The sequence below is a fragment of the Pteropus medius genome, unplaced genomic scaffold (assembly GCF_902729225.1).
Source record: "Pteropus medius unplaced genomic scaffold, Ma_sr-lr_union100, whole genome shotgun sequence".
NCBI lineage: Eukaryota > Metazoa > Chordata > Mammalia > Chiroptera > Pteropodidae > Pteropus > Pteropus medius.
The window spans coordinates 2,585,362-2,657,450 of record NW_024344377.1 but is presented as its reverse complement, the minus strand read 5'-3'; the positions used below and the strand labels follow the sequence as shown (position 1 = coordinate 2,657,450).

Sequence of the window (72,089 nt, the reverse complement as noted above, 5' to 3'; positions counted from 1 at the left end):
TAGTTTGACTTAGAAATTTGGTAGTTCATGTAGGACAGAGCATCTCAGCCTCGGCACTGTAATTCTCTGTCGTGTAAGATGCTTAGCGGCACCCCTGGCCTCTAGCTCCTAGACACCAGGAGTTCTCTGCTCCCTCCACCCCTATTTGCGACAGTCAGAAGTATCTCCAGACATTGTCACATGTCTTTTGGGAGGTAAAATCACCCCTGCTTGAGAACCACTGACGTAGTGCCTCTTACCATAGGATTTGGTGTACAAATCTGGGTAGATTCAGCCTCTGACAGTCATGGTACCTGAACTGAAATAGCACCTGAAATCAGGCGACGAGAAATACTTATCTTTAAGGTTTGGAACAACATGCTGGTGGTCATGAGCTCAAAATTTAGAGTCAGATAGATTTGAATTTGAATGTAACTTAAAGTGGACACTTGTTTATTATATTACAAATCTTGGGATCTACAGTATATGTATGGGGTTTTCAAGATACCATATAGCTAGCCTCAGTGGCATGACCCACCTCTCCCAAAGTCTAACCTAAGGCCCAACCAGGGAGACAGTCACTGCATGGCCCATGAGCCCGGGACTAAAATGTGTTAACCCATTGTCAATGCAATGGCCCACGCTCCAGCTGACGGTCCTTGTGTGTCCAAGTCTCCTCCAGACTGTTATTTGTCCAGAGTGCATGGTCATCGTGGTCCTCAGGGTCTCCTCGCAGCTCAGCTTACACGGGCTAACTCTGAGCTTTGCCTCTATCCCTGGCTCCGCTTATAAATCTTTACTTAACCCTCTCTGAACATCGACATCTTCACTTGTAAAACAGGGACAAATAATACCTGCTTCTTAGGTGCCTACGAATATTAAATCAGCGAAAAAGAGTGTTGAGCAGAGTATCTGGACCACCTCTCAGACGCTCATGAATGTAAATGAAGCAATGCCCAGCACGGTGCCCATCATATCCCAGTATGCTCACGTGTCCCCTGCCACACCTTCCCTCTTCTGCCATCATTTGGTCCTTGAATAACCTCAGTGAGGAGTCTGCTGGAGAGTCAGCATGCCCGGACTGAACTTTCTAGTGCAGTGCTCATGCTGGGTGTTCACTTTAAGAACAGGGAAGCTTGATGCTAATTTTGAAGTCATTTTGGGGGGTTACAATATTTCCTTCCGTATCACCTCCTCAGTTTGTCAGGAAAGTTGATTCTACTAGTAAATTTTGTGAAAGTGAAATTTAAGTGGAAAAAAAAAAATCAAGCAAAAGCCACGTTCCAAATTGACATCGATGGTAAAAATCAGCACGCTATCACGTCAGAGCCTAGTGGCGGGGTGGCAGCTTGGGGACCTTGAGCCCATCAGTAATTCACAGTAATTGTGGGAAAGGCTTCGATTTTGTGGATTCAATCACAATCTTATCTAGACCTCAAGGGGTGTCAAAGTGCCACCCACCATCAGTCACATGTCACAGCTACCCTGTCACCCTACATTTCTTGCTGTCACTTTCACAGCGGACTCTCTAATTCCTACTTTGTTTACATAGAACGGAGAAGGCCCCCCCCGGATGTGAATTATCCTCATTGGATATCTTCGACGACCTTCATAAAGACTGGGCCTCTCCCAGAGCAGGGACTGAAGCCAGGCAGAGGAAGCCTGAAGCCTGAGTGAGCAATGATTCTGTTTCAGATCTGTGGGAGCCGGCGCACGGACGTGTGGTTGCAAAGGGCTGGTGGGAGTGGGGAATGGGAAGAGACTACTAATGAGTTTTTTTGAGGGGGCGATGAAACATTTCTGGAATTAGATAAGAGTAATGATTATACAACCCTGCAAATATTTTCTTTTAAACCCACGGAATTTTTTTAAGAAAGAAAAGAAAATGTGGAGCAAGTCCGGTGCAGACTTTGGGGACACCTGGGTGCATGTCCTCTGCACTGTCTTGAGGCCCCAGCGCGCTCTCTCTCTCCAGCCCTGTTTTCCTCTGGAGGCCCTGCTCCCAGACCATCTCCTCCACCTGGAGGCTCCCGCGGCCCCAGGTTTATGTCCTCCCAGCTTTCAGACCGGCCCAGAGACAAGTTCTTTTTTTCTTGACATTGCCCCGGGAGCTTGCAGCTTGACGATGTCCTTGGCTGTCTCCGAACCAGACATCGTGGCCAGTGGGACAGTATATGCTGATTGGCCTCGGTGGGCCTGAGTCACATATCCACCCACCTCGGTCTCTCTGGGGGTCTGAGGTAGAAGGAGCTAGAAACTTCAAGCAGTGAGATTGGGGATGGGTGAGTGGCTCCTGGGGGTAAATATAAAGCAGAAATGAATATTAACCAAGCGAAAATGGCAGAGGTTGACTAAGTCTCTGCGCTGTGTGGCCTTGAGTAAGTCTCCGTGCCTTCGTTCCTCATCGGTAAAATTGAGAATAACAGCAAGACGGTAAAGAGTCTCCTCTTACCCACCGTTTCACTTTCTGTGGTTTCAGTTGCCCACCGTCAACTGTGGTCCAAAAGGATGAAATGGAAAATTCAGGAAACAATCCGTGAAGTTTAAATTGCACGCTGTTCTCAGATGAAATCTCCTGCCATCCAGCCCCATCCTGCCCAGGATGTGACTCATCCCTCCGTCCAGCATCTCTACACTGTATAAGCTTCCCGCCTGTTAGTCACTTAATAGCCGTCTCAGCTATCAGATCGACCGCCCCAGTATCACAGTGCTGTGTTCAGGTCACCCTTATCTTACTTAGTAATGGCCCCAGACCGCAATGGTGATGCTGGCGGTAGTGATGCTGACAGTTCAGATGTGCCAAAGAGAAGCCATAAGGTGCTTTCTTCAAGTAAAAAGGTAGGTATGTATGCATAGGAAAAAACATAGTATATCTAGGCTTCGGTACTGTCTGCGATTTCAGGCATCCACGGCGGGTCTTGGAACGTATCCTCGGTGGATAAGGGGTCACAACTCTCGCCTTGCCAGGTGGTTGTCAGGATTAAATGAGCTGAATGGTGTAAACCCCTTAGAACATTGCAAACACAGTGTAATGTTGACTACCATTATTATTATCTGCAACCTCATCTGTTCTTAGATTTCTATAATTAGCTTCTTTGGTTATTTACTTCCTCACCAGAGTGAGTCGTTCTTCAATTGTCAGCAATTTTCGAATGCTCTTTAGCAATGATCAGCTCTTGTTTTTCTGCCTAAAATGACGAGAGAGCAATCTGCAAATTTCTACATATGACTGAAGTAATAACAATAACAGCCCTAGCAATCACTATAAGATTTCTAGAATAGAGCTATAATCCTGGCCAGCCTTTCTCTTAAGTCCAAATTCCAGACATTCTTGGTTTAAGGAGTTCCTACCACCAGAATCCAGAACCGCACGGAAGGGAATGTTTTCGGTCGGGAATCTGAGGGCCTTGACGATGAGAATGTGCAGTCTGGCCCTTCTCCCGGAGACGCACGCTGTCTCTATGAGAAACGTGGTCATTTGTGATTCTCTTTGATCCTAGAAACTTTTTGCCCCACTGAGCGCTCACGCCAGAGAAAAAGGGCAGAACTCCAGGTTCACACGCGTCACGTTGCATTAACGTGTGTTTCTAGAGAAAACGTCTCTATTAAACACTGGGAAAGCCTCTGATACCCGGACAACCAGCTGAAAACATATAAATTGAATTTTGCACTTGCAGCACAAATCCACCTTTATAATATAGTCCCCAAAAGTACTTCAAGTGATTTTGTGTGAATAGTTTATGAGCTATGATTATAAGATAGGATTGCTTTGGAGGAAGGGAGGTTGGGGGTGGTGGTTATTTTATTAGCTTTGTCAGCTTTGGCATAGGTGAAGCTATGAAAGGAATTAGCAACCCTGTGAACTATTAAGGGAACAAATAAATATTTTAATATGAGTTGGAAGACATTGCAATAAGGCCCAGCATGAATAATTCACTGCTTCCATTACGATGTGCTTAAGATTGAAAGTCAAATATCCGAAAATCAAAAAAGTAGTCCTACTCGTGATTAAGAGAGACAATAAATCCAGCAACTTTCCAGACTATGGTGTGTGTAGGCGCTGCTGACTTTAAGGCCCAGGCAGTGTGGTGGGCTTGGCAAGAGCCTTCTCAGGCGGATTCCCAGGCCTGGGGCAGGAGGTGGCTCTGTTACCTGGGCAGTGAAGGAAGAAGCCAAGTCTCTATCCTCTGCCCAGACCTGCTGTCTCTCCTGGTGAAGCAGAGAGAGTTGGGGGCAAGTAACTCCAAATTTGTACGCATCCCCCAGAGGTTCATTAGGAATCTATTGCAGGCTTGGCAGAAAGGAGTATATCTGTACCACATCATTCAGGGCTGAGCAGATTCTCCTATGGCTACCTGCATCAGCTCTCCCACACGGGGAGAGGGTCTCTAACCTGCCACCTGCCAGCAAGCTCCCTCCCTTACTTACTAGGAGCTCTTAGGCAAATTATGGTATTTTATTGAGCCTCGGTTTCCTCATCTATAAAATCGGGATGCCAACTCTTAATATGCTGTGAGGATTAAATTAAATGACAAACGTGAACTACCGAGTAGAGCATCTGGCTCATGAGAATTGTCCCTCACCCCTCTCTTCCTGCCTGACATAGAAGAAGGAAGATTCCTCTTTAAACAGCAACAACAAACTATAGTAGGCTACAAATTTCTGTGTGTCGAGGGATTTATAAGAATTTTTCGTACCTCTAATTTCTATGTGACCTTTGGTAAGCCTCCTGGTTGGTCTGATTCCTGGTTACCTGGGCAGGTTGGTCCTCAGAGTGACTTCCTGTGGTTTGCTGACTGGTTGTCCCACATGGCCAAGGCTTGGCAGAGTGAAATTTTCAGGGATCGTTTGCCTAAACCCCTTCTTTTTCCAGAAACGTCTCCCATATTCACATAGCTATGGGGGGGTCTCTTATGTTGTTATACAGACTGGCTTCCCCTGGCCAGAGGTGATTCTGCCAGCTTCCTCACCTGAACAGGTAGATCAGAGTCTTCTCCGTGAGTTGTTCGGAAATTAGGAGAGAGCTGTGGAAAGCTATGAAATACATCTCAAAAGCTGCTATTGGCGGCCATTATTTAAAAAAGAAAAAAAGAAAGAAAGAAAGGAAGGAAGGAAGGAAGGAAGGAAGGAAGGAAGGAAGGAAGGAAGGAAGGAAGGAAGGAAGGAAGGAAGGAAGGAAGAAAAGAAAGAAAAAAAGAAAAAAAAGAAAAGATAAAACAATTGCGGGGATGGAAAATTGGAACCCTTGTACATTGTTGGTGGGATGGCATGGTTTTTAATAGTTTATTAAATCTATTATTATGGTACCCTAGAAATTCGGCTTCTGTTGCAACATGCTGTTGTTACCTTGGGAAAACTAGGAGTTCTCAGTGGTATATAATCTGAAATTTTCAGGCCCCAAAGACATCCTTTCTGGAAGAGTCTGAAAAGAAGAAAATCTGTGAGAGCAAATCCACACCAGCCCAGCAGGGCGGAGGGACAGACTATCTGGAGTCCCTCGGAATGTGTGGCTTTCAGTTATTGTCTGTAAATGTGGCGTTTATTACAGAGTAGATACGACTTTCTGAAAAGTGAGTGCGGAGTAAAAAATCAACAGTGACTTTAGACTCTGGAGTTTGGCCTTCTAGCACGGCTCGGCAGGCTTACCCTGGTGGCTCAGCCCTTAGATGATGTGGAATATTTTGTAAATTATCAGAAACTCCACATTTAAAAAAAAAAAAAACAAGAAGAACCTTGTTTCCCAGGCAACAGCTTTTTCTATTGCTATCTTCCAGCTGGCTCCCCACAAACCAATCATGAATATAAATGAAAGTGCTTCTGAAGGTAAGCGGCTGCTGCCTGTTGGGACAGCAGTGGAGAAATCAAGAACAGAATGAGGTCTTAGGAAAAAATCAATGGCACAACGCACCACTAAGTGACTAGACTATTGCAGAGTGGCTGTAATGCTGGTCAGAACAGGGTCTGCCACACACAGACACTCCAGGAGCACACACGGCCTTCCCAGGAGCCTGACACCTCCTCGGAGAGGGCAGTGTGTGCCTTCTGCCTTTAAAGCCATCCTGACAAGGAGTGTGCACTGTTTCCTGTCTCTTATCAAGGAATGCCTTCGGACACTGCTTGCAACAATGTTTTATGCTTTTGAGCTGTTTATTATGTTCAGTGTCAAAGCATGCACGCTTTAGTCTGCAGTCACAGAACACCAGTTCGAACAGGATTAAACTGGAAATGCGTTGCTTACATAAAAGGAAGTCCAAAGACAGAGTGGGCTTCGGGTTGGTCGATGTCATCAGGCTCGTGATATAATTGAAACCCAGGCTTTTTTCGTGACTTTGCTCTGCCGTCCAGGGTCGACTGCATTCCGAAGCTGGTTTTCCTCCTGGTTATAGGGTGGCTTCTAGCAGCAACCAGGACTACAGTCTCTCTTGTTCCCATGCAACAGGAGAAAGGGAAAGTTACTCCTGGAAGTCTTGCAGAAGGTTCCCAGAAATTTTCAGCAAAATACTTCTTATATTTCATGATCCAGAAGCATATCTCATGCCAGTTCTTGACCCAACCACTGGCAAAGAGGAAAGGTTCTCACCTGGACTCATTAGGCCCCTGCCTAGAGCCAAGGGTGGTGAGATCGGCTTCTCCTGAGGCATGAGGATTTTGGGGGAAGAGGTAGATAGCTGAATCAAGTCTGAGCTCTATTAGACGAGACACAGGGAAACACGTCGCTAGGCGGGCGTGCATTTAGCTAATGTTAACTAGCTAAAAGTTTGAATGGCCCACTTTCTAGGTTGCCCTTTCAACACCAATACTCTTTCTAGTCCAGTCCCTCAATTCCCACCTCTGTATCTGCTACGGATGGAACGTTTGTGCCCCGCTCCCAAAATTCATAGGTGAAATCCTAACCCCCGATATGATGGCATGAGGAGGTGGGGCCTTTGGGAGGTAATAGGTCATGAGGGTAGAGCCCACATGCGGGATTAGTGCCCTTATAGGAAGAGACGTGAGAGAGCTTGCCCGGCCTCTGCTCCCTCCCGGGTGAGCACACAGTGAGCCGATGACGATCCAGGAAGTGGGCCCTTATCAGACAGTAGGTCTGCCAGTGCCTTCATCTTGGAGTTCCTAGCCTCGGACTGTGAGAAATAAATATTTGTTGTTTAAGCCACTCAGTTTATGGAATTTTTGCCACATCAGCACAAACTCATTAAGACAGTATCTCTCACTCCATCATAAACGGGAGGAGCCCTCATCAGGAGAGGCAGGTGGCGAATTGTTCACACTGTCCTGGGAGCCATCGCCAGGCTCGCTCTCGTGGACCCTCGGTGTGGTGTCGCGAAGTCCCGTCTGGACAAGGCCACTGGCAACAGCTCGGCACCGAGTATACTGACTAAAGCAACGCTTCCCATGCTCTAGTGTGCAGAAAAACGCTGGGGTGCGAAAATGGCCCCACTCAAAATGCAGATCTCTGAGCCCAGTCTTGGAGATTCTGACCCATTACATCTGCGTGAGACTCAGGAATCCGTACCAAACAAATACATCACGAGATCAGAGGCAAGTCTTCTCTGGATCACACTGGCCATGGATGATAAATATTTGAATAAATTTATGTGTGTGCCCCTTGGAGGTTTTGGTTGAGATTTCTGGGTAGAAATTATAAACATCCTTTTGGGAAGGAAGGCCATTTTCAAGGACAGGGGATTATGTACATAATTCCCTAGCTTAGGGCCCCACCTGAGACCGTGGCCCAGTAAACTCTCCTGTGCACTCCTCGTATCTGAGCCCCAGGATCTGGAGTTGGCTTTCATGTTTTGTTTTAGGAAATCTCTAAAGCCTGGGAACAGGCTAACTTTCATCCTTCTGAGAAGAAATCATCCCCTTCTCTAGGAGTCAGGCTACTTCTTGAGCATCTATGTCCAGCTCTAGCAGGTATCCAGGATGTTGGGCTATCTGTGGGCACAGCACTGAGGTCACTGCTGTGCCTGCAGCACAGCTTAACTTCACCCTCTGCCCAGTCCTGCCTCTGATGCCCCTTTATACAGGTGTCGATCTCGATAAATACTTGGCAGATCAAACCCCATCTCAGCACCAGTTTTAGGAAAATGCTACCTGCTACAGACATCAAGGAAGGCTTTTTGGAGAAAACGTTTCTTTCGGCGAGTGCTGAAGAGTTGATAAGAGAATTAGGCAGACAAATGAGGAAAGGAGATGTGGCATATATTGGAGAAGTTCAATTCGAATTTCATCTGAGGCTCCTCCTGTCCCGTGCTGAAGGCTTTCTTGCTAGCATATGGGAGAAAATGTAGTTTATTCACTCTGTTACTGAACATTGAGAAGGTGTCACAGGATTGGGGGAGGTACATGGGTAGACCTCTAGGTCTGGACCTAGGATATGAATATAATTGTGCCTCATGAGAATTTGCAACAAAAGGTACCCTCTATGACGGAAGCTCTTAATGATGAGGGAAGGGAGGATGCCAGCCGATCTCCCTCCCCAGCAAGCCCAGAGCTTGTTCATGATGGAGAGGCTATACATGGGCTCAGCTACACGGACTTCCTCTCTTTAGAGAAGACCTTGGCACTGTTGCTGCTGACTATGCAATTTGATAGCAGCCTCAACTAAACCTAAAGCCCCAGTAGGGTGTAATAATCTGGCAGTAGGTTGACCACCCCAGACTCTTTCCATCATGGAAGGGCAAAGACTTTCCCACACTAGAACAGGCCTCTTCCCGGGTTTCAATTTGCTTTCCCTGTGCTCCCTGCTTCTGCCAGCACCATCCTCCATGACTTACTGGATGCGTCACGGTAGCCCGCCCATCATTACCTTCGTCCAAGAAACTTCCTTCTTGATAAGTGACCTTGAGAGACATGGGTCTGAGAAGCCCATCATCCCATCTGAAGCCCAGGGTTCTGCTAATTTGGAGAAATTGGGGTTGAGTGTAGTGTCAGGTTGAACCACATGAAACTTAGGATAGTCAACCATTTTTTGACCTACCAAAATGGCAATTTCATGTGATTCGAGTCAATAACTGGTGGGATTTTGGTGAGCCTTTCCCGCGAGAGGACACTGCTGCGTTTTGAGTTATGAGAGAGAATAGAACTCTTAGGCAGGAGCTATTATTTTTAAGTAAAGTAAAGGCAGCGGAAGATGCATGGGCACCTGAAAGAACAGATCATGCTAGATGGCCATCGCTTTTTATTGCCCAGCATCCAAACGTACTTTCTATGTTCACAATGCTCATGACCAAGCACAGTGAAGCAGATGCTTCTGTCTGGGACGTTGAACCTTGGAAGGTTTAGACATTCAGAGAATTTTTTTCATGGTGGTTGTGGTGGACTAGAGTCCCCTGGTGTGGAAGTGAGTCGTGTCACAGGAGGGAGGTGTCCAGAGGTGGTGAGGCCAGCAGCAGTGAGTGTCCAGCTGGGGAGCACTGCAGTCCTGAGCAGATTTCTGGGTGAAGTTTGGCTAAGCTCCACCCCCTTTTGTTCCTGTTTAAACCCAGCTTTCCATTCTTCTGTCAATGTAGGTTTCCAAATACTCTTAGAATAAATCCCTTTTATTTACCAGAGCAGGTTTTGTTGTTTGCAACTCAAAACATTAATAAGTACACTATCTTTGACCAAGGGTTTTACAATGGTTTCTAGATAATAGTATTTATCAGTTCTTTGACAGTAAAGGAATTCATCTGTAGCAGGGGCAGTAAGGTGAAGGAGGGAAGGTATATTTCTTTGATTTATTTCTCCTTAGTTATTTGTCTTTTCAGATTAAAAAAATGTATTGTGGTATCAATTTGTATTTTTCAGAAAAATCATCCATTTGATTTAGCCTTTCAAACTTATAATATACAAGTATTATGGTACTTTAAGTTTTAAAACTATTTCTATTGCCATAACTTCATGTTTCCAATTTGTTTATTTCCCACTTAAAAAAAAATGCGCCAGAGAGTAATCCATTTACAGTTGCTTTCAAAAGAAGAGTGTTTTGATTTATTAATCGCACTCTCATCTTCTACTCCATTTCTCTTTTGTCTTCATTATACCCTCTTATTTGGTGGGAGGAACTTATGTTTCTTTTCTAACGCCCTAATAAAATGCTTAATTTGGTCACTTTTTCTTTTTTCTTTTTTTTTGTATAAATAAAAGCATTTAAGTGAATTAATGTGGTTTAGTTCAAACATGTACTGGGGAGGACCTACTATGTGACAGGCAGAGGTCTGCAGAAGAGGGTACAAGGTGAATAAATATGAGTATGTATCCCCACGAGCCCTGGAATAAATATGAGTATGTATCCCCAAGATACATTTAAAATGATATGAATATAATAGTTGTCTTTAGCTGAAATGAATACTGATTTTTTCTCTTTTATACATTTTTATATTTACCAATATTTCAATGACACATTTTAATATTTACCCATATTTCATTTATGAATACATACTCTATATAATCAGAATACAGAAAAAGATACTTTTTTAAAAAAGAAAAAATACGACGGCATCAAATTGGTATTCAGCCTTGAATCTGGAGTTTCTAGAAAGACCTCCAGAGAAGAAGACACCAGATCTGAGTTTTAAGGGAGAGGAAGAGGCATTCAAAGACAGACAAAGAGTTTTCCAGGTAGAGGAAGCAGCATAAACAAAGGCCCAGCAGTGGGAGAAACGAGGCTTTACCCTGGCTGACCGAGCTCCAGGAACCTGCCTCAGTGTCTACCTGCTTCGCTGCTGTAGCCCCAGCAATCGGGGATAGGCAGATGGACTCCAGCTGAGCCCACAGCGCTTGCCTGAGAGGTGCTCTATGAGCATGTGTGACACTGAACGAGGATGGATGAGGTAGGGGTGGGAGAAGGGCAGCGCCATTATCTAGGAAGATGGATTTGATCCAGGAAGCCATTGGGAGCCCCTGTGGTTTTGAAAGCATAAAGGAAATTTTTACTGTACCTGACATGTTCTGTTTTAGAAGAATAGGTACTGTTCGGGGACAATTTCCCCACAGTTTAAAAATTGATGCTGTGTTATTATCACTTCCTTAAATCACTAAAGTTCATATCAAGGTACCTACTATCTCCTGTTGTAGATTAATGAGCCCTAATGCAAATTCTCCAGTGCCAATAAAATCCCTGACATGAACATACTACCAGGTAAAGACTGCTCTTATGGGCTAAATAAAGCAGAGAAACAATGGATTCCTCAATCACAGACACCATAAATGTCTTGGATAATGGCTGCTCTCCTGGCCCTCTCTGTTCTGGCTTTCAGCAGTAACACATCTTCTGCTTCCAGAGAGTGCTCAGCTAGGAAAGGCAAGACTCAACATAAGAGCATTTTAATATCAATGACATTTTACTAGCTGGCAAGTTACGGTAGGGATGAAAATACTTTTTACATATTTTTTTGTATTTGTGATTTTTATATACATCATGTATAAATGATATATGTGATATATGTAATCAGAAATTCAAATTTCCATTCATCGTACTGCTCAATCAATAGCAGTTATTCAGCTCAACAAGTTTTATAGAATGCCCTTTTCTACAAGTATCCAAGAATCCTAGCCGTTTCCCCTTTTAAAATATTGTTTAGTGAAATTTAAGCCTGATCCCTACAGAGAATTAACTTTTATAACTGCTACATTCTGCCATGAGGAAGATTAATGATTGTTTTCTCCTCTGTGTTCTAGTGCAATCTTTCATGCAAATGAGACAGATGTGAGAAACTCAGCACATAACGAAGTCAGGTATTACTGTCTGAATTAATTTGGCCGTAAAGCCCTGGGCATTAACTCCACCCTCAAAAAGGGCATCCTTCAAAGATAGGAGCCAAATTCCCAGTAATGAGCTTGTTTGTTGACCATCATCTGAGTCTGCTTTGAGGTGGATACGTGGGTCTGGGGGCAGCCTCTGGCCACCTGGACCAGCCTCACAAGTGTGGGAGTAAATGACTTGTATGTAAATGACCAGGAAAGGCAAGGGGAGGCTGGGAAGCCCAGGTGTCTGCAGGATCTCTGTAGATAGTGAGAACTGATTCTGGGAGGTGGCCTCTGCTGCACCCGAGGCCCCCATGAGAACGGGAGTAGGCCAGTGAGAGTAGTAGGATGAGCAGGAAGGAGGGAAGACACCTCCTAGGCCTAGTATCTGGCTCAGCTCCAGATATGGAATTACCTGGGGACTTCAGAAGGGGCTCCTTTTCCTCAGCTTCTGTGACCGACACCTGGCCTAGAGCCAGATGTGCTATGAAATACAGACCATCATGTCGTGAAATGGTAGTCTGGCAGACAAACAGTGCAAGACGTGTTTTCATTGTATCACTGTAGGAAAAGGGCATACAGTGGGCAGTGCGTTTTATCCCGTTAAAAAATGTTAAATTTCTATTTCAAAAAAATTTCATAAAATAAAGGGCAGGTTAAATTAGGAAAAGTATTTGCTAATGATTACATCTGATCATTGAATAGGAAAGAGAGTAAAAATAATTCTTATATTCTGATCCCAATTTTATGAAAAATAAACAGATATGTATTTTTATTATTTATTTATTTATTTATTTATTTATTTAATGATCATCTTCGCACATCTGTTTCAGCACTAACAATATTAGATGTTAAAAATCTGTTCATATATCTGTTTCCCCCACTAAGCTCTGTGCTCTCAGCAAAATGCTCGCAGCACATAGTAGGTAGTTAATATATGTCTATAAACTAAATAGAAAGGAATGCACTTTATTCTTCTTTGACTCTAAGCTTATTTCCATTTTGTTTTCCCTAATTTTCTTTTGTAAAGTTTCTTCAAAGTGATTCTAAGTGAAACCAAATGTGGGATCTCTCTCTGTCTCTTATCATGCTTAGTCCAGTACATAAAAAAGAAAGAGTACTTTTTTTTTGTTGCTGATAGTCAACTCAATAAATATATTTTATTTTTCAAATTTTTATTTTTCAAATAGAGTTGACAGTCAGTATTACTTTATATTACTTTCAGGTGTATAGCATAGTGGTTCGACATTTATATCATTTACAAAGTGATCCCCCTGGTAGCACTTTTAAAAGGAAGACATAATTAGTCACATAAAAGAAACCAATCTTACCAGTGATCATAAAATTAAATTTTTGTATTTATGCTTTTCTGAAATTTCCATATTTTCTTTAATAAACACTTATTTTGTAATTTAGAAAAATTTAAATAGTAAAACAAGACAGTTATACTCACTCCTGTAAATCGTTGTGGAGAAATAACGGAATTAAAACTATAAGCATGAAGATGTTTACTGTAGCTTTATCTTTGTAATTTTAAAAAAATTGGAATTAAATATCAGGCAAGAGTGGAATAGCTATGTAAGTGATTATATATCCACATTACCAAATATTGTGAAATTTTCCAAATGATAAAAATGATCATTATAATTATGATTGTGATAGAATGTTCGAAGAAAAAAGTTTAACAAGTTGCATGTATTATGCAACTATGTAAAATATATCTTCATTTCAAGAACTGGAAAAAATGTGTAAATAGAGCAATAATTACATTAGCAAATAAATTTTATGGATATATTTTTTAAAGTTTTATGTTGTTCTTCATATTTTAAAAGAGTAAAATGAGATGAAGCAAACGCTTTTAGTATAGGTCAGGGCGCCGAGCCCCCTGCTTTGTCTTAACGCTGGCATCTGGGCCTCCTGATTCATCTGTCCACACTCATAGGGCAGATTTGAATTAAAGTCAGTAATCTTGAAATATGTCTTAAATTACAAGTCGGTCATCTACCCTGGGTAGAAACACAGGTATGACACTCAGAGATTCAAAGTAACAGTGGCCAATTAGAATTTATTTTTAATTGCAACAACTGGAGGACTCTGTGAAAGACCTTCAACCTGTTAGCGTGTCTCACAATCAATTTCCACCAAAGTCCCAGCTCGTTAAGAATGAAAAATCAATAGAATCACTTTTTTCCCAAGAAATCATGATCATGTTCCAGATACAACCTTGTAAGGTTAATCTAATTTAGAAAATGCTATTCCATGAGCACAATGTTAAGACACTGTATATTCTTCCTTTAAAAATAGCCAATAACTGGATAAGGACACTGACAGAAACAAAGTGGCCTCAGGAATGAGATATGCTGGCAGGTCACATATGTGGATCAGCTGGAAAGACAGTAAGGACCAGAACAGGTGACTGAGAGGTGTAGAGGCTGACCTGGCTCAACATACTTGATACTCCGGACAACTACTGCACTGGATAATCTTACATGAAATATTTTTATCCCCTCAATTTTCCTAAAGTCGCAGAGTTAGGGAGTGGCAGGGCCAGAGCAGACCTCTTGCCTGCCTGCCTGCCTAACTGCAAAATCCTCGCCATTTCTAGCAACACCTAATTGCCTCTCCTTGTGCCAAGGGTGTAAGGGAGGCACATCCTCCACATGACCTACTCAGAAGAAATTCATTTCATCTTGACTACTTTCCTCAGAAACATCTTTTAGTCTAATAAACCTCAATTACCATATCATAAAGTACAGCAACCAATCCATTGTAATGTAATAATTACATATAATATGGAGACATAAAAAGAGATCAATAATGAGTAGCCAAATAATAAATCCAACTGATGATTACCCACAAAGAAGTAGGGGTGAGAGGGAGGTGTTTAAGGGAAATCCTGAGGAAAAATAAGTAGATGCCAAGTCTAGGCTGTCAATCCAGGACTCTCTCCCAGTCAGCCAGTCAGCTCCTCTGCTGCCAGCTTTGCTTTCCACGTTAATGGGTCCCTCTCTCTTAAAATGTTTTGGTTGCACCAAGTGTACGCTCCTGGTCTGCATTTTGTCCTCTATAAGAATTTCATAACCACTTTTAAATCTCACAAGAAGAGGAGCTCTGTATCCTGGACAGAGTGAGAAAATCTGGTGCCGGTTCACCTCTGGCACTGGTGAAGTTTGATCTTGGATAAGTCACTTATCATTTCTGAGGCTGAATTCTTTCATCTGGAATGTGGGTGTGACTATGCCCACCACTGACTAAATGGTGTTGGTTTGAAATTCGAATGCTTTAGTACAGTATTGACCAATTTAAAATCCTAATGTTATAGAGGAAATAATCTAACAAATACAGTGAATGTCTAGCACATACTGATGCTAGAGTTAGTGCGAGACTGAGGAACCAATGTCAGGAGACGGTTGTGAGTGAAGACACAGCCTGAGAAGAGGGGCTCAGGAGACGCAAGCTTCGAAGAGACAGGAGGCAACATCATCCTGCAAGGTACACAAGCAGCAGCCCCTCCCCTTTAAAAGCTGACCTCTGCAGCCACCGAAGGTAAGCCCCACATGGCATCTGCTGATGTAAGCAGGTTGTGATCTGCATGGCCATCCTTGCCCATGGCTCCTAGCAGAGCATGGGTTGGGGCTTGCCTAGCTGGCAGCTCAAACTGCCCATGTCTTGGCTGTGTGTAAGGAAAGCCTTATTTTTTTTTTATTTTTAAATACTGTCATATTCATTGCATAATTAAAACAGATATTCAAGTATACAGATTCGTTGTTATAACCGTTATTTTATATTAACAAAATAGCAAATCTTGGGAATAAAATAATAAAACCACTTCTATTCAGATGATAGGTTTTTACTACCACATCAAACCAAACAGACAATTTCAGTCTCAGCACATTTAATTTTTCATTCGCACTGGAAGATTTCTATCTAGTAAGAGCATATCCACATGAGCCACATGAGTCCACTATGTTTCATATTTTCTGTTAGAATCATAACATAAGTGGATTAATAACACTGTCTCTCCTCATTGGAGAAATTATCTCACAGAGGGGATGGAGGATACTACACCACTTCTTTGGCTTGATAGGATTAGCTATTTCTAGAACTACTGGTAGCTCTAAGTTGTCAGTAAAAATGCTGATAATTTCTCTAGGTTAAAATTATACTTGACATACAATATTAATTTCAGGTGTACAGCATAGTGATTCTATGTTTATATTCTTTACAATGTGAGTGCCACAATAATTCTAATAACCGTCTGTCACCATACAAAGTTAGTAAGATAATATTGACTATTTCTCCTATGCTGTACATTACAATCTGGTAGGAGAATAAGAGGTACAAACCTCTAGTTATTTAAAAAAAATAATAAAGTCACCTGACTTTTTAGAAAGAGCTGAGTTAGTCTTTGCAGGCCAAAATCTGCACAGTCTCTCCAGAACTGCAGTTCCCAAACCCTGCCTGATGTGTACATGCAGTGGCCCCTTAAGCCTTTGATTCAAAGCGGGCCTCTGCGGTTTTGGTATCCTGGTGACTGACACAGCAATTTCAACTCCACATCTTAAAGAGGGGTGCTCTTTCTTCAAATTCAAGGTGGTACAGCTTAGGCCAGTTTTGTCAATTAAAACGGGAGGTCCAGCTTCATGCCTTAACTTTGTCAGTAAATAACAAGGCACTTAAGAGTTAAGTGCTGTTAGGCTCTTTTCATAGATTGTCTAATATAATGCATTTAATCATCCAAGGATAGTTACTCGACTCTCTCTAAATAACAGGAGAAAAGGAGGCTAAATGAGGTCACGTAATCTGTCCAAAGTCACAACAAATGCTCTTCTATTACTGGTGACATCTTCGGGCCAGAAGAAGAAAATCCAGTGTGAAGATTAAAGAATCGAAAAGGCTTAGGTCACATGGAAAGTCCTTGGCTCACGACCTACTACACGGACACAGAGGCCCCTGCAGTCTCAATCTGAAGAAAACAGACATGACTGTAAGTAGCACTACAGCTCAGGCCTCCACAGCAGAGGGACCCTGCAGGAGGCGGAAATGGGAGTGGATTGCAGGGACCGTGGAACCTTGGATCCGGCGGAACCAAAAGGCGGCGCCCACGGAGCCACCCGGACTGTATTTGGAACGGAAGCGCATTGGCCGCCACTTCCTGGTTGTCAGTCGGCGCCGAGGGCCGGGTTTAGCAGCGGGGATGTTGCCGTACACGGTGAATTTCAAGGTGTCGGCTCGCACCCTCACCGGAGCACTGAACGCCCACAACAAGGCGGCGGTGGACTGGTGAGGGCGCCGGGCTTCGAGGCCGCCACGCTCGGCCAGGAGTTTGTGAGGGGAAGGGGAAAGAACAAAAGGTTTCATCCCCCTGGTCAGTTTGGCCTCGGCCAAAAGGACTGGGTGCCGCCCTCACGTTACAGAGATTTTCTTTTATATGCTGGATTTTTGTGGTTGCTATAAAGGTCGTAAATACCCCGTGCGGGAACTTGCCCTGTGTAAATATATTTGCCCCCTTCTTCCCATCCTTGCTTCTCTCTGCTCTTTTCTCTGCAGCTTCCTTAAACATTCCATTTCCCTCTCTTCCTCCTCCAATCTCCAGGCTTCTCTCCTTCTGCCGTCAAATTCCCCTGACCACCTTCTCTTCCCCGTTCTGGCTTTTTCTTCTCCTATCCCCGTTCCATACTTTATTCATTCTACAATATGCCTCCCTGTGCTGGGCACCTGTTCTCTCACCTGCCCTTCATTATAAACTTTTATCTTTAACATAGCAGCTCTGAAAATTAATAGACTAATATAGAGCAAAATTCTGTAGCTGTGGTTGCTGGGAATGTTGGCAAGAGGACTGAAACCTCCTACCCAGTGTTTGTCTTTTTATCTGGTCAGAAGAACCAGGACTGGTCACAGATGCTGTGCAACACCATCCCAGGCATCTGGATGCTCAAGATTCAAAGTTGAATAAGACAAGGAATATGCCCTCAAAGACAAATAGAAGACAGGAGTTGCTTTATACTTTCTCATAGCTTTTTATGGCTAACCCTTAGAGCGAAAAATGAATTTCGACAAGCATTTTTAAGTTTAGCTAAACCTTTAAATGGAATAATATAAAATACTGGCCTTTGGGCTTAAATAATAATTTTCCTAATGATGATACATATTAGATTTTCTTAAATTTTAATATTACTGTTTTGTTAGGGGCTGGCAAGGTTTAATTGCTTATGGATGTCATTCGCTTGTGGTAGTGATTGATTCCAATACTGCCCAAACTCTTCAAGTTTTAGAAAAACATAAAGCCGATGTTGTCAAGGTAAGTCAAATTCCACTTTGATCCTATAATGTCTACTCTAAAGTTTTAAATATCACTAGATTCTCATTAAGTCATGTATACATGTTGAGTAGCTTTTAAGTGTAATAATCTATTTGGAGTAACCTAGTATTTCCATACATATGACTTAATATCAATCCAGGATGAGCTGTTAAAAGCTAGTTCTTAGGTCCAAGCTGATGGATGGAATACACCAACTCCACTATTTCCTGGACCACTTATTCATTCGTTAGTTTTGAGCACTTAGCATGTGCTAAGGAGAGAGAGGAAAGTCCTCAGGCAATTCATTGTCTAGTGAGGAAGAATGAAAAGAAAACGCACAAAACAGTGTGATGAGTGAGACTTGCATAATATGCTGTGGGAAGACAAAGGAGCTACATATTTAGTTTTAAGGATCTGGGGAGGGTCACAGAAGTCTTCATTTTAGGGACTGGAAAACTGTAATTTTTCACAAAAAAGTGAAAAATTGGGGGAGGAGCACTGCTGAAAAAGGAAGAATGTAAACAAAGGTAAGTAGTGTGCATCAGAGTGGCTAAAAGGTGGGATTCACATGTAGGAGTGAAAGATGAGGCAGCCAGGGAAATTCACCTGCCCTGAAAGTTTTGTAAGATTACGAAAAAAATTTGGATTTGTAGGTAGGAGATTGATGTGATCATATTTGTATTTTAGAAGAACTTTCTGACATCAGTGGAGGATCTGTTGGAGAAAGGATAGATGAGGTAGTGAGACCATTTAGGAGACTTTTGCAGTAATTTTTGCAGGAAATTCTAATGGCCTAAAATTAAGTAGAGGCTTGAAGGTGTGTTATGTAGGAGCTGCTCAAGAGGTAAGCTTGATAGCTTTGATAGGAATCAGTTTTAAGTGGAAGGCAGAAGAGAATGAGTGAAGTTTCAGTTTGAGTAACTGAATGACAGTGTTGCTATGATAAGCTAGCTGAGTGTGTTGTGAAGTCACAGTTTAAGTTTTCAACACGCAAAGTCTGAACTTCCTGGGGTGATTGAATTATAGTCATCCGAAATTTTAGGAGAGAGATTTAGGGTCCTCTTTTTTTTTTTTTTTTTGATAACAGCTTTGAGGTATTCATACCACAAAACTCGTCCATTTAAAACATAGAATTCTATAGGTTTTAGTGTATTCAGAGTTGTGAAACACAATCTCATAACTCGAAAAAGAAACCCTGTACCCATTAGCAGTCACTGCCCCCCACCCTCGCCCCTTCCTCTTCCTCCCTAGGCAGCTGTTAATCTACTTTATGTCTTGTAGGTTTGCCTATTCTGGACAATTCATATAAATGAATTCATATAGTATGTGACCTTTTGTGTGTGATCCTTTCATCTACCATATTGTTTTCAAGGTTCATCTGTATTGTGTCATATGTCAGTACTTGTTTAGTTTTTATTGCTGAATGATATTCCACTGTATGAATAATCTACATTTATTTATTGGTGAACATTTGGGTATTTCCCACTTTTTAGGTATTGTGAATAATGCTTTTATGAACATATCTGTATAATTGTTTTTGTGCGAACCTGTGTTTTCATTTCTCTTAGGTATATGCTTAGTAATAGAGCTACTGACTCATACAGTAACTCTGTGTCTAACTTTTTGAGGAACCACCAGTCTGTTTTCCAAAGAGGCCACACCATTTTATATTCCTCTTAGCCGTATGCGAAGATTCTAGTTTCTCTCCGTCTCCACCAATACCTGTTATGTGTCCTTTTGATTTTAGCCATCCTAGTGGCTATGGAGTGGTTCTCATTGTGGTTTTGGTTTGCATTTTCCTAATGGCTTTTCATGTGCTTATTGGCCATTTGTATATCTTTTCTTTAAGAAATGTCTTTTTATTCCTTTTCCCATTTTAAAATTGCATTGTCTTTTTATTTTTGAGCTGTAAGAGTTCTTTATGTATTCTAGATATGTTACTCATCAGATATATGGTTGGCAAATATTTTCTCTCTTTCTGTGAGTTGTCTTTCACTTTTTGGATAGTATTTTATGAAACATAAAAGTGTTTAATTTTGATGTGGTGCAATTTATTATTTGTTTGTTGCTGTATTTAAGGAACCATTGCTTTTTCCAATGCCAAGAAGATTTACACCTTTGTTTTCTTCTAAGAATTTTCTAGTTTTAGCCCTTATGTTTAGGTTCTTGATCCATTTTGATGTAATTAGTATGTGAACCAAGAAAAAAAACAATTGATTTTTGTATATCAGCTTATATCCTGTGATCTTGCTGAACTCATTAGATCTAATAGTTTTGTGGGGATCTTTTATATACGCAATCATGTGATCTGCAGGTGACGGTTCAGTTTTTTATTGAGAATCTGTATATGTTCTATTTATTTTTCTTTTGCTATTTCATTATGTAACACCTACTAGAGTGAATAGGGGTGACGAGAGGATATTCTTGTCTTGTTCCTGAGCCTGGAAGGAAGCATTCAGTCTTTCACTATTAAGTCTGATGTTAGGTATGGGTTTTTTTTGAGAACAATATCTTCTCTCTTTCTTTCCCTCTCTCCCTTCTCCCATTCTCCCTCCCCTGCTCCCTTCTGTCTTTTGGGCATTTCTGGAGTTTTCATTTGTGTAGATCCAAGTTTTAATCTGGTGTTATATTCCCTTTGCCTGAAAAATTTCCTTTACGTTCCTAAGGAAATCTAATATTGGTTGATCCTCTCAGCTTTTATTTGCCTGAGAATGTATTTTACCAGTTTTCTTTCCTCGTAATATTGAAGAGATTACTGTCTTTTAGTTTGCATAATTTCTGATGAGAAATTCTTGTCTTTGTTTCTCTGTGTGCAGTATATCTTTAGTCATCTGGCTGCCTTCAAGATTTTCTCTTTATCCTTGGTTTTCAGCAGTTTGATTATGACATGTCTAGGTGATTTTTTAAAAGATACACTGCTTGAGGCTTACATAAGTGGAATTGAAACATTACATATACATCTCTATAAATACACATACACATGTATATATATGAGTGTGGGTTTACACACACACATACAATCAGTTCTTATTCATGGTAGTTTTATTCTGTAAAGTTGTTGCAAACACTGACTAGTAGATACTCAAACATCGATTGTTCCTAGAGGAAATACAGGGGTAGGTTCCTGTGAGGCTCTAGTCACACTATTTTTGTCCGCTGATTGGTATATAACTTTGTATGTGTTTCTGTTAAAAGACATTTTATTTAACATATATTATTGGTTCATTAACATTGAATTCATAGCCACTAGCACTATAACTCATGCCTGAATAATGCTTATCTTACATGTAAGGCACGTCACAACTTCTTACACTTAGGGACACTAGACAGCACTTCAGCACCATTTTAAATAGTGAAATCAACAAAAAGCACAAAAATGCAAAAAACATGATGCTAAATAGACCATGGGAATGCACATGTATGCTGGGTGACTCAAATTTTTTGCCACTGTGCACATGTCTGTGGATGACTGTGAAAGCAAGTATTGAGTTTGCAAAAAAATCACAAATTTTAGTGAAGCAAATTCACAGTACAGAATCTGCCAATAATGAGGATCTACTGCATATATACACACATTATTTAAAATAAATATACACTTACACATATTCGAACATATACATGTATGCATATATACATACTCATATACATACATTTTCTTTAAAAAAAAATCTTGCCTGAGGAAAAGATGTATTACAATAGAACCTTAAGGCTTATGAACATTGAAGTTCAGAAAACTTCTTGTTTCCATCTTTTTCATGAATACCATTGGACCTGGTTAGCATAGTTTTCCTACCTTAGCATTATGTATAGTGTGTTTATGTATATATGCTCACTGCTATATACATACGTTTATATGCACATAATAGTCAAAGATTCTGTGGTGTTTCAGTTCATTTATTGACACGTATTTGTGGAACACCAGCTTCGGGTGCTGTGTTAATGTCTGGTTATTGAATGTGAACAAGGCCTGCACGATCCTGCCCTATGGAACTTGCGGTTCGTGGGTTGGTGATAGGTCGAAATAAATAAATAATTCATTATGATTGTTGTGTGGTAAATGCTTTGAAGAAACCCAGCAGGATGCTGAGCTAGAGGAGAGGGGAGGTTATGGCCAAGGAAGTGGCTGGGAAAGAAAGCCTTGGCTCTGGGTGAGGACCGTGTTTTATTCCTAACCTTATCAGTATTTGATGCCCAGGCTTAACCTGATTTGCACTGGAATTCTTATGGTTTTTATTTGAAAAATTCTGTTCTTATGATGTTGCCAGAGATATGAAGCACACATTTTTTTTTTAGAGAAAAAACGATTAACATTTTTCCAAGTTTATGAAAGAAGGACAGCCAGAGTTTTTTGTTTGCTTTTGTTTTTTCCTATTTTTCCATCCACATGGTTTCTGTAGCTCTAAGTTGTCTCTTTTTAATTAGGAGAATAGAGTACAGAGAAACATTCTACGTTGTAATTTAGAATTTTAGATCCTCTGTCATAATTAGATTTTATGAATGTAATATTTGATCATTAGCATGATCCAACGGTGTACCAATGATCATTACCATTTTATGATATGGTGTTTTAGAGTTTTTACCTGAATTTCACAGAATATTAAGGTTATTTTAAAGGCAGGAACATAGTGTTGTTTTCAAAAATATTTTAACTACAACTTAAAAAATATAAACAATAAAAATGTCAGACTTTCAAGATAGAAATCAGTTTCCTGTTTATTCTTTCTAAATAGTTTTGTACTATAAATGTAGAATATTGTGTGAGTTCGGGTTAATGTTTTATGAAAATTATGTTTAGTTTTATTCAGTGCAAGTGTTTATTTAATTTTATTTCTTGATACTAGGTTAAATGGGCCAGAGAAAACTATCACCATAACATTGGCTCACCGTATTCCTTGCGCCTAGCTTCTGCCGACGTCAATGGAAAGATCATCGTTTGGGATGTAGCAGCAGGAATAGCTCAGTGTGAGATCCAAGAACATACCAAACCCATTCAGGGTGAGGAAAGTGTGCTCTGCTAACGTTTATATTAATATACTTACTCTGAGAGTATTTTCTTTTTCCATTCATTTAATTTCATCACTTCCCAGTTAACTTTGAATTGTGTTTAGCCTGTTTTACTGATCTGAATGTAGTTTTTTTTTATCCTTATTAGTACATTTTTAGGCATGTTTCCTCAAATCTCAGCTGATTTGAGCTTTGGTAAAATGCATTAATTTCAGCATCAGCCTCAAACAAACATAATGAGAAAAATCAAGCTGTTTAAACAGTCTTGCAGTCTAAGCTATAGTATGAGTAAACTTGGCTGAACTGCTGTTTTGTGTTAGCCCTAGGGCATGCTTTCCATTAATAGAGATGATCAAATTTTTATTCTTATTCTTATATAGATCATTTGTTTGCTTGTTCATGTTATTGACCTAAAACCAATACAGTATTCTTCAGACTCAACGCTTTGACTGACTGTTTTGACTGAGTTTTTAAATGGCTTTTTAAAAAATATTTATTGAATACTTAATTATGTACTAGGTACTGAACTAGATCTTTATCCTGATTACCGTTGTGGGAAAAAACCCATGGAATCCTGCAAAGTCACATTAAGTAATTCCACAAAGGCATTAGGCGAGTGTGACATTAGTGATCATGGCTAGGCAGTCTTTGACGTGAAGTTTTAAGTAATGATTAATGCCAATTGCCTTGTATTTTCTTCGAAGTAATATTTCAGATTACTTGAAAATTTGGACCTTGAGATCCTAAAGTTCAGACAACTCATTTTTATATAAAATTAGCTTATCATCTGAAATCTTGACACATATACACATTTATGCAACCTTGGGGTGAGAGAGGGAGTTAAGATTAAGAATTATGTAAAAAACAAACTAAATATCAAGGACATGATAACTGAGTGTGTTGAAGTGGATGACTTCTGAATTTTGCCTCTATGTGGTCTCTACAGATGTTCAGTGGTTATGGAGTCAAGATGCTTCTCGAGATTTACTGCTTGCCATCCACCCGCCAAATTACATCGTGCTCTGGAATGCGGACACTGGCACCAAACTGTGGAAGAAGAGCTATGCAGATAACATCCTTTCTTTTTCTTTCGATCCTTTTGATCCCTCGCATTTAACTTGTGAGTAATAGTTTCTTGTGGAAACTGAGTTGAGGTATTTATCATATTGTTAATGCCATATACGTGAGATACCCACACACACATCATACATCTGTAATGTTAAAACAGTTGAGCAAAGTGGAGAAGCACATCCCTGAGCTCCTAATACAGCTCCTGCAGTTCCTAATACAGATGCTAAATCATAACCCGTAGCGTTCGTAAGGATTTTGATAGAAGTTTAAATCAGCAGACTTAGACCTTCACTGTGTTGAATTGGTGAATAGAATCCGATTAGCCAGAGAGTTGCTGTGCTATTCCAATTCATATTAAATTTGTTTTTCTGGAACATTTAAAGAACTTGAGTTAATGGCTTCATTTAGTCTGTGGCCAAATTCATTTTTTTTTAGTTCTAATTCATGCCATGTGTTTTGAGTGCGTAAACAGATGCACGTAAGAAACAGAATAAGCCCAAGGGAATATTTTCTTTCAGAAGTTGTTTTTGCCAGTGTGCTCTTCATGTTTTACTGAGCTACGGATCTAAAAATTAGATTTATTTTTAGACAGATATTTTTATGACTAAATTGTTTAGAAAATATTTTTCTAAGAAATAAATATCCAACAGACATTTCTTGAACTATTAACTATATGTCAGGTACATTCTGGAACTTACAACAAGGTTCTGTGAACCAGGACAAAGATTCCTGCCTTCATCAAGTATGCATTCTAGTGAGAGGGTGTCATATCCTAAAGTCTGAACATAATGAATTAATAAATTCTAGGATATTAAGAGGTCATAATGGTATAAGAAGATAAAACAGGATAAAGGGAATGGAGAAGAATGAGGGGACGAGGGTGGGCAGGTTGTATTGCATAGCAGGCTGCTGGTGGCACTCTACTTTTACACTAGATATAAAGAGAAAAAGAATACTTTTTATACTTCCTAAGGTTCAATCGATGCTCAAGAAGAAAAAAGAAATATTTTTAGACTGGCTCATGTTGATGATAAAAAATTTATATCATCAAATCATATATTTGAACTTAATGAAGTGTGATATGCAGAGCACCTTATATATGATTTTTTTTTCCCCTTCCGTAAATTTTATATTTAGAAAAGTATTTGGATTTTTAAGTTAAGGTATATAACGAAGAAACATATTTAATGAAAGTCTGTGCACTGAATTACTTGGAAGAACAAATATTTGTTTTTTCTGCCAGTGACTTTCTGGTATCTTTTTAATATAAAACATTAATTTAGAATGCTGAGCCTGGAGTCCTGTGATGAATTGTAATGGACCACCTGTTTCACTTCAACCTGGAGAATGTTCCCGTTATGTTAGGACTGCATAACAGTGCCAGCTCTATATTATTAAAGTTATCATTACTTTGCTCTCAAAACTGTTTTGGAAAAAAACTGTGCTAAACCTGATTAAACTTTAATCAGCGTTTGGCTTCTCTCCATATAGTACTCACCAGTGAGGGTATCGTGTTCATCTCAGACTTCTCTCCGGCCAAGCCTCCCTCAGGCCCTGGGAAAAAAGTTTACATATCCAGCCCACACTCTAGCCCAGCTCATAACAAGTTGGCTGCAGCCACAGGGGCTAAGAAGGCTCTTAATAAAGTAAAAATCTTAATCACTCAAGAGAAACCTAGGTAAGTTGCAAGTGTAAAACTGTAACACTAACAACTGTTTGTTCATCTGTTTGTCATCAGTCTCGAAAAAATCGTTTTTGAAGATGCGCTAAGATTGATATTCTTCATCTCGCCTTTTCTCGTTCTCACTTGAATTTTCTTGTCTCCTCCTTCAGAGATTTAGCATTTAACATGTCTCTCTTGTTTCCACGAATTGCGTTAAACTCCCTCCACTGTTTTTTATAAATTAAAAGTTTTAATTTCTGATTTTTACTTTCGGAAATATAGGATGAACATTCTAACGTGTGGCTATTGAATACATTAAAAATTTGGAGACAAAATCTGGATTTTCATTTTAAATACATTTTCCTGAGTTAAATGCTCTGCAATCTCTTTAGCTGTAAAATATGGGCGTTTTTCTTACACATGTAGAGATGTTTCTCATCCTGGTTAAGGGCCAGGGGAAATTGTAGCTATGTGACTCAGAGAATTCTTTAATCTTGCTCACATTTCACTCTCCCAATCTCTAAAGTAATGTTTTAAAGGATTTCATGGGTTGTTGTAAGAATTAATAGATACAGTAACTAAAGTACTTAACATAGTGGCTAATACTTAGTAAGCATTCATTGGGTAAATACTAGCTATTGTTGTTCATATCATAAATTGCACTTGAATAAAGTTTTACTTTAACTAAGTTTGTGTATTAGACATAGATTTATTTTTCCTAGAACAATAATTTCCATATTTTTATTGCTTTGGCAGAATTTTTGGCATTCATTTTAAAAGAGCCTTTATTTTTAATATGCTGAGATTATTCTATCTAGACTCTGTGGGTAATTACCTGAAAAATATATGGTAAAATACAGATTGCTCTACAAATACATTCTGAATTTATATGTAAATTTTTTTTATATATTAAACCGTAGGCTGGTTAAGTTCACTAATTTATGTCCCATTCTATGCTGAAATAATTTAAGATTGCTCCTTACATATCTTCAGAGAAGTTTCTATTCATTTTTTATTCTGTCTCATAAATAAATAACTATTTTGTAGTCTGTATAGTTTCATAAATTACGATTTATGTATGCTACATTTCTCTCATATGAGTCATGTTCATCCGAGTTTTGGGGAAATGAATTATTAATTCCTTCAACTGGAACTATACATCATGACATATAATCTTACTACCAACTTGGGTAGTAGTACTATTTCCATTTTATAAATGAGGAAACTGAGTCCCACATTATTTTAAATATGTTTCTCAATTCATTGAGCCAGGAAATGGTAGAACCAGGATTTTAATTCAATCCATATCCTTCTCTCTAGTCCTCTAATCTAACTTTATTTTAAATTTCAAAACCTTTTAATAAAATTGGTGTGTTAAAAAAGTACATGATTGTATGTCTATTCCTATTGCAATATATTTATTATAAAAAGGTTGTGATTAAATATATGCAATAATCACAAATTGATTTTTGAGACTCTTGTCTTTTACAACCTCATATAGTTTTATATATTTTGTTTGCACAGAAGAAAATGCTGTGATAAGCGAATAAAATACCCTACTTTAAAAAAAAAGATTTAAGATTAAAAGTAACTGAAGGAATAGTAGAGGAAGTGACTTGCCCAAGGCGATACAGATAGTCCATTGAATCCTCATCCAGTGGCCCCAATCACCCTAAATGTTTTTGTTTTAATCCTGAGTCTTGATTTCAGCAATCTGTTTTGTACTTCTAGTTGCAAAATAAAAATAAAGCTGTCTTATAAATGTCAGTGTAGTATTGTAACTTGCCATCTTATATCATAGACTTTTATTTTACTACTTTAAAAATTCAAAAATTTAGAAATACATCTCTGTTCAGCCTATACAATATCATTGTCATCGGTCGTATAGTTTGGATTTTGGCACGTAGTAGAGGTCCAAGTTTTAGATATTAGCTCCTGTTGGTCATTTTAAGAAATGATGACATATTCTCATTGACAGTTATTATGTGGAAGGTACAAAATTTAGTCCATTAATAAGCTTTTCTGTAGGAAGAAAGTCTTTGTCTCATTTCTCAATATCTAAAGTAAATGTATACTTTTTTCAGTGCTGAATTTATGACCCTCAATGATTGCCTTCAGTTGGCATATCTGCCTTCCAAAAGGAATCACATGTTGTTACTCTATCCTCGGGAGATTTTAATCCTTGACCTTGAGGTGAATCAAACAGTGGGTGTGATTGCAATAGAACGAACAGGAGTTCCATTTCTGCAGGTATCTGCAATTTATGAATTACATACTTAAAAGTTGATCGTGAATGTTATATAGAGAAAAACTATAATCTCACAAAAGTCCTTAGTTTGATTTTCTTCTTTCTATTGATTTAAAGATTAACAGTGTTATTTTACTTTCTTTATTTTTCTGCACTTTTGATTGGTTTGATTTACTCTAGAAATTCTTCTGACCGATATGGAGATATTTACTGAATTATTAAAGTTACGTGGATAAAGACAAATCATATAATCATAAAGAAATAGATCTTTTAAATGGTCGTTTAGTTTTAAAGCTTAGGATTTATGTGGTATATTTTTGTTTTTTGTTTTTTGCCCATATTCTCTAAAGATGAATTTATGAATTTCACAGTATATACTATAATCAGTTGTGTTTTTAAAAATAAGTAAATCATCTATTTAAAGGTAATACCCTGCTTCCAACGTGATGGTTTATTTTGCCTACATGAAAATGGTTGTATAACTTTACGTGTTCGAAGATCTTACAGTAGTATTTTCACTACTTCAAGTGAGGACCCAGGTAAGTTTATATCTCACAATAATGTCAATTATATTTTTCTTCAGAATTATTTTATAAAACTTCATGTGGTAAATACCAGCCAAATCATAGAGGTAATGCTAATCTTGGCCTTGAGAAGGTAGAATATGGTTGTAATAGGGGTCATAAAGCACAAGCCCAAGACTAATCTTTTGGTGTTATAATAGTATACCTCTTATGTACAGCAAAGAAAGGAATATTTTTAATTCCTTGATTGTTTCCATGAGCCAGTAGATGTTATCTTTTACGAATTTTTCTTCAGCACAAGTCCAACCTTACGTGTACATTTATTATTATATCCCCTTAGCTTTTCCTCTGCTTTAGGAATTTTCATTATAAAGTGACATAGGTTAATAAGTCTTCAGGTCATTCAGTTGTCAGTTTGAGTCTTATCCTGGAGAATAAAAATAATATTTTGTGAAATAATGAACTATGAAAAGGGAAAAATGACTTTTACATCTTTTGTAAAGTATGTTATTTTCAGGCTTATTTAGATTTACTATAAATTATGATGGTCTATAGTGCACTATTATTTAATCATTACTGTTGATCATTTTTCAAAGCATTTTCTTTATTTTAAAAATATTTAAAAATAAGCTATTTTGATTATAGTTGTTATCTTGGAAATTAAACTTGGCATAGACTGTAATCAAGGTAATTATATTCTGAAGAAATTAGTAATAATTATAAAAAAGAAAGCCATTCTTGACAAACTTTGCATTAGCAAAGGAATGATTTCCTTTTTAATTGAGGTTTATTTAAATTAAAACAAATATTAGCGATATTGATATGGTTGCTTTCTGATATTTAAAAGAAAACAATACTATTGTTAAGATCCAGATCCTGTCCAGGAGCTTACCTATGATTTACGAAGCCAGTGTGATGCAATCAGGGTGACAAAAACTGTCCGCCCCTTCAGTATGGTGTGTTGTCCCGTCAATGAGAACGCGGCTGCCCTCGTGGTGAGCGATGGAAGGGTCATGGTATGGGAACTGAAGTCTGCAGTTTGTAATCGAAATTCACGGAACAGGTAGATAAATCAGTGGGATCATGTTTTCTGTTTCCTCTTTTTTTCTTTTAAACTTACTAGAATCATATAAAAATAGCAGGGACTTTTTCTAAAATTATTTTTAAAGTGATAAGACCTTAGATTTTTTGGCCATTATGTAAACCTACTAGAAATATTTTACCTATGGGTAAGAAAAATAGGTGGAATGCCGTGATCTGAAATTTGTTATTTGTTAGTTACTAATATGTAATGCAGGTTTTAAATATGCAAAAACCATCTAATTATTATGTCTTGCAGTAGTTCTGGTGTGTCACCTTTATATTCACCAGTGTCTTTCTGTGGAATTCCTGTAGGAGTGCTACAGAATAAACTCCCAGACCTCTCCTTAGATAACATGATTGGTAAGCTTTTGTTTTTTCTCTACCTTTCATATTAGGTATTCATTTTTATAGGCAAAATTAGTAGACACTGATTTGTAATTATTATAAAGTTAGAGTTAATACTTGAGAAAACTAAAATGAGCCTTGTACTTTCTAGATGTGCAATAAATATTTATTGAAAGAATAATAAAGTGAGCAGTATTAGAAAAAATTATTTTAACATTTTGACATACATTTTCTTGATTACAAATTGGAGACTCTTACTTTAAACAAATGTTTATTTGTGGATAAAATATTGCTTCCAAATTATTTGATTATTATATATATTAAAGGAAGAAAGATGATTTGTGATTTCAAATATTATACAACTAGAAATTGTAAATATTCAAGCAATTTTGATGTCTAATTATTTTAAAATCATGGCTGTCGTTTATAAAGGATTTTCTGTATCATTATTTGTTCTTCTACAATGTAATTGAAAAATCAGTATTATTTACTAGGTTGTTTTGTTTAAATGCTAGATAGGTGGTATGCTAGAAAGATCATTACCTTATTAATCTTCTTAATCAGAGATGACATTTATTGGATACGTAATACTGTTAAGTGCTATGCTAAATGCTCTGTGTATTACCTCAAACAGCCCTGCAGAGGAGGTAATATTATTTCCATTTTTATGTATGTGGGAACTGAGACCCAGAGAGATTTAAAAACTTGCTCAAAGCTGCACAGCCAGTAAACGGAAGAGCCAGAATGTGAACTCGCCCCGGTCTGGAGCTGGTTCCTTGGCCATTACCCCCAGCCCTGGCTGCTCCAGTGTGATTTTAGGCAAGAGCTTTCTAGACCTTGATCTTCTCATGATTCCTGTAATTTGTAAAATCCTTTTGCTCACTGACACTAACTTTTGTATTTAAAATGTTTTTTCTTTACCTTCTAGATATAACTCCATATGAAGAAGTTTAGACATATGCTTATTTTGCAAAATGAATTTCATCAGTAACACAATTTTCTGGTTAATTGACCTTGTTTGCACTTAGTATAAAATATTAAATTGAAAAGAATTATAAACACACATACACAGAACTAATCAGTAATATAAAAGAGGTTGAAATTTTATGCTGTTTAGGTATCTGAGTGATATAAATTAAATTTTTTAGGAGACTAAAGGATATAGAGTATATAACAGTTCTTGACAATGTAGTTGATTTATAAGTATTAAATAAAGATTGGTTACTTGAAAACATTTTAATTAAAACTTTTAATTAAACTTTTAATTTGAAATTCACTATATACTTAGTGATAATTGAAAGCAATTCAGTTAAATACAGAGGCCTAATTTATATTCCTTGGGTAAAGGCTGCTGCTTATTAAGGCCTAATCTGCCTACCTTATGAATTGCCTCTGGAAGATGCCTGAAGAAAAATATGACAATTCTCAGGAGTCAACACCAGGCTACTGAGGGTGGGTACACACGGTAGCTATCTGTTGAATTTCCCATTCCTTTAGACCCCATTTTTTGTTACCAAAAGTTAATATTGACTGTGTGACTAATTCTAAAGGATCTTTTTTTTTTTTGCATTAAATTGATGACCATTTTTTCCTGTATATTTTATGGATTTTAAAATAACATTATTATTAAAACACCTTTATAGCCTCAAAAGACTATATTCAATCACCCACTCCTATCACCCACTCCTAGTAATTATTTACATTTTTCCCTTTCACAGTATGTGTGTTTGTATGTGTGTATACGTATATACGCTCACATGTTCTTTATTATGTATTTTTGACAACTTAATCCCAGTAGTCAATAGTGGCTTACAGAAAGAAAATATGTATACCCTTTTTAGTAAACGGTCTTGGTTTTGTTGTACTCTTCATATTAATATTTTGTCAGAGTGGTTTTTATTGGAGTCATCTTTTTAGCTTGAGACTTGATAACCTAAGTACAAATGCTATATCTGAAAATAATGTCATTAAATACTTAACTCTCAACAGTTGCAGTTTATATATAATAATATTAATTAACTGCCCTTCAAATCTAGTTGCCTTGATTTGTCTTTGGTGCCCTAATTCCAGGAACTTTGGCTGACACAGTGTTTCTTAGGAGACAAAGGTCCCCAAATTCTGGATGGCAGTACTCTAGAATAATCTATTTTTTGAGATGTCAGTGCAGTTTAGGTCCTATAGCTAAGTGCAGAGCCCTTGCATAGCCAAAGCCCCTGGAGTGGCATGCGGCACCTTCTGGACTGGAGGATGCTCTTCTTGGTCTGAAGAGTGTTTCCCCTGGAAAGTTTTTTGAGATTTTTAAGATCAGTACACGTTATAATTAACATATTGGTATTTTTAATTACAAATCAGGGCAAAGCGCAATTGCTGGGGAAGAACATCCCAAAGGTGCCATTCTGCAGGAAGTGCACCTCAAATTCCTGCTAACAGGACTGCTTTCAGGCCTGCCTTCACCTCAGTTTACGGTCCGTATGTGTCCGCCGTTGACCACCAAAAACATCAAGATGTATCAGCCACTGCTTGCTGTTGGTGAGTATAGACCTGTTCTTTTCTTAATTCTTCATGCATGTTTTATAAGACATTTAAGTTTGCTGGTTACTAGAAAATCCTTTCTCTTTGAAGCTAAGTGAAATCATGTAAACACTCATCTTAAAATGTTTTTCTTCTTTTTTTTTCTGTTTTAAATCCACTCATCTTTTTATTTATTTATTCTTAACCACAATCATAATTCATCCACCTGACACTGACTGATAGAGACCCTGACACTACGGGTACCTTTTTGGTAAGGAGGGTAGTCCTTGTGTGATGCTGAATTGGACTCCTTGAGTTTTCTTGGACCACCCCAAGCTCTTTCTGTGCGTGTCATTTTGTTAACTGATAAATAGTCATAGTTAGTCATAAATAGTCATAATAACAGCAGTGTTCTTCCTTTGCTAGGAATTGTTTATTAAAATTTGTTTAAGGTATCTATAGTCTCTATAAACTAATATTTGCCTCTTGGAATTGCATAATTTTATATTGTAGATTGAAAAATTGGTGTGAGTTTCCACTTGCTGTCACATTAATTTCATAGTAATGTGAGTAACCTAATTTCTTGTATAGAAGAAAGCAAATTTTAATTTGCTATTAAGCATATAAGGTTAAAATGCATTTGTCTAAAATTTCAAAAAATAATATCTGTTTGCAATTGCCAGCATTTTTTTAAAGATGCTATTTGTTGGCTTCTGGCTTTCTCCCCAGGAAAATAAAAACGTGATTTGTGATTTTTTTTTTTTTCTTTCTAAAATGAAAACCTGACCACATTTATTTGTTGCTAGTATGTCTCAATTTAGCTTAATGGTTGATTTGTGAGTACCAAACGTTCATTTGAATATTACTATTTGGCACTATTATTTTTTCCCATTTTATTCATTACTGTCTTCTGAAAGTGATTTGAATTTTAAGGTTCAATAACCTGTGTGTACATATGTCCAGATTTATATAAATGCAGATTAATGTTTAATTTTAGCTTCAGCAACTACTGATTCATATTAAATCTCTTATAGAGACTTTAATTAGGATTTGTCAATGTACAGTGTATGTACAATGTCAATATGCCTCATTTGTTAGTTAGGATTTTGTCAATTTCTTAGAGAAAATTACTTCTTGGGATAGCTAGATAATAGCAAATTCAGGGTCTGAGATTTCTATAGTAGAATAAGCTGTATTATACTGGTATATAGTGAATATCAAGTCACTCATTGAATTTAATATAATAAAGTAAAATCAAAAAATACAAATGCCTAAGCTTTTGCAGAGTCACCAAGGAAGATAAGCAGAGTTCAGTTGTCAAATCACCTCTCCTTATGGCGCCCCTGTAGTATCAGATCATAGGTTCATATCATCAAAATTGCAGAATGTAGAAGTCATTTGATTATTATGAGGATCTGTTAACTGAAAGTTTTCATAATTCTTTAGATATTACTGTGGAATTGATGATAAATATAAACAAGTGTAATACTGTTTTTTTTCCTAGAATAGTTTTACAAAACATTTCGGAAGCTTTATTTAGCAAGTAAGCTAAAAATTGGAATTTGCCTACCATTTTTACTTCTGTTATTACTATCATTAAATTTATTATTATTTCTACATTCTCATGCTTTTTGTGAATTAATTTTTTTAAATCAGGTACAGTGAGAAAGTGATTGGCCAATTATACTATGTACTTTTCTTACTTAATAAAAACATTTTAAGGACTGAAACATTACTTTCTTAAGTATGGCCATGTCTCTTCTGAGATAATGAAAAGCTTTAGACAAAATAACAACTACAAACCATAATTATAGTAATAACAGAAATAGTAATAATCATATACTGCATGTCAGGCACTACACTAAGTGTTTTACATATGTCTTCTCCAGCACACTTAATCTCCAATGAATGGGTTTTCTATTATACCCTTGTTAAAGGGATAAAAACACAGCCTTCGAGTGGGAAAGTAAGTTGTAAGAGTCAGGCAGAGCCAGGGCTTGAACTCGGGCTTCTTTGTGCAAAATCCACAGTTAACCATCATACTCCACCACCTCTTTGTAATTTACTTAATATAAAAACCAAAACCAAAACAAAATCTTTGTAAAGAAAAATAGAAAAATCTGGTTAATGAGTTCTGCTAGGTTGCCTTTTTGAAGACTCACTATAATGAACATTCCAAATTTCAAAAACTATAAACTTCCATGTGTAAAAAAGCTGAGGAAAGTGCTTCTTCAAATTTTATGTGTATTGAATTAGGTTTTGTAATCTTTCCGTTAAAGTCCTTGATTTAAGCAATATTTTAAAGCACAGGAGATTAGGCCCATTTTGACCAGAGGAGAGGCATAGAAATTGAGTCTTTTTTAACACGTAGCTTTGGTCCCTTTTTATAAAAGATGCATGTTGTAAAATTATTAAAATCTTGAGAAAAGACTTGTTGGAAAGATCTGGAACTCCCCCTAGGTAATACTCTTCTATTATGTCAATTTGATAGGTACAGGTAACGGTTCTATCCTGGTATACCATCTCACCAATGGGCTGCTGTACAAGGAGTTGAGCGTCCACTCATGTGAAGTCAGGTGAGTATGTCATTGTGTCAGTGACATCGCAGACATACCGAGTACCAGAAAAGGTTCTCATAGACCTTCCTACACTGAATACTTCTGCAGTAGTGATTATTTGACTGAAAACTTAGGATAATAAATATTCATGTCCAGCTAATGGCTATGCTAATCAAGGATGAGTACGTTTGCTTTTTATAAAGGACATTATGCAGTGGAGAATTTTTTCTTACTTACATTGCTGCATCTTAATTATTTCTCCTAAAGTCCAGGCTGTTTTCTTCCTGGAAATCACTGTGTTTTCTTGTTCAGTTTTATTTAGTTTTTCATATCTGTAAAGGTTTCTTAGTAGGACTGCTCCTGAAAAATTTGAATAAAGTCAATTTAATTATTAATCTCATTTATGTCTTTGTTTAAGCACCATCAGAATAGGACCAACACTGTATAGCATTTATTGTCTCATTTTTCAGAGGTGATCTGTTTTATGAGTGCTGCGTAGGCAGATTTGTGGGGGAGAGAGAAAATGACAGAAGAATCCCTCTTGCTTTCTATTTTAAAGTGCATACCTATCTGCTCCATGGCATTATTTTGTTAATCATATGGCTAGTTTTCTTTTTTGCCCTATCAAAGATGGATTGTGAAGCTATACACGTATAATATAATGTAATTAAGTTGCCAGGATTTTTTGATGATCTTTTAACAAAAGTGTAAGTCAGGCCATTTTCTGCTCTCTGTGCATTATGTAAGTATAGGCCTCAGGTATACGTTAAAATTCTTAGTGAACCCTTAAGCAACACATTATTCTGAGTAAGCGCATTTTCTGAATGGGGAAGGGTCAACCCCTCGAGTATCACAACTGCTGCTTGTGATGGAAGTTTCTGAAAATTTCCATTGCCTTATTCTTGCAGGCCCATTATTTTGTGGTCCAGCCTTGAGCGACTGTTTATCGCACCTTATGCTGTGCCCTTCAGTGTCTCCCTAAGTACATTCACATGGAGTAATAATGTCTTCAGAAGTGTTAGGTTTTGGGAGTGCAGTGACACAGTTATCAGTTTGGACCCTCAGGCTGCACACCTTTCTGTTCTTCCAGCCTAGGCATCCCTGCTGCCACTGCCGATGCTGTCTCCTTTGCTTCCTGTCTACATTTCTTCTCTTGACATTTCCTTTCACTCTGGCCTTTTGTGTGTAGTGTTTCCGTTTATGGCTAACACCAACCAGTCAAAACTCTCCATTTAATCAGTACTTGTTCTAAGGATTATGTTAAGTGTTAATACTTTGCATGCATCATTTCATTGAATCTCCACTACAGTTCCATGCGGTAGGCACTGTTATTACTCCCAATTTATAGAAGAAGAAACTGAGTATTGTAGAGTAATCTGTGGAAAGTTAGATGGAACTGAGTTCTTACGGTGTGTGTGCTAGATCTCCAGCTAAAAAACACACATTTTGACACTAAGATAAAAATTTGACTGAGCCAGGGTCCATGCTAAGAGTTTTATACATGCTTCTGGAAAAAGTCAGCACATTTTCATTTTCTTCTAAACACTGAAATCTTTTAATAAATACACAGTAGCTAGTTTATCAGTGAGATTTGTTTATTTTTTTAACAAGACTTTTTTTTTTATCCTGGCTCAGTTAGGTTGCATGACTTAACACATGATATAATAATATTTGTTATTGAGTAACACTGAAAGTATAAAGTGTTACTTGGGATACCAAATAACTAACAGACATGCTACTCAGACAGGCTGGTGTTGTAAATGATCACACAAATGTGTTCCATTTTTTCATACGAACTTTCCCTTTTAATTGCCATTTTGAAGATAACTCACCTTTTATATCCAGAGCTGGTACCCAAGAATATAATAAAATCCTGCTGTCTTTATATTTCAGTTAATGCAATTATAGTATTAAATTAAAAACCATTATGAAAATTTCACAAATGTGATAACTTATTAGCAATAAACCCAATACATTCTATTCACATGCAAATTAAGGGCCAACTTTTAGAAAGTTGTTTTTCTGCCTTGTACTAAATGTGTTTTTTAAAACCACTTAATCTTAAGTGTTTGAATTTTATGCATATGCATGGCCAGGGACTGCCTAACTGCAGATGGTTGTGTCTCTGTGGTTTTTTAAAACCATGTTTTAACCAGTTATGCTTTAAAAGTAAGTACCGAGCATCTTCAGTATGCTTGCAAACAGACATCTTTGAAGCTTATAATCTATTGGAAGATACTTAGAAGTAAATGAAGTGGAGTGGTACATGTAGGTTTTCTTAGAGTATTAATTTGCTTAGATTATTAGTTTGTGTCTTTGAGCAGTAGACTAAATTTATAACAATATAGCCCAATACCATTTTCAATATCAAAAATTATTAGAACAGTAGTTTATATGGGTATCAGAACATTGTTGACTCAGTATTGCTTTGAGTAAATTGAGTGATTCTGGAGAGTAAAATGATCTCTATTTTGTTTGTAAATTTGCAGAAGTTACTTTGATATAATTGTTGAACTTCAAGGCCTTTCCAGAAGCATGTGCTCCCCTAGCTCCCGGCGTTGAAGAATAGCCCCTGTAGCAGCCCCAGTGGGGGTCAACAGGCCCAGCTTGGGGAAGCTATAGGAGTCAGAGCCCAAATACCCACTGATAAGGTCACAGTTGTTCAGTTGTTAGGAATCCTGCAAGGCAAATCTAGATCGAGTCAGAAAATGAGCTGCTCTATATTTGATAGAGCTCAGTGTATGGTTTAAACCTAAACAGTAGTTTTCTAATCCTGAGAGCACTGTGGTGTTCAGTTGTGTTTGACAAATTTTCATTCTTTTGAGAAATAATCCTCTCCTTAATCTACTTTGAGGTCCAACTAGATTTTTATTTTCTTATTATTTTTTTCAGTAGGTATTGGACATATAAGCTGATGCTAGAATCTGCTCAAAGGCAGCATGCTTAGAATGTTGGGTGACAAATAAGCAGCGCCCCCATGTTCTGTTATATCCTGAACACTGGGACATCTTCTAAACAGTGGGACCAGCACTTCTTGAATATGTATGGCACTAATAAACATAAGGAGAAGCGCTGGTTTTTTCTCAAACTCATTTACTTAATCTAACGGAATTTACTGAGCTCTTCCCATCTGCCTGGCAAGGCATGACGTGGCGCCTCCTTTCACAGAGAGTATAGTCCACTGCAGTGTTTCTCTTTCTCAGCCAGCCACACTGTTTCCTCAGTTGATCAGGCTTTCAGGCAAAATCCTATTTGCCCCTCAGGGCTCAGCTTTAATGCTGTCCAGGAACCACTCCTGCCTGGCCCCGAGACCAGATTCCGTGTGACTCTTACAAGCTTCTGTTGAACTCTGCTAGGTCATAAGCTCCAGAAGGACGGTTAATATACCTGTCTCATTCACAGCTGGATTTTTCAGCACCTAGTATAGTTATTGGCATATACTGGGTACTTAACAGACATATTTTTAAAAATAAGGAGCAGAGACTGGGAGGACTGGGATTCTTGGTGTCCAGAGATGGGGGCATCACTAGACAGGAGCTTAAGTAGCTCACACTGCCAGCAACGAGCTCGGAGAGTGTGTCTTAAAGTTCCTGTGGTTTTCTGGTTTTTTAAGGTCTGATTGAAGCTATCAGAGTTACAGAGAGAATGGAATACTTCTAAAATGATTCTTCTCTCCTTTTGTTCACCCTGAGTAGAAAACTTAATGAGTACTGTTACACGCTAGGGGAAAAGAAGAGAAACAAGAGACAAAGGTACCTTTCCAGTGAATAATTAACCAAATTATCCTGTATTCACTGTAGATGTGGTTTGAATTCAGTAAATGGGAGGCCTCATGAACAAGATAGGACTTGAATTAGATTTTGACATAGTAATACCAATAATGATGACAATTGCTAATACTTACAGTGTTTACTCTGTGCCAGGCCTTCTTTATGCACTCAGTGTTCTTATTTTTCACAACCGGTAAGATACAGAAACAAATGCGGAGATGCCAGCTAGAGCCAAGACTTGCACTCGAGAAGTATTGAAGAGGGAAAGAGGGACGTCATTCCAGGCTTAGAAATTCTCAAGAGTGCTCAGTTTTAAGCAGCCTCATCTGAGTGCAATTATAGTATTATAATTAATACTATATTAATTAAATATAAAATGCATAATTTTATATTTAAAGAAATAACTTTAAATATAAAACTAAATGTTAGAACTGCTCAACTCTGCCATTGTATCATGAAAGCGACCATAGACAGGATGGTGAAAATGCTTGTCCCTTAAATGCTCGTGAGCAAGTACATGTGGAACAGAGGTTTAGATTTCCTTCCCCACCAGCCTCTATTGCCTTTTAAGCAACACAGGGTGGTAGTACAGTGTGTCTCACTTCTTGTTATGATTCTGATGGTCTACTTGTCCAGTGTTCCCCACTTCCCCTTCCATTCTCTGCAAGCCATGATGGTGAATACTCCAGTTATGTTCGTGGGGAAAAAACATGGACTCACCTGCGATCAGTCCCACATAAAGGAGACTCTATGGGCATTGGGATAGATTACTGTCTTATCAGCATGTCTTTTTCTTTGTGATTTTTCCTTTGTGCTTTTTCTCTAATTGATTTATGATTTGGAACTTTCAGCCACTTCCAAATCTCACTGCTTAGTTTATATTGTTTGTTTCGGGAATTTCTGCTTCCTAACCAAGAATTTTGATAAAATTTGATAAAATTCCTGATAAAAGTGTGCTCAACTTTAAGCAGTTGACTTAGGATATTTCTATACCACTTATTTTTAAGCAACAGAATATTCAGCAACTACTGTTATGTGACTCTCCTTTGCCAGATTTTAATAGTTATTTTAATTCTGCTTTAAATATCAGTAACAAAACTACCTTGTCATTACATTTGGAGATAAAATTTTAATTAGAAGTAATTTCATATATGTTGGAAATGTATGGTAATATAGTCTGAAATAAGGTCATATTAATATTATTTCTTAATAAAATTTAGGTCTTAGGAAAACTTATTTTTTTAATTAATTTTTTAATCAAAAGGGTATTAGATTAATCTTTGTTTACAAACTTCTCATTACAGGGGTATTGAATGGACGAGTTTGACTGGTTTTCTTTCTTTTGCTACCTCAATACCAAACAATATGGGATTAGTGAGAAATGAACTTCAGCTGGTTGATCTTCCAACAGGTTTGTGTGTTTAATCTATTAAAAGATTCAAAATGGTTTGTTATATTGATCAAAGATGTTGTCATTTATTAACACATTCCAAAGTACTTTTTTTCTTGTATTCTGTTTATTTATTTATTTTTTGTTCTGTAATAATTGCCCTAGAAAAGACTCATCATTGTATGCAAATTATGTTAACACAATTGTATGGTAAAATTGAATACCATTAGCCTGAACAGACAGATTCATAAATAAATAAGATATCAGTTCTTCTTTTAGGTACGTTGTTATAGTTAACCAAAAGTACAGTTTTAAAACAAATCTTTTTAGTTCAACTTCATTAGAATCTAGTTTGAAATTTTGGACTTTTAGGAAACCCTTAAAAAACTTATAATATGGATTGTTTTAAATGCTAAAATTTAAAGCTTTTGATAGTCTCTGGGTGACTGAATAGGGGAAATTTAATCTGGAAGTTTAAAGACTGCAATAAGAAACATTCCAATAAAGTAGCTTGTTCAGAATTGTTAAACCTACAACCCAATGAATTTTAAAATGAAAAACTTGAAAATAGAAAAGGTGAGTATTTCAAATTATTTTATGGCATGTGCAGTGATTTCAAATAAATTTTTTTTTCAAAATTGTGGTTTCTTTAAAATGGCATAGCAGTATAAATACACGTAGGTGGTTTTAACCAAGAAGATGTGTTTGAGTGTGTAACGTGTAATAAATCCCATGTATGGTTGCTTCCTTATATTCTCCATTTATATTTCCAATGTAGATGTAGTTGAGAACAACTAGTGTACTTTTCAGTTTGTTACTAAACCTCAAGGAATTAGCCCCACCTTAGACCAGTGCTGCTCTAGTTTCATTGGAATTGACCTGCCCAGCAACCTCTATCCCAGATTTCTGATTTGCCAACAAATGCACTGGTGTTTCTAGTTACGTGGGAGCCCAGATATGATATGGTATTTGCTCTTGTCATTCATGAAAAAATCCCTGTTCACTTTTTTCAGTCAGCTCAAGTTCAGGAATTTTAGATAACTTAAAATCTGTCTTCTACAAATTTATTTTTGAGGAACAAATTTCTAAATAATAGTTACTGACCTTTTTAAGTGGGACATTTGAGTTCATAGATTATACTTCTATAGCCTTGTCTTCTAAGGAGGTTGGCAGACTCACAGAGTCAGGAAAGGATGTGGAGTATCTGGCACGTACTAATGGTGAGATTCCATCTGATGCCCGTGAAGAGCAGGGAGGATGTAGGCCTCTTCCAGTTATCTTTAAATTGAATGTGTTCTCTCTTTTGTTTAATGTAAATAAAAACCAAGGTAAATATATTAAAATATTTGTTCAAACATAAGGTAGAATTTGTATTTTTTAAATTAGAGAAAATCATTTAGCTTCTTGGGCAGCTAACGAATTCTTATCAGTCCCCAATTTTAGTTTATAGAGACTTTTTGATAGGAACATGCCAAAATATTTTAGTTGAGTATTTTGCACATGAGACAAGAAATCTTAAATATCTGTTAGCGTTTGTCCCTCTAGTTAGCATTCTTAAGCATGAGAATGTTTATATTTAAACAGACCAGTAGTTTTTACAGTAGACAGTTGCTCTCCCATAAATACATTTAAACTTTAGAAATTGATATTTCTAAATTTTTTAAATTAAATTATTTGAAAGAAACCATAGAAGGAATTCAAGAACTCTATAACAAGTGAAAATATCTTTTTATAAAGTAGACATTTGAATATAAGTAATATATTACTGGTTTTTAACTTGTAATACTTTGGAGAATACTTTGAGTTTAGATTATTAGAAACAGCTGAGAAGCAGATGGACGAATGAATGGGAGGATAGAGGGCAGCACTGGTCAAATAATGTTGGTTTAGCTTGCATGTTTTATGTGCTGTTTTCACATGCTCGAATATTTGCAATTAAAGGTAGGAGCATTGCTTTTCGGGGTGAACGAGGCAATGATGAATCGCCCATCGAAATGATTAAAGTATCACATTTGAAGTAAGTGTCAACCTAAAAAAATCTATTGTATTATCACAATGGAATCTCAAGGATTTTTTTTTTTTTAAGAAACTGAGAATATGCTAGAATGCATATAGAATTTCTTAGTGATTTGCAAATGGTGATATGCAGCCATATCAAAGAAAACATTTTGATGACAGAATTAAGTTGCTATTGCTGTTAATGCTCCACTTCTGAAAAATGTAACATTTGTATGGATCTTAACATTTCATTACATTGGTAAAACCAGCAACCCTGTTTTGTTCTGCTGTAGCTACATTGATATAAATGTCTTTTGCCCACTAAGAAGATTATCTGGTGAAATTCTGAAGCACTTCCACCTCGACATGGGGTCATTGACTTAAAGAATTCATTTACTTTATAATTTATACCCATTTTAGTTCCCATAAGTTTTTTAGTTTCTTTGTTCCAAAGGAAAATGCATGTAAAGGTGTATTATTAAAAATAGAAACTGAATAAAAACCAATCAGAAGATCAAAGAAAGGAGCAAGTTCTCTAAAATAGCTCTCAAATTTTCTTTAGCATTTCTAGGTTCTTTGCATTTTCCACATACATTTTAGAATCAATTATTAGTTTTACCAAAAGAGGTTTCCTAGGATTTTGATTGGGATTGCATTGATTCCATAGATTAAGGTAGGGAAGAAGTCACATCGTAAGTTTTGTGATCCACGAAATGATGTATCTCTTCACCTGTTTAGGTCTTCTTTAATTTCAGTAATCTTTTGTGGTTTTCAGTGTATAGGTCTTACAAATCATTTGTTAATTATTTTCTTTTTTTTCTTTGATGTTATTTTAAGTGTTTTTTCTTTTTTTAATTTTGACTTCCAGTTATTTATTACTTGTACACTGAAATAGTTAATTTTTTTCTATATTGACCTTTTGACCATGCTAAACTTAATTATTTTAGTAGTATTTTTGTTGATATTCTATATAGACACATCGTATTGTTTGCTGTAAAGATGCTTCTATGTCTTTCTTTCTGGTCTATAGGCCTTTTTTTTTTTCTTTTTCTTTTTTCTTTTTTTTTCTTTGCTTCAGTGGTTAGGACCTCCAGTACCAGGTTGAATGGAAGCGATGAGAACTGATATCTTTGCTCTGTGTCTGGACCTTATGGAGAAAGTATTCAGTCTTTAACATTAAATATAACATTAGCTGTAGATTTTTTGTAGATGCCCTTTGTTGGGTTGAGGAAGTTTTCTAGTCCTAGTTTGCTGAAACTTTCTATCATTAAATGGGTATTGAATTTGTCAGATGCTTTTTCTGCCTTCATGGACATCATCATATGGTGTGTTTTTATTTTGTTCTTTAAATTGGCTAATAGGATGAATTACACTGATTGATTTTTCAAATGTTAAACCAACTTTACATTCTTGGGATAAACTCCACTTGGTCATCATGTATTACTGGATTTGATTTACTAATATTCTGGTACATTGCAGGGCTTGATATGCTAATATTTTACTAAGGACTTTTACATCTATGTCCATGAAAGATATTGGGCTAGTTTTTGTGTAATATCTTTATCCGGTTTCAGAATCAGAGTAATGTTGACCTTGCACAATGAGTTGTGACATATTCCTTCCTTTTTTTTTTTTTCCTGGATGAGTTTATATAGAATTGATATTTCTTCCTTTAATAGGAAGGAAGCCCATCCGGACCTAGAATTTTCTTTGTGGAAAAGTTTTTCAGGACAAATTCAATTTCTTTCATAGCTATGGAGCTATTTAGGCTTCTTGTTTTGTTTATCAGGGAACTTTGGTAGTTGGTGTCTTTCAGGTAATCTGTTTGTTTCATTGAAGTTGTTGAATATATTGATATAAACTTGTTCATAATATTCTCATTCTTTGAATATCTGTTTGATCTGAGTGATGTCTCTTTCATTCCTGATGTCAATAAATTGTGTCAATTTTATTGATCTTTTCAAAGAACAACTTTGGTTTCTTTGATTTTTTTTTTTTTTATAGTTTTCTGTTTTCTGTTACATTAACTACCATGCTTATCTTTTTTTTTTTTCTGCTTGCTTTGGGTTTAATATGTTCTTTTTCTGGTTTCTTAAGATAGAACTTTAGATGTTTGAATTACGGTCTTTTTTTAAAATTTATGATAAAGCATTTAATGCTATATAAGTACTACTTTTCCTGAACCCTACAATTTATTGATATGGCAAGCTTCTTTTTAAATTTACTTTATAATGTTTTTAAATTTCCATGCAATATTTATAAATACATTGTTTAATTTCAAAATACTTAGGGTTTTTTCAGATATTTTTCTGTTAATTTTTAGTTTCTGTTAGGGTCAAAGCATATTTTATATTATTTCAGTCTTCTTAAATTTAATGTGATTGTTAAATGGCCTAGAATATGATCTGTCTTAGTGAATGTTCCATGTGCACTTGCAAATATTGTGTATTCTTCTGTTATTGGTTAGACTATTCCATAAATGTCAGTTGAAGTTGGTTTATTATATTCTTTTGTATTTTTACTGATTTTCTTCCTGCTTTTCTCTTCTATTACTGAGAGATAAGTGTTAATATCTTGAACTTTATTTATGGATTTATTTATTTATTTTTTGAAGAACTCAGGTTCATGCTTTGGGTGTTTTAAACCTCTGTTACTAGGTTCATACTTAACTGTTATTGTTCTGTCCTTTTGATTAATTGACTTTATCATTCTAAAATATTCTATTTGTTTCGGTCATTTTCTTTGTACAGAAGTCGGTCTGATTTGTCTGATTAGTATAACCACTCCATCTTTCTTTTGATTAGTGTTTGCATGATACATCTTTTCTCAGCACTTTACTTATAATTTATCTGTGTCTTTATATTTAAAGTTGATTTCTTGTAGACGGCATATAATTGGGGCTTGTTTTTCTATTTGCTCTGACAATCCCTGTTTTTCACTGCGGTGTTTAAATTATTTCGTGTAATTATCAATACGGCTTACGTTTAAATCAACCATGTTGCTAGTTATTTTCTACTTTTTTATTTTAAATGAATTAATAAAGATAGTTTTTAACTTATTAGGCTTGATTTCTCAGATGCAAAATATCAATTGATATAACCCATATAAACTAAAGTTCTTTGGGGGAGTTCATCAGTCATGTTTGAAAATGTGAAGCAGTCTGAGATTAAAGTTAGAGAGTTGCTCAGTTAAACTGTTTGGAGTCTGGTCTCTTCTGTTTCAGTCAGTCCTGACCCCACATATGCCTGTGAATCAGTAAATCTAAAACAACTGATCACATTACCCCTTACTTCTAGTCCTTCAGCAATCTGCTGTTCTCTACACAGTAAATTTCTGCCTGCCCTTCCATGGCATGTGAGGATGTTTTGGGTCTTTTATAATGTGATCCAACACTCACATTTTAATCTTCCTCCTCATGCCGATTGCTCTTGCATACTCTGCATTGTAGGTAGCATGTTTTCCCAGACATGCTGTGTCCTTTCCTGTCTTCTGTCACTTGTCATATTTGTAATTCCGCCTAGAATGCCATTTCCCTAGTGTCCAAATTAATCTCTTCTTTCATAATGAATCTTTATAGCATTTACTATATTCTGTCTTATATTATTTACATACATACCTTTATGTTAGATATAATTAAAATTGTAGTATGTTGCATTTGTATAAGCCATTATGGTTTATAAAAATTTTAAATTCTTTTATATGTGCTGTCTTTGTTTTTTTATCCTTATATTATTTAGTGAGGTAGGCAAGACAGGTGTTATTAACACCATCTTAAAGGTAAGTAAAATAAAACTCAAAAAAGTTACATGGTTTGCCTGAGGCCACATAATTATAAAGTGGCAGACTTGGCCCGAGTGGGTGAACCTGAGTCCTCTGACACACCAAATACAGGAATCTGCTCTGTCACATTTCCTCAGTGTTACCCTACAGAAACATTACATACTTTTTCTCATAATTTTACCATAAATTATCAGTCCATCGAGGCAGGAGAGGCAGGTTGTGACGTATGAGAAAATTGAGCCTCAGGATGTTGCCGTAAGTCGTGGCACCAGGATGTGCACCCGTGCCGTTCCGCATGCCTCCTTCCGAGCTGGGCTCCTTGCCCGAGGGTGGCTGTTTGGCTGTTTGGTCATCTTAAAGCATTTCCTTCTTAAGACTGCTGATCACAGGGCTAAATGTTAGTTTAAGTTGTCTGTGTTTAGAATGTGTCATCTGAGTTTTCTGATTTACTGAAATTCTTATTTGTACTTGGTATGGTAAAAATCTTGCAAAAAGGGGCTAATTTAGTAATTTTGTTTATTTTAGGCAGTATTTGGCAGTTGTATTCAAAGACAAACCCCTGGAGTTATGGGATGTTAGGACTTGTACCATTCTTAGAGAAATGTCCAAAAATTTCCCTGCAATAACTGCTTTGGTAAGTTACAGTCGAAGAACTAAGTAGTTGATTAGATATGTACATATGTGGTGAACATTTTTCTTTAGCTTGAATTGAAATTATTACTGTCGTGTATTTTCTTGTTAAAATGTGTGTTCAGTGAAGATCTAAATAAATGGCGGTAACTCGTATTTTCTTGGATGAGTTAAGGTAATATTAGTGCAATTCTAATTAAAATGCTATTTAGCTATTTTGAGGAACATTATAAACATATTCTCAAATGTTTATGAAAGAGTAAAGGTCGTAATAGCTAAGTCAGCCCTGAAAAAAGAGGAGTAATGTGAGAGGTGGGAGTGGGGCCTGCTCTACCTGGTAAGAGTTTATATTACAAAACCAGAGAAATGAAAGCAATGTCATTGGACCGAGAACAGGAAATGGACTAAAACCATAAAGAGCTCCTTAGCAGTCCCACGAATATTTGGTGTACGGTGAAGGACACACAAATCTATGGGGCAGGACGGACCATTTAGTAAGAAGTCTTGAGAAAACTCTCACTTTATGGAGGGGAAATACCGAATCTACCTAATACCATATTCAGAGGTGGGCTCCACAAGATTAAAGACCTAAATGTAAAAAAGTAAAACTATAAAATTACATAATCAAGTATAGAAGAATATTTATGTGTTCTGGTGGCAGGAGAGGACATCAGAAGCTCAAACCAAAAGGCAAAAAATTAATACATTTCATTACATAAAGATCGATATTTTCTGGTAAATGAAGGACACCAATGTCAATGTTACATATGGAAGACAAATTTGAAAAAGAAATTTTCCAATGTCTACGACTGACAAGGGACTAACTAATCCCTAGGGCAATGGTCCCCTACCTTTTTGGCACCAGGGACCAGTGCTCCTATGAGAATCAAATGTTTGATGATCTAGGAGGAGCCGAGGCGGTGATGCTAGTGCTGGGCAGCGGCTGCAGATACAGATGAAGCTTCCTTCACTCGCTCACCTGCCGCTCACCTCCTGCTTTGTGCCCTGGTTCCTAACAGCCACAGACTGGTACTGGTGTGCAGCCTGGGGATTGGGGACCCCTGCCTAGGGGATTAGTATTATGGGAACTCTGTACATAATAAGTCAGGAACCCAATGGAAAGATGGACAAAGTATGTGAGCAATTAATGAATACCAGAGAAACGTAAAAGGCCAACCAGCATATGAAAAAATATTCAAACTTATCAGTTTTTAGAGATGTGTAATATAAAATAACCATGATACATCTTTTAAACTAACAGGAATTGGAAAACCAGATAGCATCAGATGTGAGTGTAATATGGGCTACAGGAATATGTGCTGTTGATAGGAATGTAGACCAACGAAGCCATTCTAACAGCACTTACGCAAACACAGACATCCTCTGTGCTCCAGCTGTTCAGCTTACAGTCATAAAGGAACTTCTGTGAGGATATTGATTGCAGTGCTGTTTGTCATGAGAGTTTGGAGGCAATCTGGGCGTCCTTTGCTGAGAGAACAGACAGACTGAAAATGGGTGGATGCTCCGTGGAGCATTATAGAGCATGCAAAAACAACAGAGACGGAACTTAGATACTCTGTGCTGAGTGAAAAGGTTAGAAATAGAATGAGATCGGTAGCACGGTATTATTTATGTAAGTTACAAACACATGCATGTAAGATAACTACATGTTAAGAATTTATATATATGAGAGGACATATTAAATAGGTGGGAATATAAAAGAAAAAATAAATGCAGTGAGAGGTTCGAGGTGGACTGTGGCTGACAATGGGCCGTGATTGGAGGAACATGATCATCTCACCCTGTGCACCTAGCAGGAGGGGTAGAGGGAGGAAATAGAAGGTACCATAATTGAATTTATTATTTCTGTTTTGTAAAAAAAAAGAAAGCATCCAAAGGTTAGACTTTTTAGACGTTTGCCATTAAACTCTTTCACCTTAAAAGCCTAATTAAGGATAAGAGGTAGCAGGAGGTAGAGGTAGATTATTAAATTCTCCTACCTTAAGCTCTAATTAAAATGCATTCATTCAGCCTTTCTATAAATAAAACCTAAGAACAAAGTGTGCATTCATGTGTGGTCATAAGTGATGCTGGGCAGTGGTGAGTGTGCCCAGCTGTTCTAGAAGGATTCTTGACAGAAGAAAACTAAGCACTTCTAGGTGTGTCTGTCTTTGCTTCACAGGAGTGGTCACCATCTCACAACTTGAAGAGCCTGAGAAAGAAGCAACTGGCCACCCGAGAGGCCATGGCCCGCCAGACCGTGGTCTCAGATACTGAGCTGAGCATCGCCGAGTCATCTGTGATCAGGTGCCATGCACTGTTTCTTGCCACTGGCATGTGGCATTTGCGTCATGGTTGGAAATTTGACAAGTGTCAACCAAAAGGCATCCCTAGAAGCGGTTGCAGACTGCTTCTGAACATACGTTGTTCGGTGTTTTAGTGCGTACCTAGATTCCTGAAGAGTGAATTTGACTATTGCATTGCTTAGTGCAGCCATGCAATAGTCAATTCACACAGGGACATCTACACATCAGCTTCCAGCAGTGAAATGATCATTCTCAGTGCCCTACTGTTCCATAAACTTCAGCTTCTGAAATTCAAATGAACGTAGTCTGATCATACTGAGAGATCACATTGTCATTTATGTACACCAAAGAAAATACGTGGAGAATTCTAAATTTGTGTATTGTCCCCCTCCTCCATCAGTTTTACAAATAAAAGAACATTAGTGAACACGGTGGGCTGCGGGGCGGGGTGGGGGGCTCACTCGCTTCTGGTGAGGAGAGTTCTGCAGTAGAGACGGCAGAGGGGTCTCCTGCAGAAGGAGGTCTTCTGCAGAGTGGTCTCCTGTGTGAAGCCCGAGTGCTTGCTGCCCCTCTCACGGGGTGAATGCCCTCGTGGTGTTGCCGTTTGGGGGCAATTTGTGTCATCCTGTGATTAGCTGGGCAAAAATTAATTTCAGCCTTTTTTTACAATGGTTTTGGCCCTCTTGTTAATGCATCTCCGTTTTGAGTGAGTTAATTCATTACAAGTGTCACTCTAAGGAAATGAAACGTCTTTATCTTATTTCTCTCTATCCCAAAGCTTGTTGCAGGAAGCAGAAAGTAAATCTGAACTCAGCCAGAACATCTCTGCCCGGGAGCATTTTGTATTTACCGATAATGACGGCCAAGTTTATCATCTCACTGTTGAAGGAAACTCAGTGAAAGATAGTGCTCGGATTCCACCAGACGTGAGTTCAACCTTGGTTAAATCTTTATTAAGAGTTCTTATTAAAGATTTTGTTGGTTGCATATCCAGTGAAGCCATAGTTAAGTTGGAAAGCTATTTCAGAAAAATTAAATGTAAATAAACTTTGCTACTTAAAGGAGGTATTATCATTGATTAAACGTGTCCCATACTGCTTAGAGAATAGCATTGTAACTACTTTGATTAAATACTTATGGTGTGATACTCATTTTTATCCCCATAATAATGCATGAGGAATTATTTCCATTTTATCTATGACAAAGGAGAATAATTCACTTTCCAAGGTTACCCAGCATAGTGACAAGGCAGTTCTAAACTCAGGTTTGTCTCTCTGGCCCCAGTGTCTCTCCACTTTCCATTTCAGGCATTAATTACCCCGGAGGATTTGATTTAGAATCTGGTATTTTGGGATCATTGTAATCATGTTGTGAGTGTAATAGTATCATTAATATTTGCTAATTTATATATATCTTTCTTATGGCCTTATAGAACACTTTGAGGTTTTGTAGTTAATTTGTGTCAGTGTGTATCTCATACGTTATTTTTAATGGATAGATTAAGAAAATGTTTTTGTTAACTAATATTGCTATTTCTTAAAATATATTTATCTAAAATTTTCATCTAAAAATAGAATGTTTTAGTCAACTGTCACTCCAGTATTTTACAGGTGGCTCAGGGTCTCATGAGGTTGCAGTCAGGATGCTGGTGGGGGTGGCAGTCAGGATGCTGACGGGTCCCCTTCCAAGATGGCTTATTTAATGGCCATTGCACAGTAATGCTGCCCGTTGATGAGAGGCCTTAGTTCTCCTGCATGTGGACCTCTCCATGGGGCTGTCTGAGTGTCCTCACGACATAACTCTGGCTTCCTGCAGAGTGAGCGACTCAAGAAAGACTGCAAAGAAAGCTGCAGTGTCTTTCAGGACCTAGTTTTAGATGTCACACTTTGTCATTTCTGCAGAATCCTAGTGGCTCACAGGTCAGCCCTTTTCATTGTGGGAGGTGACTACCAAGGGACATGAATACCAAAAGGCAGAATCACTGGAGGCCTCTTAGAGGCTGGCTGCCACATCTTCCTTATCAGCAACTACAGAAGAATTGAAGGCATTCAGAGAACTTCACTTCTAAAAATAGAAACTGACCTGCAAAAGTGCTCTTCAAACTCTAATTTCATTTTTGCTATTATATAGAACAAGTCATATCTGAGACATCTATTTTGAACTATATCCAGTGTTGCCAAAAATTTTTACTAGTTTGAAAGGATGAAAATAATAATGCAAATTGGAAAGACTGGTATTTGGTAATTAAATAAATAGAAAAATTAACCTAACTTTAAGTGTGTAGAAAGAAAAATCGTTAGAAGTGCAGACGAACGAGTCGCAGTGTAATGTGGCTGTCCTTCGGAGAAATCACTTTGCTCTCTTGGCGCTATATTGAGCCCCCCTCGTTTAGAACCCAGAGGTGACTCCATCTGAGCTCTTCTAGTGCCACTCAGACAGCTCAGCGACTTTTCTAATCACTTCACGTTGGAGAGTAGAATGTAGAAACAATCCAGTAATTTTTGAGATGCCAGTTCCCCCCACTTCTACCCCAAATAGTTTAAAATTTTTGGACATTGACACAAGTTTTCCACTTTATAGGTGCTTCTTGCACGATAATAAATGAGCCCTACATCTTTTAAGATTCTAACTCTTTTTGTAAAGGTCTGAAGTCAGGATGAGCAAGTCTCTACTCTGCCTGCCACAGCTAGAAGCAGCTTCCTCAAAGAATGACCAGCCTATCGAGTAATTAAGGATCCAGCCTCTCCAGTGAAATTAGTATACATTTTAGAGCAGATTATTTTTAGGGAAAGGGAATTGAGCTTCTGTTGTATAATACAAGAGGAACGGGTTTGCTTTTTTTTTTTTTTTCTATAATTAAAATGGTCTAGGGATTATACTGTAGAATTTAGGCAGAGGTTTTGTTTGCTTATTTTAATCCATTATTTATGTTATCTCCTTTCAAATGTAAATTATTAAACATTTGTTTTGAGTTGAAACTTTCCCTCTGGATTCGGCCCCATAACTATAAAGTATATAAAAATGATAGAAGAGGAAGGGTTGGCATATTTTAAATTATGGTCGCATGGAGAGTCTACAGTTGATGGCCTTAATTCAGAAAGCTGGAACAGTGGCCAAGAAAGAATATCTCTGCTTTGCTTCTGATCTTTTGAACATCATATCTTACATCTAGGCAACATGTCATTGTCAACTACTAATACACAATTGAGTTTGAATCTTACGTTGATTCTCTTGGGATTATCTGGAGCCACAAATCAAGGATGTGGCCATCCTCTGAATGCATCTTGGTATCTCCGTGTGGCTTGTATCCCATCATAGACTCTTAGGTAGAAAGATCTAGAATGTTTAATGGTACAGTTGTATTAATACATCCCTTGTCATTCTAAGCCGATAACACTGATTTCTGGGCTAATTTAGACTTTAATATTCTAATTTTTAGAAGCTAGAAAGTATGATTATAAAAATGTGAAAGTTTTCAAGACTAAAAAGTAAATTTAAAGGCAAATTCTTAATTAAACATTGTGGTAATATGGTCAAGAGAATAGAAATAAGATTTTGGTGTGTTGCTTCGTATTGTAATTCTATTTATTTAACATTCTAAATTTTTTATTTTCTTGACTCCATTAAAATACTCACTTTTAATGTAGTTTTTCTTTTGTTTCTTGACTGCCACTAGGATTTATGCAGTATTTGGCATATGTGCTAGTCTAATAGTCAATTTGGCAATACCTGGAGCTTTCCTACCCCTTACTATGGGTACCTTGCCAACTAAATGTGAATTTTTATATTGTTCCGTAACTGCAGAAATAAGATTTCTTTTAATAAGTAGAGAAGTAATTGAGCAGTAATGTCATTTAGTAGCTAACGGTGTAATGACTGTTTACTGTGTGGCAGGCATTGTTTTAAGGCCTTTACCTCTTTACATTTATTAATGCTAATGGGAACTCCTCAAGTTTCATGAGCTTACCCTGCTTCATGGATGATAAAAATCCAAGACGCAGAGAGATTAAGTGAGCGTGTCCTGAATCACACAACAAATTAAGCGTTAAAGCTTAGATTCAAGTCCAGGCAGCAGACTCCTGAGCCCAGGCTCCCAAGCTTCCGTCCCACAGGCTCCCGCATCTGCTACAGCTGCAGTCTCCTTTCTTCCCCGGCTTAGAGTCATTACAGTAGTGTAATCCTTACGTTTGTGTTCTGTATGTAACTTCTTTGTAAAGCTTTCCGTGGATTCAGATTGTGCAGGTGCCTATAATGTACAGTGTCTCTTCACCTGCATTATTCCAGAAGGTCCCAGTGAAGCTCTGGATCCTCTTTTTCAGTAGAAAAACTGGTGCACAATTGCTATGAAATGGCTCTGAGTCTCCCCTGGAGTAGATTTCTTTATCCTGTTACCGGGAGAGAGAAGTTGGAGACAAGAGCTCTCTGCAAAGGGTTTCTTTTCCTTCTCTCTCTTTTTTTTTGTCTTTTAATTTTCTTTTCTTTAAGGTATTTCTTTCTCAAAAGACAGCCTTTCTCTATAAATCTAGTTCAGATGACTAATGTCTATCTAATTGAAATCTCCTGTTTTCATAGTTGAAATCGATATGCTGGGACGCGCTTAGTATCCACAGTCCTGTTAGTGTTTGATGGCATTTGTAAATAAAGCACAACCATTTATCACTCAGTTTTGTTAAAACGTCTTTATTATTTTCATCACAGTTATTAAGTAAAAAATATTGCTCTGTTATGACAGCTCGTAAATAGCAAAAGTTATGTGTATTTGTTTCTGTTCTTTTCTAGGGAAGTATGGGTAGTATTACCTGCATCGCTTGGAAAGGCGATACGTTAGTTCTTGGAGATATGGATGGAAATTTAAATTTTTGGGATTTGAAAGGCAGAGTATCCAGGTATGAGCTAAGAACGCAGTCTTGTTATTTGCTTAAAAAAACAAAAATGTAACCTTGATATAGTTCCAGTGGAGGCTTGTGACTTGCTAAGCAGGGTCACTAAACATGGCCTGTAGTTTGAACGCTTGGGTCTCTTGTCACTGAACTTGGAAGGAAGGGCCTTGAGCCAAGCTCTGGATCATTCATATCTGCAAGTGGCCCCACAGAGGTATTGGGACATTATTCCAGCTGTTGTTAAAGGGCAGACTTTCTGTCAGATGTGGCCCTTGTCCCAGAAAGTAAGGTGGTTCACCTGTCACCAGACCTTATCAAAAACGGAAATAGAAAGGGATGATGGACATAGTTTCTGCTGATGAGAAAACAATCTCTATTTCATATTGGTGTTTTGGTGTTTGTTTGTCCTCAGAGGAATACCTACACACCGAAGCTGGGTGAGGAAGATTCGTTTTGCCCCTGGTAAAGGAAACCAGAAATTAATAGCCATGTACAATGATGGAGCTGAAGTGTGGGATACTAAAGAGGTAGGCTCGGCCCCTCGTGTGTGCACTGCAGGTGAAGCTGCTGGTCACAGAAACTGTGTTTTTTCTTCCTGCTTTTTCAGAAATGAATACTATAATGGGTTTGTCAAAACTTGAAACAGTTTTCTTCTTAAAATTTTCATTTTACAGTATTTCTGCTCCAAAGGTGGCAGCTCAACAGATTTTTTTTTTTTTAACGTCATCACTGTTGGGACCCTTAAGATGTGGTTTGCCTGCCGAAGACTGTTCAGTTTTAAACTTCCACTGGGCCTTTGCCATGGGCACCATCTTTCTTTGATTATGTAATTCAGAATGATAAACATCTTCCTTTTCTTTCTGAAAGTGACAACCAAATTCACTCTTGAAGGTTCAGATGGTGAGCAGTTTAAGAAGCGGAAGAAATGTGACCTTTCGGATATTGGACGTGGACTGGAGTACATCAGACAAAGTGATCTTGGCATCAGACGATGGGTGTATCAGAGTCCTCGAGATGTCTATGAAGTCTTCGTGTTTCAGAATGGATGAGCAAGAGTTGACCGGTATGGAGCTCAAATGAAAGGAGGCTTTGCGACCCGTCTTTATTTTGCACGAGGTGCTCGCTCTCTTCTGAGGGAGCAGAGCTGCTTCTGTTCATTTCAGTCTTGCTTGCTGTGAATCTGAGTTTAAGAAAATATGTTAACAGGCTTAAGTGTTTTTACCACGGAGATGCTGGACTTTGTAACGGTAGGTGTCAGTTCCGGTTTGTAAGTACCCTTTTTTGGCCCTTTTCTGAGTGCTTTTTCAAAAGGTCCAAGATTTTATATCCATAAAAATGGATTATTCAGAATTTAGGGGGACTCATCAGAGGACATGAATCTAGTGATATGCTGCTGCTGGCTTTTTAATAATGAGCCTTATATCTTTTGCAAACATATATCATTAATAAGTCACTTTAGAAAGTATTCTGAGTCTTACAAATGTTGATGCCTGTCTTATGATTTGTTAAATGGCCAGTCAAAACAAAATTAGATGATCGCAATACCTTTTCTTTTATTGTATGGTTTTTTTAAGGTTGTTTTTTACCAGAATGAAAACGATTTTAGCACAAATAACCTCTTATGTGACTTTAAGAAAAGAATGAGAAGATCAACTACATCCATCAGTCGCTTTGAAAGGCAGCTTTTGTCTGATTTAATGCTGTGTCAATTCTTGCAGTATACTTTTAGATAGAGATGTATTCTGACCCCAAGTGGAACAAAGCAGGAAACGTCCTATATTAAGTATTCTCCAAGCATACCTTTGGTGTACACTTTAGGCTGTCTGGTCTGTAAAAAAAATTCACAAGAGACTTGTTTAGTCATTTAGTGAGTTTCAGCACAGAACTGTCAGGTCTGGGAATTGTCTGTACCTTGGGAAAATCAATCTTTGGCACATTCAGACAGTAAGGGTTTGAAAACCTCCTTATTGTTAGGTTCATGCTTGAGGCATCACCAAGTTGCCGCTGATGTTAGCCGGGCTGCAGTAACTTATGTTAGGTGGCTTTTGTGTTTGTCTCTGCCCCACCCCTGCCACTGTATTTGGGTACCACCACTTCTTACTGTGCAACTGTAACTGCGAGACGTCGAGCACTGCAGCCCCATATCTGTCCCTAAGACACTGCCGGCTCTGCTGAAATAGCAGGACCTCCTCCCAGGGAAGAGCTTAGATAGCAATCGTAAACCTAAAATTGCTAAGGAAATCGAGGATGATTTTTTTTTTTTTCATTTTTTTACTAGTTCTAGGTAAAGAAGTGTGCAGTTATAAATGTTTGAGAAGCTTTTCTTTGACCTTTAATTTAAAATTTGAATCTAAAAATCTCCAAAGCCAAGGTAGCTTCTCCTTTAACTGATGACAGAGTTAGAGCCCATCATTAACTCGTGCTAGCACCACGCTCGGACATCTGACCTGCAGCCGGATTTTAGATCACGTGTTTCTTTTAGCGTTTTTGTAATATTAAAAATATATATATTTCTATTTAACCTCTAGCGGTTAAGCATTAGCTAGAAACAGAAACATTTTTAAATAGTAGTGGAGAAAGGTCAATAAAATTGTGCCTCCATTCCACAAATTGAACTTTAAACTCAGAACAGCACTTGATACATGTTAGGAATAAAAACTGATGATAATGTAAATATGGAGTTAGGAAAAAGATGTCTATGTTTACCACCAGATATTTGGCTGATTTGGTCTTGGAAAAGTATGAAAATATAATATATTTCTATTCTGGGGAATTAGAAATGTATTTTAGACGTATGTGGGATAAAAGTAAAGTCAATTTAGGTCATATGCTTTAATATATCTTATTTAATATATTTTCTTCATTTCTCCTTGATAATAAGTAGAGAATATCATAAAGTATTGATTCATAAAACAGCATAAAAAAATCTTAATATTCTTTTAGCAGCATCTAAAAGAAATCCAAGAGTATGAGACTTATAGTAACATTCTAGTAGATGCAGTTTCCACACACTTGAAATAGTGTCGTCGTGGTGTCAGACTTTTTGATCTAACTTCCTACCCAGCTGTTTGAGCAACTGCTGAATACGTTCTTCCCAAGTGAGCTCAGGTAGAAAGGAGGTTTCTAAAATCAGGTTTATATACGAACCTTTCCTCTTCTCTGCCTCAGCTTTCCACAGTCATTTTTAGTAGTTTCTGTTTAGGGCGTTTGGAAACATATCACAACTTGTGAGTGCGGAGAGGTCCAGGGATGCTAAATAACGTGCCATGAATGGAGCAATCTAGACGAAGAAAAATGGTCCTGCCCAGAATGTCAGTGGTGTCCTCTGTCTCCCCTCTTCCCTCCTCATTGAGTCCAGTGAACGAAATCCCTGAAGCAGGGTCCTCTCACCGCTAGCTTGCCTGCTCACCTTGATGTTTGCCGCCTCCAAGCGGAGGAGTAATTTTTCTACCACTTTTCTTACTGGCTCTTTAGTTCCTGATTCTTGCACTGCTGTCATATAGGCACCGAAAAGCCTGCACGTGTTTCTGGTTCTCACCTCAGATAGCTACAGCCCGGATGAGGCAGGACGTGGCTAAGAGAATAGCAGTGATGCCAGCTGCCTTTTCATTCTAACTGTGTAATTTCCAGAAGTGAGTGAGCTCTGGCAGGTGAGTTTCTCCAGCCTTTAGATGATCGCCTATTTTTCATGGCTGATCTTTGCCCTTGAGAAGAAAGATTTAAATTCATTTGAGGGTGAGAGATAATAGAGTTCACTTTTAGTTGGTGTTTGCTCATGGGCATGCTATCAACAATAGTTTATTTGAGAGAAATAACACAGATTTGCTTTTTAAAATAAGATGTTTTCTTCAGTTTTCTCAGACTTCGTAAATGTCTTACTCGCATTACATAAACTCTGCAGTGCTGCTTTCTGAGATCTCTCGTGCCTTTTCACTTGTCCATTGATTAAGGAACTTCCATGTAGTTTCCATGTTGTCTGGGAACTTTCCTTAAAACACTCGAGTTTATGTTATTAAATTTTGTTCTGTAACATTTACTATTTCCAGACATTTTGTGACTTCATTCCAGCAGCTACTCCTCTCTGATAGTGAAAGGGGCTGACTTGAAAATTTGAGACTCATAAGATTGCCATCTGTGAGGGGTGAATGGAAAGAGGGAACATTCAGTAGTCTAACCATCTTCCTCCGTTTCGGTGGTTCTGCAGATAGGTAGGTAAGCCTCGTTTCTACCAGGCGCATTCCTTCCTTTACTACCTGGGTGTGAAAGAAAAGGTAAATTTGACTAAATGGAAAAAAAAAAAATTCTCTAGCAAAAGAAACTATAAGCAAAACAAAATACAAACATTAACTTGGTGAAAGTATTTGCAGGTCATTAGCAGATTGTCCACAGGGAGAAATAAATGATATTCAGATGGCCCTTCGCCCATGATGTGGAAAGATGCGCAACTTTATTCATAATAAGAAAAATGCAAATTAAAACTACTAAGGAATCATCTCTCACCTATCAGATTAACAAAGATTCAGAAGCTTGGAAATCCCGGTGCCAGGCCGTGAGGAAACACATGTTCACACCACACTGGAGGGGAGGCCTGTGGGAGATTCCCTTTTCTGACTAAAAAGAACCAGGGCGACAGAAAGAAATCTAACTATGGGAGTTGAACACACAGTGTAAATGTATATATATGCTTTACTGTTAAAGTATACAGCTGAAACTTACTGGATTTTGTTAACCAATGTCACCATAAAAAAAATTAATTAAAAAAATAAAAGAATAATAAAAATAAAAAGAATCAGGGCTTCTCGGACAGACACTTTATTTCAGGATAGAAGCAGAGAAGTTGCAGTATGAGTCTGGGACATTGTGTGGTTCCAGAAATTAAGGAAGGAATTGAAAACCCAATGAGAACCTGTCATAAGGATACAAAACCAGCTTCGAGGGGCTTCAGTCAAATCCGGGGGACTCTGAGCATTGCAAAGATCATTGTGATATTGACATCAGTGTTGAATAAAAAAAGTCCATCATTTCATAGTAATGCTCAAGGGGGAATGGGCAAGAAGGGAAAGCTCGTGCTTATAAAAGAAAGCCAGTTGATAAATGCAGGCAGAACAGTAGAATTATAAAATCACCAACTTGTAACTCCTAATGTGATATTGATTCAAGCAAGGATCATAAAGCAGATGTCAAATCACTGGGTAAGTGGATGTTTGGGGACAGGAAGTTCAGCCTCACAGTATCTCCCCCACATGCTACCTGCCAAAGGGGAAATGATGCCCTGGCGAATTCCTCGGTACTTGGACGGACACGTGCAGTGTCACCAGAAGGGAACTGGCCCACGTGCTTCCGATGGGGATGCAGCGGTCTGTACTCAGCCTCCCCTGTGTGGTGCTCTCGCCCAGAATAATTAACCTGAGTCCGATGCCCAGAAACAAACAAATCAGAAAGCAGGCCATTTTCTATGACAGCTGACACTGCAAAAATGAAAACGTCGTGTAAGAGCAAAAGCAAAGTGTGAGGTCTGTCCTCGGTAGCAGGAGGGCGGAGATGTGACAGGCCAGTGCAGGCGGGAGCCTTGACTAGACCTTAGATTTTTGAAAAGAACACCACTATCACGATGTCTGGAGACTAACAGAGAACTTTTGAAAATGGACTGAATTTTAAGTGATCTTATTGAATCAACTCTTGGTTGTGAAAAGTAGAGTAGTAGTGGAAATATTCTTGACCACTTTCCAACTTAGAATTGAAAAGTCCATATGAAATATTTATCTATGATCTAATTCGTACTTAATTACATAGAATGAAGTTTTCTAAAGCAATGCTGTCCAATAGAAATATAATCTGAGCCACAGATATACGTTTAAATTTTCTAGTACCCACATCAAAAAGGTAAAAAGAAACAGATGAGATTGATTTTAATAAAAATTTTATTCGAGCCAGTATATCCAAAATTTTATCATTTCAACATAAAATCAGTATTAAAAATTACTAATGAGATATTTTACATGTTTTAGTACTTAGTCTCCAAAATCCAGTGTGTATTTTACATTTAGAGCATATCTTAATTCAGAGGACAAATTTTCATCAGAAATACTCGATTTGGTTTTATGTAATGTACTGAGAAAATTCTCTTGTATCCAAGTTCTAAATATTCTTAAAAGTTATCCAATGACTGAATCACCTATTAGTTTTTAAATTTAACTTAATTAAAATTAAATAAGCATTCATTTCCTTCATCGTAGCAGCCATATTTACAGTGCTCAGTAGCCATGGAGGGCTAGCGACTGTCGTGTCGTGCAGCAGAATGTAAAGTCTGTGTGATCACTTACGTAGGCAACGCCATTTGTGGGTTCGTGTCATTTCGTGTAGTTGCGTCTATCCAGAGGCTCCGTGGAGGAAGGCTCTGCAGGAAGCCAGTGAGGCTGAGTTTGTAAAAGCCGGCAGATCCCGGGGAACTGGGTGTAAGGTCTACAGTCTGACAAGTGGGGCGTTTAGGGCGTCAGATCTCAGCTTCCTGGGGTTAGAGCCTCCAGGTCTCCTTTCTGTGCACTGGAACTTGTTGAAAAACAGGTAAATCTTGTTTCTCGTACCCTAAGTAAGCCAACTGCTGCCTGTGGTAGGTGCTGGGGTCCAGAGCCTTCTAGGAAGGTAGTCATTTTGTTCAGAGGTTACCTTTATAGGTGGTTCTTGAGAATGCAGTTGATCAGAGGTGGCCTGATCCCTTTAACTAGAAAGTCAGGGTTAATGGGCCATGTTAGTTTAATAGTCTCAGAAAAGTAAATACATCGAATGGTATAAGATGATACTGGTAAATATGATTATTGTTAGTATTTCAAAATAATGAGCTATATTCATGTTGTATTGAATCTTTTATTCAAGTAAGATCATTGTTGTATGCCATGCAGACAACCTAAATCTTTGAAAGGAGAGAAAAATATGTTGGTTGTGAAGAGAATCTCTCCACTCTTAGCCCGTGTGTCTTAAGTAGTGATTACATTGAACGTCCTCTCTCACTTGCCACCGGATTCGTACACTGTTCTCTGCTGACTTCTCTGTAAACTGTCCATAGCTGAAGCTTCACAGTGGTATAAAATTTAATTTTTTTTGTTCGGTCTAGAGCCTGTGTGGTGCCCTTACCTCCTTGTCCCAAGGGCCTCCCTGGCCTTGAAAGCTTTCTTACTACACCAGCCTTGGAATGGGCAGTACACTTTGGATATTTCTCATGTGTAAGTTTTTTCCATTTTTATTTTCCTTAATTTCCTTGGAGTTGAAGGACACCCATGAAAATCAGCAGTGACCTGTACCTTAGCATTTAAAAGGATTGAAACCTTAAAACCAAGTCGAGGCAGAGACAGCAGACACACTGAAAATCGCCGATCTGCCCGTAGTTTCTGCCTCTCTGGGGCCTTGGCGGGGGTGTGAGTCTGGGGCGCCGTGAGTACACGTGCTGCTCCCCAGTGGCCATGTGGCCATCGTACTTGGGGCGCGGCAAAGTGAGTGTGAAGGGGGCCAGTGGAGACCAAGTGGAATTTGAGTCCAGGCCTAATTCTTTTTAAAAGCAGCAAGAATGAGCCTTCTTCAGAGGTCTTTTATGTTTTATAAATCTCAATGCCTGCCTCATTGCAAAACTGTTCACTGAAACTATTTTTAGTAGCTATCAATCTGATAAATATTGCTGAACTTAAACCATGTGGAATGCACACAGGTAGGCATGGGGTAGGGAAATAAAAAAATAGCGTGAAGATGTGTCTGTGCTCCAGGAGGTATCTGCTTAGAGAAGTGAATGTCCATTTTGCAGAGCAGCAGAGTGAGCAGACTCCTTCAGTCATCACTCAATTCCTTATTAACGTGAATCTACACCTGATAGTTTTTAGAGCCCATTGGTAAATTTTTTGGTTTCTTGAAAGCCAAAGAGACTTTCCTTACTCATTTCTTTGTTTTGACTAAATCAAGTAAAAGCAGACATTAAAGATGTTTTGTGGGTTCCTGAATAGACTGTTGCTTTTTAACCAAGGACTACAAAGAGATTGTTTCTCTAGTAACAGTTTTTTTTTTCTGGTAAGAAATAAATGGTTTTAAGTGAAGAGATAATGAATGCATTCAAAATCTTTTCTGTACAGCAATTATCCAGAAAATGAAGAAATAAAGAATCTTCTTCAAGAACAGTTGAATTCGTTGTCTAAGTAAGCACTCTAACTATGTTTTCTTAGAAGATAAGACTATGAGAAAGAAAATACAGTAATTTAGGCTTTTAAAAATTAAAGTAAGTTGTATTTTAGGAAACATCAGTGACTCAAGGAGAGTCCATTTTCTGTCCCAAAGGTTTGTGTCCCTTTAAGAGTCTTTGTCTTCTAGAAGTGGGTGTTTCAGTTACCCTGATGGAGCACCTGTCTTCAGCAAGTTCACAAGTGTCCAGTTGCTCTAGTCTCCTGTCTGGGTAGCAGGAGGAGCTGTGGTGTGAGATCCTCACAGCTCAGGCTGCCCCCGCCGCACACGCCTATAAAGCCTCGCATGAGGGGACGCACACGGGGCTTGCGTGTCAGCTTCCCACTTCCAAAGCGGGTTCTCTGTGTCAGGTGCTGTGCATTCAATTCTAAGAAATCAGTATGTTTCCTAAGCCAAGGACATTTAAAAGTATGTATTAGGAATAATATTGCAAAGGAAGTAGGAAAACATAGGTCCACAGGAGTTCTTTGTAAAACGTAACACATTTTTAAAATCTAGATCTGTCACATGTAATCATAAACATTTAAGTTAACTCTAATAGATTGTTTTATTGATGTCAAATTCAAAATAATTACTTTGTTTTCTCTATTCAAAGGTTAACATTTGTGTTTAAATGGAAAAGAATAGATTTAAAGAGTATCTTTCCCTCCCTGTGATTTACAAATATTCTATATTTGGCTATTTTAGAAATATTCAATTTCTAAAAACACTAGCCTTTTTTTTCTTAAATATTTTATTTTTGAGATATTTTCAAAAATAAGTTCTGAATATATCTTCTCTAAGGTATGTACTGTTCCTGATGATTAACAAAATCGTTTTATCGCAATGACATTCTCGTTATTATACTTAGGAAACTGTTGCAAGAATGTCAGCAAGAATCAGAGCCTCAGAGCCCCTGAGGTGGTTGACGGGTTGTTTCTCCAGGCCCCAATGCACACTCCAGACCCTATAAGCTTTTGTAATGTCAGGGTCATAGCAGAGTAACTTCCTTTGTATTCTAAACATACCCTTTGATTGGAATTTGGAATTTTCCATTTCTAGAGTGTATTGATTTATCTCCTTGCTTTATTGTTTAATTAAAAATTTTTGTCTTGCCTTTATCTGGATTCCTGTTTGCAGTGACATAAAGAGACTCTTGCTTGATCCAGAATTCACTCTCTTGCAGAGATGTCTGCTTGTTTCAAGGTAATACTGTTTGAAGTATGCTGTGCAAAGGATAGAATTTCAGTTTAACTCATTTCTCTTATCACAGATTTTTAGTTAAAACCAGACTCTTAAATTTTAGAAAAATATTTTAGTTCATCCTTTACATGACTTAATTAATTAATTAATTTTGAAAGGAGTAATACAAATATGAAAAAATATTACATTTTCTGTGTGAGATCTAGGTCTCTATTAAAAAGACTCCCTTATACAGCTTTTTTAAAGTATGAGTTAAAATATCAGCTATAAAGGGCATGTCCTTAAATATACCAATAAGTTATATTTAGAAGCAATGACCTGTACTTCACTGTACAGTAGAGTTGTCACTTATAAAAAAGACATTTTCCTCCACTCTTGGAGAATAAATTGCAAGTCATCTCCACACCTCAGGTAGCCAGTTGTCCCAGAGGAACTTCTTCAGTGAGATGCCGTGGTCCAGGCTAAAGGTTTTCTGACAGTAGACGGGATAAATAACACAGAACAGAGGGGTTTGGGGCGGAATGGCCCCTGTGCCGTCAGGCTCCTGTTTGTCTGAGCCCCAGGAACAAGGCGGGAGAACTTGCTGCTTAGCACTTTGACCCCTCTGGGGACGTGACAGCACTGCGCTCCCAGCACTTTGGGCCACTGTGGGAAGCCCCTGTGGAGGCCCTGGTCTGTCGTGTGAGTTCAGTGGAAACTTTGCTTCCCCTCCTCAGGCTTTACGGTGATGAATCAGAGCTGCACTTCTGGACCGTCGCTGCCCACTACCTGCACAGCTTGTCTCCAGAAAAGGCAGCGACCACTCCCACTGAGGAAACCGGTCCTCGGGGCAGAGTGAACAACCCACTAGATATATGTTACGATATACTCTGTGAAAATGCCTATTTTCAGGTATTATGTTTCACATATTAGCCCTTTAAAGCTGTCGTCTTGATTACTTACATCTTTGTAAGTATCTCGAACTTGGAGAGCTTTGGAACCAAGGTCCACATAATAGAGATGAGCCCAGACAGATCAGCATAAAAAAGGCCCGACTCAGGGCTCAAAAAGGACATAAACAGTTACTGAGTTTTTTAATACACGTTAAAATTTTATTAAGTCTTTTTTCTTTGCCTAAAAATTTTACAGGTTTATTTTAATTCTCTTATTTTATTAATTTCTATAAATAATGTATTTCTTTCACTTGGTTTGAATTTGCTGTTTTATGTATAAAAATATAGTTTCATAATTTTTTAATCTATAGCATATTACTTCAGTGCACGTAGAGATTTTTCATCCAGCTCTACTCAAGTGCCAGTTTCTATAAGGAGGTAAACTTGCACGCAAATGATAGTACATCTCAACATTTTTTTCTTTTCAAATTCTTATTAAACTGTTAGATTTCTGTAAAGTTGATTAAGAACCATGCAAGTCAAAGTAATGTTTATTAAAATGATTTTATTAAGTATAGTAAAAGTTAAATAATTTGTAAGGCTTATAATCCAGTCTTAATTTTCCTTTTTTACCCTACTCTAGAAATTTCAGCTGGAAAGGGTTAATCTGCAGGAAGTGAAACGGTCAACTTACGACCATACGCGGAAATGTACTGACCAGCTGCTTCTCTTGGGTCAAGTATGTCAATTTTAATGACTCTTTTCATGTTTCATGGAGTTGCTAGTGGATTAGTATTTCAGAGTATCTCATCTCTCTCTCTCTCTCTCTCTCACTCACAGATACACAGACAGACCTGGCTTACACACACACACACACACACGTAATGTTTCTCTGAATGTTTAAGTGTAAATCTAGGGTTTCTCTCAAAATAAGACCAGCAAATCTTGTAAGAAAGTGAAATACGGTTAACCAGCTTGTAATTTTGGCTTCTTTAATGCCAAATGAGGCCTAACTGTTTTGTTTTGTTTTGTTTTGTTTTGTTTTTGTGTCTCCAAATTGACTGGTGCAGAGCTAACATAAGCAGTTACTGGAGCACCTATATAAACCAGACTGGTTTTTACGTTTATCCAAAGGAAGCAATGAAGTACTTTTGTTCAGGTTTTGTATATGTAAACAAAGTGTTCATGAGCAGTTTTTGAAAATGAGTCTGCTTTTAGCTATAAACTTCAGGGTTGGAAATTACGAAGTAAAAAGGTTATGTTGGAAGAAAACGATCTCATAATTAGAAGAACTGTTTTTTTATTAGACAGACAGAGCTGTGCAGTTGCTATTGGAAACAAGCGCAGATAACCAGCATTATTATTGTGATTCGCTGAAAGCCTGTTTGGTCACAACTGTCACCTCGTCAGGCCCCTCCCAGAGCACCATTAAGTTGGTGGCAACTAACATGATTGCCAATGGCAAGTTGGCAGGTAAGGCATGGTTATGGGTATATTTGTCAGTACTCTGGAAAATCAGGCCTGTTCCCAGCAAAGGATTTGATTATTAGGGATATTTCTTCCTTTTTTATATATACTGGAGAAAGATAAAGATTATTGCTAATTCTTTAGAAGATAACCATGTAATTTAATCATCTCAACCAGGACACTTTTTAGAGTGAAAGGGGGCGCTGTTACTATTTGCCAAGACAGTAGGCATAACTTGGACAAACCTGGGCAAACTGAAACGAAGAAAACCAGTGAGTGAGACATGCTCTCCCTGTGTATTTTCTGGACTGTGTATTATCGTGCTTCCCCTCTGGTTACTTGACTGGTGACGTCGTAGAATTCTACCTTAACGTGTTATTTTAAAATTTAAGTCAGGAGTGTCTCCAGCAGGTATAAAACGCACAGGCTAGATGAAGTCAAATGGTGATTTTACCTTTAGTGACTCATCACAGAGCTGCAGTGTCACTTGAGGGGGTTGCTGTTTGTTTTCTAGAGGGTGTTCAGTTGCTCTGCCTGATAGACAAAGCCGCAGATGCCTGCCGCTACCTGCAGACGTATGGCGAGTGGAACCGGGCAGCGTGGCTTGCAAAGGTAGGTGCTTTCGGTAGGTGCCTTGAGCATTGCAGATGGATTTTTCAGTCTGGAATTTTTCGCTTACAATTTAGAAGCATTTTTTTGGCTGCAAACTGCTTTGCAAATATTTTCTTAATAACTGTCATCCTATTCTTTATGAGTATAAATTACATTTCTTCTTATTGAAAGATAAAGTTTGCATTGGTAGCAATTAAGTGAAAGCAGCTGCCTCCTCTCCCTGCTGGGATGTGAGCCCAGACGACAGCCCAGAGGTGTCGCCAGGCCCCCAGGCCCCGCCGGCTCGGGGCAGCATCGGGGCAGTGTGCTCATTAAGCAAAGCCCAGCATTTGTTCTATGCGCACAGATCGCACGTTGATTGAATTCCTCTTCTTCTCTTTTATGCGTGGTGCAGAATATCTTTGTTTTTAATGTGAGGTCTTTCTCAGGTCCGTCTCAATTCTGAAGAGTGTGCCGACGTTTTGAAGCGCTGGGTGGACCACCTTTGCTCCCCACACGTCAACCAGAAGTCGAAGGCCCTCCTGGTGCTCCTGAGCCTGGGCTGCTTCTCCGGCGTGGCCGAGACACTCCACAGGTGCGCCCGGGGCGCCGCGGCTGGTCAGGGCGGCCTGTGGTCAGCCTCACCGCGTTCGCCTGAGGCGCCGCCATGGGTGCTGGTGCCCAGTGCCTGGAGCGAGGAGATGTGTACATCCTGGGTTTACTTAAAAACCTAAAGGGAATGGAATAGTCCGTGTTTATTACCTCCTTATTTGCTCTAGGGGCTTTGATATTCCCCTGCCCATGTACTGGTCAAACGCACAGGCACCTATTTAAAAAGAATGCAACAGAAGTCTTTAGAGCACTGGAAACAGTTCAGCTTTGAGTAGAGTGACTGAGATGAGGGCCAGCGAGCAGTGGGAAGGGCGACCAAGTGTGGCAGGTTGGAGAAGTCGTCTCTGAACACCTCGAAGAGCTTCCCGTAACCTACCGTGAGGCATCTCAGTTATTTAAAACTAACGGAGGGAGATTGAGGCAAGTATGGCAGAATGTTACTCGTTAAATCCGGACAGTGGGCACATGGGTACTTGTGCTGTCTATAGTTTTCTGTTCTCAGCTCTCACATTTTTCAATATTAATGAAACAGAGCTTGGGGTTAGGGGCCCGAGAGCACGCCCCTCCCTTCTCAGCCAGGACTGAGAAGGTGCCCGTGTAACTTACGGCACAGTCTCTACATAGAATAAGCCCGTGGCTGGTTCTGCCCCCAGATGCCATAAATCACAAAGCCTGACTCTTACTTTGTCCTGTTGAACAGCATGAGATACTTCGATCGAGCTGCCTTGTTTGTGGAAGCTTGTCTCAAGTATGGTGCGTTTGAAGTCAATGAAGACACAGATATCCTTTGCCAGACATTCATGCTGAGGGGGAAGCAAATGACCTGAGTGGGTTTGAGAATTCCTCTTAGTCATGCGACCTGGGTGGGAACTGTATCATATCTAGAAAGAGCCATAGGCTGATTCTCCAATGCCAAGAAGGAGGCAAAATGAGAGGGCAAGGATGGGAAGGGAGGTTGTTGCGTCGCCGGCTTCAGCTCTGAGGGGGACGCGGAGGCAGGAAGGGCTGTAGAAGGAGGGATGTCACATTTCGTAATATTTTGTTTGAACAGATAAAGGAAATAATATAGAAAAGATATAGGAGCCTGCTCCTTTAAAATAGTACTATTTCAGAGCATTGCACTCCACGGAATAAAAGTTTATGAATTTATCTGGAAAAAATATACAGGAATAATAAAAGAAAGGCTCGCTCTTATCCATAGTGACAATCTAATGTGGAACGAGAGACAACACTTCAGAGATGTGTCCTGTAGGCAAGTCACTGTGGTCCACCCATAACCAGAATGCTTTATTTCTTCGGGATGTCAGTTGAGTCACATGGTTTTTCTTTGAGAAGAACGGGCTTAAGAACAGGACTGCCGTCCCTTGCGTTTGCAGAGCCCTGCTTGTTCTGACTGCACCTTTTAGTGACTTATTACATTGTGGTTTCATTTCTACATGTCAGATGCTTGAGTTTTCTGTATATTTTTTATATAAAATTAAATTCAAGCTCCTATCTAGGCACTAGTAGAGTTGGCTCTAGTTCGAAGGAGCCATTTCGAATATCAGGACACAGTGGAACAGGGCCCTGTCAAACCCCGCACCCAGATGTCTGGAGCCCCCTCCTGGGCCAGGCTGGTAAACAGAACCTCTCACTGAAGCTGTATCTGCCCCTCCCCACCAAACTGCCAGCCTCTTGGACTCTGAAATGGCACGGGGGCGTGCGCTTGGGTTTCTCTCCTGCCATCTTTCTTTTTCCCAGTTTTTAGTTGTGTTTAGGTCGTGGGAGAATCTGGGAGGGCATTAGTTGGCTCTTCTGGGAGAAGGAGAAGCTTTGGGCTCAGCTGGCACCACTGATTTGAGTGACGTTACAGGTTGAGACATGGCCTCCCCCAGCCAGGCACGGCTCTCCCCAGGAAGTGGTTCCCGCCCTCGCCCTGTGCTGCCCCTGGGGACACACTCAGTGTCTCCTGAGCCTCTGGCAGCACTGGGCCTGGCCCGCCAGCGGGAGCCTGAGTGGAGTGTCCCCTTCCCTCGCTGCCCTCGCTGCCCTCACTGCCCTTCCTTAACCGTGGTTTACGGAAGCTCATCTCTGCGATATATGCGGATTACGCCCGAAGCTTGAAGAACCTCGGTTTTAAACAGGGAGCACTTCTTTTCGCTTCAAAAGCCGGAGCAGCTGGCAGAGATTTACTGAATGAGCTGGAATCCCCGAAGCAGGAGCGAGTTGAAAAGTGACAGGTTTACATGTCATGTTGGGGAACCTGACCTCGCAGGCGGGCAGGGTGGGGTATTGGTCTGGCTGTGCTCAGGGTCACAGCCCAGCCTACTGGGGACACCGTCCCTTCCAGGGTCCATGTGAGCTATTTCACCACATTGCTGAGGCCCCGTGCGCACAGCAAATGCTTCAGATTTTGAGTGTGTGTGACATTTTATACTTTTGGAGAGAGAGCTTTAAGAATCCCTGGAAATCCTTTTCATTTTTTTAAACTTAAAATTCAAGTGACTGAATTTCTTTTCTCATTGACTAAAGGTGTTTGAAAATCTAGTGAAAAGTTTTAGACCTATTGTCAGATATATGCTGTGCCTGTGTGTATGTACCACGTCCAGGATGCAAACAGCAGAAGTATTTAAACAGTGAAGATGACTGACCAAAGTGTTCCTTGACAACACAGAACTGTTCATTCCCTCGTTGAAGCAGTTGTTAAACTTTGTAATTTCAGGCTCATAGGGAAATTTTAAGCTTTATGTTTTGTTTCAGTATGTGGGGTCTTTGATATTTTGAATTTTAACTCCTCTGTGAAGCATTACAGAAACCTCCTTCTTGAAATCTTTGTGCTTTATTTTCTGTCTTTGTGTTCTTAATGTGAGCTGTGACTATTATAAATGAATGCTGAGAACTTAAATGTTCATAATTTACAGAAATGATAAATAAAGAGGAAATTCCAGCCGGGCCGTGTGTGCTCTGTTGCTGTGCGTGACGCCAGGCGCTGTGCTGGACTCAGTTCTGCCGCCCACCTTCCCATGTCCAGGCTGCTCGCTGAAACCAGAGGAACTGGGCTGTGGGGATCTCTGGGGTGCGGCACGGGGCAGGACCGCACACCTGCACGCTGGGCAGGCTTGCCTCTGTGTCCCATGGGAGCAGGGCTCTGTGCGGCTGAAGGTGAGGCATAGGAGTGGCATCCCCGTCTTCCCTCCCGGGTGTCCAGGGCGGCGCATATTCTCACCTCCCTCCTCCCCTCACAAGTAGAATCACAGCCTCTACCTCCTCAGATGAACTCAGGTCCATGGAGAGGAGGGGCTGTCCCAGGAATGCTGGTTCCCAGGCTAGTGTTTTGGCTGAGTGTCTTAGAAGACACCCTGGGTCCTGTAACTGGCTCAGTTCACCTGCCCTTTCTTGGCCTAAACGTCTGAAGCCCACGGGCGAACACAGCTCTCCTTATGTTGTATATTATTTAAATGATCGTCCAGATATATTTTATTTATTCAGCCACCAACTAGCTGTAGGAAAAAAGCGTGCTGGCCTTAGCAGAGAGAAAAAGGAAATTTTTGTTTCAGAGCAGGACATTTTGAAAATTAAATATGAACTGAGGCCAACAGCTAGTTCGTGAGGCGTCTGACTGGGAGAGGGAGAGGACCAGGCACAGCCGCTCGGTGGGGACCTGCCGAGCAGACGGGGAAGAGCCTGGACTCGTCCCAGTCCAGCTGGTTAGAAAGGCAGCCATTACTCTTCAGGACAAGATGAAGACTGAATCAGTGTCAAGATGCTGGTGGAAGTCTGTCCCAAACAACTGGCACCTCCCTCTCCCTAGTGACCTTGTGGGCTCAAAGCTGAAACTGCCGCCTCCCCTCCTCCGGCGAGCAGGGGCGAGCAGGGGCGAGCAGGGGCGAGCAGGGGTGAGCAGGGGTGAGCAGGGGCAGGCAGGAGCCGACAAGTACACGTCACTCTCACTGCCTTGTGAACTCGGCTCGTCTTTCCATGGAGGATCTGTAAGAGCATCGTGTCATGGACGTGTTAGCAAAGGGGGCTGCCCAGGGTGTGACCAGCAGCCGGAATTGGGAAGGAGAGTGACAGTGACCTCAGGACAGCGGGCGCTCCCCGTGCCAGCCCCGATCGCCTGGGCGGGGGCTCCTGCAGGGGGAAGGCCCAGTGCTGCGTCAGACCTGGCTGGTCTCAGCAGAGCCGTTTCTCGCCGCTCACTGTTCGCTTGCTTTAGTCGTTCTGCCGGCTGTGGCATGCTTTCGAAGGCGGTGGCAGGACTTGCGTTCTTTTAAAACAGATATCAAGGCAGCACCCACAGCCTCATGTCTCCCATGAGTGCACTCGATCTGGAATTCTCACCAGAATAGACCCTGATCTGAAAAAAATCCTCTCCCAGCTACGTATTGCCGGGATGTTTCGCCTTTGCACAGGTACGTGCATTGTGGAAGGGAGGAGGGAAGGACGAGGGCCTAAGAAACAAAAGATTTTTTAAGGCTGATTTTGGGGGAGAAATGACTCTGTTTGCTGAAAAACGACCTGTCCGACAATAAACTTTAGTAAACAGATTAAGTTTACTCAGTGGTTTTCTAGAATGCATATTAATTGGGAATTTAATTGAACAACAGGTCTTTTGCCTAAGTTGCTAATCTTTGCCAAGAGTAGCCCAAGGAAAATATACCTTGTCCTTTTAATCAGCTAGAAAGCTGTCCTAGAGGACAGTATTCTAGCAAGACCAGCGCCAGTTAATTCAAGGGATGTTAAGGATCTGACCTGAGCTCATGCTTTTGGAAACGCCGTTTGCACAGTTCAGGGGTGGGCTGGAGCCCCAGCCTGGCCGACGGAACAACTCTGCTGAGCTGGGGTTTCGCTCTTTGCCTCTTTGAACCTCCTCAGCCGTGGTTCTGAATGCCAGTGCCCGAGATGTAGGACAAAGGGAAAGAGTGGCACGTGTGACCGGTCCCTGCAGTCCAGCGGCCTGACCTTGGGCAGGTTGTCACCTGAGCGTCATTTGAAAATGGTGACAACATTGTATACCTCCCAGGGGGTTGAGAGATGACAGATGTCAGATGCAAGGGCTTGTCGACCTAGGGGATGCTCCAGTCCTTAGTCGTTTCAGGGGTGTGTACGATCTGTCGCCCTCAGTGCTCGTTGGAAGATGGATGAGATCGGCAGCCTTTATTCATGACGGTCCTGGTCGCATGGCACAGACCAGCAGGAGCTGGGGTTAGAACGGGGGACGGAGGGCAGAAAGTGAGAAGGTCAACTCCTCACACTGCTCTAAGTCACCTACTCTGTCATTGTAGAAGACTTGTTTTGAGCAGAACTAGATCTGGAGCCAGGAGCGTCGCCTTGTCCCTCCTTGAGGCATCTCTAGAAACATGCTCAGTCTGCTTCCAGCCACCCCTGAAAATCTCCC

The 72,089-nt window shown here is 38.8% G+C and overlaps 1 protein-coding gene across 1 annotated transcript; it reads left to right on the top strand.

Moving 5' to 3' along the window:
- Positions 1–16,672: 16,672 nt before the first annotated feature.
- Positions 16,673–69,643, top strand: WDR11 (WD repeat domain 11). Its single transcript, XM_039870844.1, has 29 exons — positions 16,673–16,989; positions 17,896–18,007; positions 22,849–23,002; positions 23,958–24,131; positions 25,574–25,760; positions 27,830–27,995; positions 28,418–28,532; positions 29,385–29,580; positions 29,857–29,960; positions 32,298–32,474; positions 34,948–35,032; positions 40,089–40,195; positions 42,116–42,191; positions 46,478–46,586; positions 48,765–48,889; positions 49,667–49,814; positions 53,668–53,774; positions 54,181–54,295; positions 54,660–54,831; positions 60,880–60,988; positions 61,883–61,945; positions 63,108–63,173; positions 63,887–64,061; positions 64,686–64,781; positions 65,350–65,515; positions 66,024–66,121; positions 66,550–66,695; positions 67,413–67,492; positions 68,771–69,643. The coding sequence occupies exons 1-29, from the start codon at positions 16,688–16,690 to the stop codon at positions 68,926–68,928; spliced, it is 3,888 nt and encodes a 1,295-aa protein (XP_039726778.1). The 5' UTR covers positions 16,673–16,687; the 3' UTR covers positions 68,929–69,643.
- Positions 69,644–72,089: the final 2,446 nt, after the last annotated feature.

What these genes read in the sequence shown, in the direction of transcription:
- WDR11 (XM_039870844.1), top strand. Translation starts at nt 16,688, where the DNA reads ATGACTGTAAGTAGCACTACAGCTCAGGCCTCCACAGCAGAGGGACCC. An exon ending in TACTTCAAGTGAGGACCCAG is followed by an intron (nt 28,533 to 29,384) that starts GTAAGTTTATAT and finishes ACTATTGTTAAG; the next exon opens with ATCCAGATCCTGTCCAGGAG. An exon ending in ATTAAAGTATCACATTTGAA is followed by an intron (nt 42,192 to 46,477) that starts GTAAGTGTCAAC and finishes TGTTTATTTTAG; the next exon opens with GCAGTATTTGGCAGTTGTAT.